General features: G+C 38.2%; 2 protein-coding genes and 1 long non-coding RNA gene across 3 annotated transcripts; 2 read left to right on the forward strand and 1 right to left on the reverse strand.

Moving 5' to 3' along the window:
* Nucleotides 1-23,675: 23,675 nt before the first annotated feature.
* Nucleotides 23,676-25,017, forward strand: LOC130463276 (uncharacterized). Its single transcript, XM_056832363.1, has 4 exons — nucleotides 23,676-24,133; nucleotides 24,263-24,308; nucleotides 24,381-24,442; nucleotides 24,946-25,017. The coding sequence occupies exons 1-4, from the start codon at nucleotides 23,864-23,866 to the stop codon at nucleotides 25,015-25,017; spliced, it is 450 nt and encodes a 149-aa protein (XP_056688341.1). The 5' UTR covers nucleotides 23,676-23,863.
* Nucleotides 25,018-25,297: 280 nt separating this feature from the next.
* Nucleotides 25,298-28,595, forward strand: LOC130462480 (uncharacterized). The gene is made up of 3 exons (XR_008922753.1): nucleotides 25,298-25,419; nucleotides 26,228-26,283; nucleotides 28,110-28,595. It is a non-coding gene; the product is annotated as an uncharacterized lncRNA (long non-coding RNA).
* Nucleotides 28,596-44,815: 16,220 nt separating this feature from the next.
* LOC110777979 (uncharacterized) lies at nucleotides 44,816-47,159 on the reverse strand. Its single transcript, XM_056832364.1, has 2 exons — nucleotides 45,051-47,159; nucleotides 44,816-44,863 (listed from the first exon to the last, which is right to left on the reverse strand). The coding sequence occupies exons 1-2, from the start codon at nucleotides 47,157-47,159 to the stop codon at nucleotides 44,816-44,818; spliced, it is 2,157 nt and encodes a 718-aa protein (XP_056688342.1).
* Nucleotides 47,160-72,089: the final 24,930 nt, after the last annotated feature.

The following is a 72,089-nucleotide window of genomic DNA, read 5'->3' on the forward strand; positions in this document are numbered from 1 at the left end:
TAAAAGGAGGCTATAAAGGCAACGCTCAGGTAATCACCTATCAAACAAAGTCTAATCTCAAGATCGCAAGATTGGGATTGTCCTGCCATAAATTGGGATGAGATGCTTAAAAGTTGTACAAGGCCACTCGGAGAGCTAGAAACTGTAAAATGCATGGCCGTGCTCGGATGAATCATAGGCTATGATTATCTGTTTATTTGATCAGTTGAACTCTGAAACCGAGAAACACCTCTGGACGTAATAAGGATGACAACTCTTACCTTATGTTCAAGAGCAAGCATCGAGCGACAAAGGAATTAGGAAATGCACACTTGTCCCTAAGGACAAGTGGGAGACTGAAGGAAATAATGCCCTTGGTCCAAGTATGCATATAATGTTAAGTCTAATAAATGCGGTTCAGTATTAATTAAACAAGTTAATAATTCAGTGAGATCAAGGGAGCTGAATGCCTAGCTAGAGGCCGCTTCAGTTCAAGTGGAATTAATGATATTAATCCACAGCTTACTCTTGACTGAACCCGTAGGGTCACACAAATAGTACGTAAATGGATCAAGTATTTAATGGAATTAAGTACTCCATCTATGGATATTCGGAATCGACGGATCTTGGTTTCAGTGGGAGATGAGATCGTCAAAGGCAAGCAAGTGAATACTCCGGAAACGATGATATTGCTGGAAACGGAAATATGGATCGTATTGGAAATATAAATATTATCCAAGTCGTAGATGTTGCCGGAAACGGAAACATGGTACGTATCGGAAAATATTATTGGAACTGGAAATATTACCGGAATCGGAAATATTGCCGGAAACGGAAATATTGTCAAAATCAAAAATATTATCGAAATCGGAAAATAATTCCGGAAACGGAAATATTAAATATTTGTTCTAAACGGAAATTAATTCCGAAACCGGAAATATTAAATATTGTTCATATCGGAAATGAATTCCGGAATCGAGAATTTAATCGGAAGCGTATCGTACGAATTAGCATCGGACGAGAATTGCTAGACGAAGGCCCAACACGAAGCCAGGCCCGCGTCCAGCAAGCCAAGCGCCCAACACAACGCAGCCAAGGCCACGCCAGGCCAGGCCCAGCAAAGGCCAAGGCGCGCGCGCGGGGGCTGACGCTCGTGGGCTGCGAGCAGCGCCTGCTCGTGTGGGCCGCAAGGCCTGCGCGGGCTGTGCGGCACGCTCGTGGTCGTGCAATGTTTGTATTCGATACGAATCCTAAAGCTGATGGAATTCGTTCATTGATTAAATCCTAATCCTAATAAAGATAGAATTAGTTTAAAAGAGTTTTAATGAAATTCTAATTAAACTAATTAGTATCCTAATAGGATTATAATTCCTTTCCATAAACTCTATAAATAGGTGCCTAGGGTCACATATTTAAATCGAGGATTGAATTATTCAAAGGTAAGATTTTGGAACAAAATCAGCCAAACACTTGTAGCCTATTAGCCGAAAATTCTTAGTACCTTAAGGGCGATTCTAGTTGGTCAATCTTAAGGCGGATTCGGACGTGATGTGGACTATCTACAGAGGTACGACACTTGGAGTCCTAAAGACTTGTTCTTGTTTGGTTCGGGCGCAGCTAGGGAGGGCACGCTACAAAGTGTATGCATCTGAATTATGCTAAATGATTATGTGTAAATAATATGTTTCCTGGCTTTATGGTTTTTCCGCATGATTTATGTTTATTCATATGTATCATAACCTCACAGATATTTCCTCCCTATAAATAGGTGATACATAATCACAATTTATACATCATAATCAACAAGTATTTATATAGTTTAAGTTCAAGTACGGATTTAATAACTTTCCTAAATATATAATTAAGCTTTCGAATAAACATAAAACCTTCGATAATATTATAGTTAATAGAATCTAAGGCGGATCTGAACGTGTGTGGACTATCTACGGAGGGGGAGATTTGGAGTCCTAAACTTGTTCGGTTCGAGAGCTGCTAGGGAAGGCACGCATCACATGTATGTATCCTAAATTAAGCTAATTGACTATGTGGTAATTAATTTGGATTCCTGGCTTTATGGTTTTTCCGCATGAAATATATGGTTTATATTTGTCATAACCTAACAGTGGTATCACGAGCCTCTAATTAATTCCATAATCGATTAGAGTTAACATGGATAAATTTATAAATTTGCAATGAATTAAAATGGGTGATTAATTCCGTGTATGTAATTAATTGCAAATTTGTGCGATTATTTGATTATATATTCGCAGGATTTTTCAGCAGTTTTGTCAATAATGGTCGGAATCTTATAATTCTATAGTGAATTTCGCATGTAAACGACGTTTTAAAATTTTTTTTAAAAAATCATAGATTTGTCGCCGAACCCAGAATTCCCAAATTCGAAGCCTAACTATGACTTTTCGGAGGTTTTAGTTTTTCGAACGCAAAATTTGTAATTTTTATGATGTTAAATTAAATATTTGCGAATCTTGTATGTAAATCTTGAATCTATGATTGACCTACTGTATATGTTTAACAATTTTAAAGCCTAATCTTGTTAATTATACAACCTAATTTGTAATTGTAATTAATTTGTTGAAATTCGAATAATTTAGAATTTGTTTTGATTTTCATAATTAATTAGCAATTTAATTAGGATCCTATGATTAAAAACCACCATGAAATTTGTTAAAATTGAAAAATTTTATGACCTAGATTTGAATCCAAGAAAATAAATATAATCGGAAATTAATATGATTAATAAATTTTTGATTTTTCGCCTAAATTTATGAAATTAATATGAGTTATTAATTTGTCAATAAATTTAATTATAAAAGTTTTGATTTTTAGGTAAATCGTTGACAAATCTTGTGCGCACGAAGCAATGGAAGCTAAGTGTTACCCTTGAGGGGTGTTTCATGGTGCGGGCATGCGACGACGAGCAAGGGAGCTCGTCGCCCATGTGGTGCTAGGCAACGAGCAAAGCACGGGCACACGAGCGCGGGGGGGGGGGGGGGCTGCCCTCCTGTGCGGTGTGTGCAGTGTGCATGTGAGCAAGTGGCGAGACGAAGGCAACGCGCACACAAGCCGCACGCGCAAGCGACGGGCGCTGGTCCGCCCAGCGAGCGCTGGCTCGTCCCAGCGAGCGATGCTTGCTGCGTGCCTTGCGTGGCATGTTCGACACTTGTGCTACGACCATCGCAGTGGCAGGCCATGGGCGCTGCACTCGTGCACGCGGCCCATGGGCGCTGCTACTACAAGGCTTCGATGAAGCATGGGCGCAAGCCTGTTGCTTTGTCTTATCCCGTTGGTTCGTTTTAATTTTTCGGTTGAAAACGATTTTAATTAAATTAAATTTCGTATTTTAATTTTTTCTCGGAATTTAATTTTGATTTATTTAATTATTATAAATTTATTTATACTAATTATTTTACTAAAATTAAAACCTTGATAAAATTTAAATTAATTAATTTTAATCAACTGAAAATAAAATAAATGGATTTAAAAAATATTTTATATGAGCTTTAAATTTTAATTAAATTTGTAAATTTCCGGTTGGACTAGGAAATACATTTTTATGTTTAAAAATTATAAAGCATGTAAATTTCTTGGTTTTAGTGGGAGCTTCTAGTCATTAAACTCTTGATTAGGTCTACATTCCTTTAAGGTAAAAACAACTCGATTAGAACTAATAAGGATCGGATTAAATTATATGTAGATTATTGGAAGCCTTAATTAGTTGTTCCAAATGTTTATGTGATGCATAATATGTTCTACTAACTTGCTATGTGGGCCATTCATTGATAAATGAATGGGTGAATGGTATACTGTAAATGTACTGATTTTCAGGTTATGGAAAGTGACTAGTATGCCCCAAATAGGATAGAAAATATGGTATGAGTACCAATAATTTGAATGTAAAATTGGTCTAATGAACCAAAGTTTTTAATTTTAAATATGGTCTGCGTACCATCAAATAGTTGTAATTAGTTTCAATTATAGCTTATCCTATTTGAAGAAAATGACGCCTCCCATGGTGAAATTCAAGACGGAGTTTGAAGTTGAAGCTTCAAGATGAAGTCGGGCCATACTAGATCACATTTATATCTTATGCATGCTTTAAGTTATTTTTTGCTTTAAATATGTCTTAATTATGCATGAGATTGTGGCTTGATTATGTTGCATGATTAATGATTTTAGTTCACTTAAAATCCAACCAATATAGTAAGAGCCTTAAGTTACAAACTTTAAAAATTGAGTTAAAAGGTGCCATGCCAAAATAACACTTACTTAGATAACCTTTACATCAATCTTAGTTATAGTTTTCCGCCATAAAGGGGTAAGGTACACAAATAATTGTGAGTACATGTTAGTTTTGGTGAAAGTCAAAGATATAAGTAAGGAGTCCTTTTATGTTGTGGCAAATGAGATAGGTTTACTTAATAAGTTCTTAGACGTACCTATCAACCAAGAGTAGTTTCTAGACTATTAGCAAAGGCTTTGCTTACCTAAAATATTTTAGAATTAAGTCTAAATACATAATGTGCTTAATTATTCAATGATTTAAGGATCTTGGATTCATTTTATTCACACCTGCCGGACAGGGTCACTCTGGCAGCCCTCAATCGTTGGATTGATGCCAACAAGGATGTAAAATGTCTAATGCTTGCAACCATGAGTGCAGATCTACAGAAAACGTTAATCAACTCAGATGCTTTCACAATCATCAGTGAGTTAAAGAACATGTTCCAAGATCTTGCTCGAGTCGAAAGATTCTAGACTCATAGACGAATTCTTGACACCAAGCTCAAGAAGGGCGAGCCCGCAAGTCCACATGTTCTCAAAATGATTCGACTCCTTGAGAATGTGAGTCGGCTAGATCAGCAGGTCTCTCAGGAATTGGCTGTAGACACCATCCTCCATTCTCTTCATAGCGGGTATAATTTGTTCAAGCTGAACTACAGTATGAATAGTCTGGACAAAATGCTCACTGAGCTTCACGGTATGCTGAAGACCGCTGAAAAGACGCTCAAAAGTGATAAGCAAGATGTGTTTATGGTGCGAGGGGGCAAGTTCAAGAAATCTGGTAAGAAGAGGAATGCTAAGAAAGGTGGCAAGAAGACCAGCCCAACTAAGCAAGCTGGCGGCACCAAGTCTGAAAAGAAGAAGGTGAGCCAACCCGCTTCTGAATCTGAATGCTTCTACTGCAAGAAGAAGGGGCATTGGAAGAGAGATTGCTTGAAGCTTAAGGAAGATCAGAAGAACGGAACGGTCGTTCCATCTTCGGGTATTATCGTTATAGACTGTATACTTGCTAATTCAACTTCTTCGGTATTAGATACAAGTTTTGGCTCACACTTATGTTTCAATTCACAGGGACTAAGAAGAAGTAGAAGATTAAGCAAGGGTTAAGTCGACCTACGAGTGGGAAATGGAGCAAGGATTGCTGCAATAGTTGTAGGAACTTATTATTTGTCCTTGCCCTCTGGGCTAGTTTTGGAACTGGAAGAATGTTTTCATGTTCCAAGTCTTACTAAAAACATCATTTCTGTTTCTTGCTTAGATGCTAAGGGATTTTCCTTTTTAATAAAAGACAATAGTTGCTCGTTTTATTTTAAAGAGATGTTTTATGTATCTGCTAGATTAGTCAATGGACTTTATTTACTAGATCACCACAAACAAGTTTATAACATAAATACCAAATTCAAAAAAACCAAAAAGAATGATTCAGATGCCACCTATCTGTGGCATTGTAGATTAGGCGATATTAACATGAAGCGCATGGAAAGACTTCAAAATGAAGGAATTCTAGAACCATTTGACTTAGAGGATTATGGTAAGTGCGAATCATGCTTACTTGGCACAATGACAAAGCAACCTTTCTCTAAAGTTGGAGTAAGAGCAACTAAACTATTGGGTTTAATCCATACAGATGTATGTGGACCAATGAGTTCAAATGCTAGAGGTGGTTTCAGCTACTTTATCACTTTCACTGATGACTTCAGTAGATATGGTTATGTCTACCTAAAGAAGCATAAGTCTGAATCCTTTGACAAATTCAAGGAATTTCAGAGTGAAGTAGAGAATCAGTTAGGCAAGAAGATTAAGGCACTTCGGTCTGATAGAGGCGGTGAATATCTGAGCTATGAATTTGATGACCATCTGAAAGAATGTGGAATTCTATCAGAATTGACTCCTCCTAGAACACCTCAATGGAATGGTGTGTCAGAATGGAGGAACATAACCTTGCTAGACATGGTTAGATCAATGATGGGTCAGGCCAAACTTCCAATAGAGTTTTGGGGACATGCACTAAACACAACTGCACTCACACTAAATAGAGCTCCGTCTAAAGCTGTCGAAAAGACTCCATATGAGTTATGGTTGGGAAAGCCTCCAAATGTGTCTTTTCTTAAGATTTGGGGTTGTGAAGTATACGTCAAACGATTAATTTCAGACAAACTTCAACCAAAATCTGACAAATGTATCCTTGTGGCTATCCAAAGGAAACAAAGGGGTATTACTTCTACAATACATCTGAGAACAAGGTATTTGTTGCTCGAGATGGTATCTTTATGGAAAGAGATCACATTTCCAAAATGACAAGTGGGAGAAAAGTTGACCTCGAAGAAATTCGAGTCGAACGACAAACTCTAGAGAATGCTCAAGATGACATTAAACTCAGAGATCTTTAGAAGTATCCAGTGAGAATCAAGAACCATCTAAAAATGTAACCCCGCGTAGATCGCAAAGATATAGGTCTCAACCGGAAAGATACTTAGGTATTTTGACGAATGAGACCCATGAAGTTCTATTGCTAGAAAGTGATGAACCTGCGACTTACAAACAAGCTATGAGGAGTCCTAGCTCCAAGCAATAGCAACGAAGCCATGGAATCTGAATTAGACTCCATGTCTGAAAACCAAGTTTGGGATTTGGTCGATTTGCCAGATGGCTACCAAGCCATAGGAAGCAAATGGGTTTTCAAACTGATAAAGGACAAGGATGGGAAACTTGAAGTTTTCAAAGCTAGATTGGTGCAAAAGGTTACAAGCAAGTCCACGGTGTGGATTACGATGAAACCTTTTCACCAGTTGCAATGCTAAAGTCTATACGGATAATGTTAGCAATCGCTGCACATTAGGATTACGAAATATAGCTGATGGATGTCAAAGCTGCTTTCTTAAACGGTGTTTTAACAGAAACTGTGTTAATGACACAACTTGAGGGTTTTGGGGATCCAAAGAATGCTAAAAAGGTATGCAAGCTTAAGAAATCCATTTATGGATTGAAGCAAGCATCAAGGAGCTGGAATATACGTTTTGATGAAGCAATCAGTGACTTTGGCTTCGTCAAGAACGCAGACGAATCTTGTGTATACAAGAAGGTCAGTGGGAGAAAAATTTCTTTTCTAGTATTATATGTCGACGACATATTACTTATCGGAAATGACATTCCTATGTTGAACTTTGTCAAGATTTGGCTTGGGAAATGTTTTTCGATGAAGGATCTAGGAGAAGCATAGTACATACTGGGCATCAAGATTTACAGAGATAGATCTAAAAGGATGATTGGACCTAGTCAAAGCACTTATATCAATAAGGTGTTTGAAAGGTTCAACAAGGCAGACTCCAAGCGAGGCTACCTACCCGTGTCTCATGGAATGACTCTAAGCAAGACCCAGTGCCCAAAAACACTAGATGAGCATAGACGAATGAGTGGGATTCCTTATGCATCATTGATTGGTTCAATAATGTATGCTATGATATGTACACGCCTGGATGTTGCGTATGCACTCAGTGCTACGAGCAGACACCAGTCATACCCAGGAGAGGCACATTGGAATGCTGCCAAGAATATTCTGAAGTACCTGAAAAGGCACAAAGATGACTTCCTGGTCTATGGTGGAGATGATGAATTAATTGTATAAGGCTATACGGACGCAAGTTTCCAAACCGACAAGGATGATTTCAGATCACAGTCTGGGTTTGTCTTCTGCCTCAACGGAGGTGCAGTAAGCTAGAAAAGTGCTAAGCAAAGCACCATTGCGGATTCTACAACTGAAGCGGAGTACAGTGCTGCACATGAAGCAGCGAAGGAAGCTATTTGGCTAAGGAATTTCATAGGAGAACTTGGTGTAGTCCCCTCCATTAAAGGACCAATAGCTCTATATTGTGACAATAACAGAGCTTGCACAGGCAAAAGAGCCTAGACACCACCAGAGAGTCAAGCATATACTTCGTAGATTTCACCTTCTACGAGAGTTCGTTGAAAGAAAAGAAGTCGAGATAAGCAAGATTGGAACTGACGACAACATCTCAGATCCATTAACTAAACCTCTGCCGCAAGCGAAGCACAACTCGCACACTGCAGCTATGGGAATCAAGCATGTTGGAGAATGGCTTTGATGTCCTTAATTAATGTTTTAAAGTTTTAGAGTTTAATACTTTGTAAAACGTTTTGGTTAACCATTCATATGAATGAATAGAATTCATTTTCCATTTAATTTGTGTTTTATTAAATGGTGAGTCCCTTCAATTTGACGATATATTCAAGGTAGACTGTCAGGACCAGTCGTGTGACTAAGAAATGTCTATCAAGTGAACTTGAATGTCAAAAGTTGAAAATGGCCCCTGGTCGTAAGTTTTCTATAAAGGTGGACGCATAGAAAACGCTAGACGACTAGAATGCAAGATGACTAGTAGTTATATTTCTTGAACTATATGGACATGGAAATGTCGCAATCATTTGCATAGATACTTACTTGAGAAGATTAGTATCAGAAAGACCTATGAAACTTTACTGTAAGAGATGAAAATCTGTCATAAGTAAATTTCATTAGATTATTAGACACTAATCCTCAATACCTGAGTGATTTGAGATTACTTGTTTGAGAATTGGTTAATTTGACGTTGTCAACCGTCGCACCGTAAAAGGAGGCTATAACGGCAACGCTCAGGTAATCACCTATCAAACGAAGTCTAACCTCAAGATCACAAGATTGGGATTGTCCTCCCATAAACCGGGATGAGATGCTGAAAGTTGTACAAGGCCATTCGGAGAGCTAGAAACTGTAAAATGCATGGCCTTGCTCCTATGAATCATAGGCTATGATTATCTGTTTATTTGATCAGTTGAACTCTGAAATCGAGAAATACCTCTTAACATAATAAGGATGACTACTCTTACCTTATGTTCATGAGCAAGCATCAAGCGACAAAGGAATTAGGAAATGCACACTTGTCCCTTGTCAGGGACAAATGGGAGACTGAAGGAAATAATGCCCTTGGTCCAAGTATGCATTAAATACTAAGTCTAATAAATGCGGTTCAGTATTAATTAATTATGCAAGTTAATATTTCAGTGAGATCAAGTGAGCTGAATTCCTAGCTAGGGGTCGCTTCAGTTCGAGTGGAATTAATAATATTAATTAATCCACAGCTTACTCTTGACTGAACCCGTAGGGTCACACAAATAGTACGTGAACGGATCAAGTATTTAAGCGAATTAAATACTCCATTTATGAATATTGGATCTCGGTTCCAGTGGGAGCTGAAATCATCAAAAGGAAAAATATGAATACTCCGGAAACGATGATATTGCCGGAAACGAAAATATGGATCTTAACGGAAATATAATTATTATCCAAGCCGTAAATGTTGCCGGAAACCGAAACATGGTACTTATCGGAAAATATTATTGAAAATGGAAATATTGCCGGAATAGGAAATATTGCCGGAAACGGAAATATTGCCGGAATCGCAAATATTATCGGAATCGGAAATAAATTCCGGAATCGGAAATATTAAATATTTGTTCGAATTGGAAATAAATTCCGGAATCGGAAATATTAAATATTGTTCGAATCGGAAATGAATTCCGAAATCGGAAAACGTATACGAAGTGCGACGTACGAAACGATCGTCGGACGAGCTTGCTAGACGCAAGGCCCAGCACGAAGCCAGGCCCGCGCTTAGCGAAGCCCGCGCGCACAGCAGCAGCGAGCAGGCCCAGCCGCACCAAGCAAGGAAGGCCCAACCGAGCAACGAACAAGGCCATGCCCAGTCGAGCAAGCGAGCAAGGCCAGAAGCAGCGCCCAAAGCTGGACCGCGTGATGCCAGCACTACTTGGGCCGAGCCGCGCACAACGCGCCCTTCGTGGGATGCGTGTGTGTGTGTGCTTGTGCGATGCTAAGAATCCTTGGTTGTTTAGGATTGCTTGATTAATTGTTTTCCTAAATCCACAAGAATTAGTTGTTTGATTAAACACTAAATTCTAATAGATTAATTTAACTAGAATTCTAATCGAATTTGTAAATTGAATCCTAGTGGAAATCTAAGTCCGATATTTCCTCCCTATAAATAGGTGATACATAATCACAATTTATACATCACAATCAACAAGTATTCATATAGTTTAAGTTCAAGTACGAATTTAATAAATTTCCTAAATATATAATTAAGCTTTCGAATAAACATAAAACCTTAGATAATATTATAGTTAGTTAAATCTAAGGCGGATCCGAACGTGTTGTGGACTATCTACGGAGGGGCTACATTTGGAGTCCTAAACTTGTTCTTGTTCGGTTCGGGAGCTGCTAGGGAAGGCACGCATCACATGTATGTATCCTAAATTATGCTAATTGACTATGTGGCAATTAATTTGTATTCCTGGTGTAACACCCTAATAATTCCTTGCTTTTATAAAACCATTTTCCAACTTAAAATAAAGGAATTACTAAAGTATTACCGCCACCGTGATAACGGTTAAGGCTATTACCAGAATTACGCAGCGAAATTTAATGTCAACTAACTTTTCAAAACATAAATAATTAAATTATCGAGGCCTCCTAAAAATTGGAACCATGACGGCCCAAAAACCAAAGTATAAAAAGTTCAACGAATTCAAACATAATTAAAGTATAATAAAATAGTTCAAAGTACGAAAGCATGCAACTCTCTCAATCATCCCAAGCCACGTGATTTTGATCTACCAACCTGCTATATTATTTTACTCCCCATCAATGCAAGTGCAAATGATAGATCATCATAGGGTCATTAAGGCAAAGGCCATGACAAAAAACACAAAGCACGTAGTCAGCAAACGCTGAGTACTTACAAGAATAGAGTGAAACAAAACTAAAACATGCATCACTTACTAAGTACTAATCAACATGCAAAAGCCATTTCATAATTAATAAACAAATCATGAATACAAGACTCGACTCTCGACTCGACTCTTGACTCACAATTTAATTAGAATAAGCTTCGAACGCGCCAAAGAAATATTCCATAAAGGAAAGGTGATGGGAGCCAACCATACACCAAATAATAAATAATAAAATCGGGCCATACCGAGTGTCGGGACATACCGACGGAATTCCTGCGCATAATATAAATGAAACAACGTCTTGTATCATTAGTAGGAGATCAAGCTTTCCGGCAAGTCTCCCCCCATTGTTCATACTCAAGGTACATACGTTCCAAGAGTTTTGAAGCTTGTTCTGGTTACACTTTACGTTTATTAATATTTTATTAAAGGTGAACTCAAGACTCAACAACATACACACATACAATTAATAAACAACAACCAAAACAATCTTATTTTAATGCTTTAGGACTTGTGATCGACAAAGCAAGACACTTGTGAAATTACTACCAGGTTCCTCCTCACAAAATTGAGATTCCACATCATGCCCATTAACATGAGGGTTGTGCCCTTGCATGACAAATCCTAATTCATTTCATATAATATTCCCAACTGAACCCTACATGTGCGGTGTCTTACGTGAGTAAACCCTTCACATGTGGTAAAATAAATAGTATAACGAGGCACGAATAATTGGCTCAAAGTATGCTAGACATCCTGTACAATAGCATAATAATAAATAATTCATCCCTTTCATGTGAAACAAACCATACATGCATAAATATTGAACAACATGATTGACAATGAAATCCATACTCATAATAATCCCAACATGCTTGTTCAACAAATAATCCAATAAATCCAACATCACAATTCACATGATCGTTCCCAAAATAAACATGAATCCACATAATATAATTCACATCTACAACAATTATGTAATTCTCTTGAAAAATGGTGTGGTCGCCCTAGACTCGTACGTACCTTCAATACCTAAGCGTAGGGGCCACTTTGCAATACGAGCACTCACTTAGAAATCACCTCCTATCACCAAAATAATGAAACTTAAATTATTTCCATGTTCATTAAATTTCCAGAAACTTTATAAAATCTTAAACCTTATTTAAACTTTAGAATTCAACCGTTCTTCAATAAAATAATCGTCTCAATTTGAAAAACCAATCCCTAGTATAAAACATACTTTTTCCGCCTTTAAAATCAATAAAAATCAACACTTTAAGCCTTATATAAATCTGAAAATATAATTGATTATCAAAATTAAAATCATCACCTAATTATGCTAATCAATTGACTCATTAGGTCTAGGTTAAAACCCTAACTTGAAAATCCCAATAAAACCAATTTAACATCATAAAAATCAATTCTTTATTAAATAAACAAATCTGAAAATTCATGCTTTAATAATAAAAACAAGCCTAATGAATCACAACATATAAATCCTCAAAGCACGGTGTTCATAACCGATTCCCAGCATTTTAATTATTCAAAACAATAATAATAATAATATAATTTAAAATACGGAATTTAAATAGAATAGGCAAGGAAGAAGAGAATTATACCATTCCGGCCTATAGCACGGAACAACCACGAATATAATGTGATTGGGCGAAAAGAATTGAACAACGAACGAACAAGCAACAACGACAACACACAACACACTACCCGAGTGCGTGTGCGCAGCGACGAAGGGACGAAGGCAGTAGGGGGTGCGCGCAGCAGTGCTGGGCGAGAGGGCAGGGGCGCGCGCGCGCTGGGGCGCGAGGGTGAGCAGCAAGGCAGAGCGACAAGAGAGTGTGGGAGAGAGGCGTGCGCGTGTGGCTGGTGTAGACACCTACTTTTGTCCCCATTCCCGAAAGGGAAGGTTCGATGATGAGAACATAAAATCTCCACTTGGCAACGCATCTCCTATAAAATAACGAATCTCAATCACCCTTTTAATTTCAACCAAAACTGCTATTTATAGAAACCTGCTAAAAATAGTGACTTCCATAATAGGTAGTTGTTAAAAGTGGCAAGTCATAAAAGATAGAAACCTATCACATTTAGGTGTTGCACTCCAACATAAATCCTAAAAGAGATAGAATTTGCAAGAGGAATCCTATTCCTAGTATAATTCGAAAATAAGAGTTACGTATTGATTAAAATCCTAACGAACCTAGAGTTTGTAACGGGCCCAGACGCATTCCGTCATAAAGTTAATACGCACTAAAAGACTCGGATAAGTCTCAAACACTCCGGATTCTAAGAGTCCAAATCTGACAAAGAACTCGGCCCAAACATCATTTTCAACGCCCAGCCCTGGGCGCTGAAATTGCCTGGATCCCATTTTCAACGCCCAAAGCTGGGCGCCGAAATCTTTAACGCCCAGCCCTGGGCGCTGAAATTACCTGGGTACGTGTTCTCTCCTAATTCTTCTTGGATTAGTGCTCTAAAATTCTATCTTTCCACGAACTCTTCCCTATAAATACAACCCCAAATTCGACGTGAAAAGAACAACATACAATTCATATTCTGAGTATTGACTCTAACCCCTAAGCCTAAGCCTCACGCTGCGAAATTGATCACGCGTTCTGTCGCAATCGATCCAAAAATCGAACATAATGTATCTTGTCCCGTAGTTTGAGATTCGTTAAATAAAAGGAGAAATAGCAAAGTCAAAGTGGTTAGTTTTCTGAGAACCGTGACGCACCTCTCAAGGGTGCGTCGTAATGTGCCCCTTCGCATGATTTAATTGCTTTCCTCGCCCTTTTATGAACAGTTAAACTAATCAAATCTGATCGTTCTATGACGCATAATAAAGATAATATGTTGGGAAATTGGATTATCATGCTAGGTCCCTTAAAACAATCTAAATCAGATAATCGCGATCGATCTAGTATTATATGTTGCATATTGTTAAAATCAACTCAGATTAGTTTAATAGTTAACGCATGTCCCTTCAATTATTTATGCTGAGCTAGTAAAATATCCTGCCTCTGGAGTTATCCAAGAACGAGTACTCCTCTCGATAGTTACAGTGCCCCGAACCCTCAATCTCTACCTTGCGGGTGTATGTTGAGAGATCCCCACACCAGGGATCACAAGGGAACCTACGGCCGTCGTGGTCAAACATAATTGCACTCCCTTTATGTCACGATAACCGGGTTTTCTCAGTTTTTCTCATTGTCGTTAAAAACTGAATGGCGACTCCTATATTACTAGTCAATTGGGTGTAAACTCATAGGAAATCCAATTACACTTGATTTGACAAAAAGAAACGTCCCACCCACGAGGGACGAGGTCACGCATTAGCCTCGTGCTTTTTCGACCCCCTCACAGTGGCGACTCCGCTGGGGATAGTGAAGGAAATACTCGTGCTTGTAGGTAATCAAAATAGCCGAAGGGTGAAACGATCCTACCCCGCGTTTATTTCCCCATCAAGTTGGGACGACCTGAAAATCAGCATATTAATGTGAACGGGCAGAACCGCATAACGAATCTTGGCTCCCTCAGGGAGTTTGGACTAAGGATACCCATCGCCAACCGGGGGGTGCATACGCTTCGAAAGTTGTCCACTCGGCACTTTCGCTAGTAGTACACCTGTCCCAAACCCAATCGCTCGCCCATTAGGTCCCTCTCATTGGTGCATGCCCCCTTGGCTTACATCGTGATTGGCCTCTTGGGCGAAATTCGTCTGTTGAAGGCACTACCTCGACCGGGGCATGTGTTGGATCTGCGATAGAAGCGGTACCAAGCCAGGCGCAAATACTACCCATAGAAGCCTATCATAAACTACATGACATATTATTATTTCCTCATGATGTAATGTTATTTATGTGTAGCGAAATATGTGATTGTGTGTGACAAACAATGCTAGAAAACCAACGCCTTAAAAATTGCCCAAACATTCGTAAACCAATTGGCCAAAGAGTTATACCAAAATACGTGTTCCGCAAACCCGAACGATCGCCACAAAAGTAAGCAACGCTCGGGATGGCCCGTAACGAATCCCACAACGCTGCACAACGCGTATAGGACGTTATTAGGCAAGCACGCAAAATTAAGTCGCATATACAAAAATATATACGCGAAAAGAATACAAGTACCAGTCAGGGACGCATTTTCAGCGCCTCTGGCTGGGCGCCGACTATTCTCACGCCCACCGTTGGGCGCTGAAGTTGCTGCCTGGCCTTTTGGTCAGGCACAACAGCCTCGGTGCCCGCGCATAAAAAAAATACGTAGCAGTAAAAGAAAATTCGTGAAAATTGCTGCGAGGGCGTATGAAAAAGGCACTCGATTCTAAAAACGACTTATAAAAAATAAATAACTCTTTGTGTCGTTGTTAGGCCTCCTACGACGACGTTCGGCACCAAAACCGAGCATGTTAATAACCTTGGATGTCACATGGGAAAAGTATTCAAAAAATGATGTTCAAATGAAAAATAAGTAAATCCGAGTCTAGACTAGGCTATGCCAAAGTACAATCTAAATCCTAAGTCTTAGTTGTCTTATCCATAGAATCGGTCCTAATGCTTGGTGTCGTTCTGCAAGTTAAAAGGTTAAACCATATTGAGTCTCCCTTCCTAACATTTAAATCAATAAGCACCCATATGTAATTGTCATCCCTTGCTAAGAATCTACGGCCTCAATACACTCTCTCACTAATAAAAAGAATATATTACAGTATTTGCAAAATGGAAAAAGTCACATTCTGAAAATCATTCCCCCACAGTCGCACAACCCCCAAAGTGAACCTAAGGTGTCAATACCATTGGCAAGAAAAAATTAATGACCTCAAGGCTTATGATCACATTGGGTCACGACCATCATAGTCCTCTCGAGCCACTCGCTCCTTGAAATGCTCCTAAGTACGGACTAAAAGATTTTCCATGAATGCAACATGACGAACCATGAAAATACCCAAATCGGCATGCCATAAGGCTACCATCGGGGTAAAGCAATACACACTAAGAGGGAAGCCGCACTAATGATTCTAGTCTTGCAAAAATAAAAATTCGATCTCCCCAACTAACTACCTTGCCAACATTAAGCAAAATGGCGCATGACGAATGAACACCCAAGGGTTAAAATCTAAAGTGTCAACCAACGAAAGTTATGGTCCAATTAGCCTAAGTCTGAAGGTTGCTTGGTCAAGTATTATAGGCTTACGCCACGTCATTATTTTGAGTCTAGTCCACCTCCTTGTATTCATACAGGGGTTGTAATCAGAAAAATTAATGAAAGTTCGAGTCTAAATCACAACTTCCAATTAAATCCCGAAAACTGGAATCTGAAAAGAAGAAAAAAAAAAATATTTTCGATGTAATTCTTTCGTTAAATTTCAATAAAGTAAAAACAACATTTTGAATCTACGCTATTTGCACATTTTAAGAAACGACTAAATACGCTTGCAAAGTAAGACAATTTAGAGGTCCACCCTAGGCCAACAAAAATTAAAGGTCCACCCTAGGCCTACTAAAATTAAAGGTCCACTATAGGCCTACCAAACGAGGCTCATTCAGTCTCGCCTCGTGACTCAAAGACCACAACCATCTACCTTTTATCCTAAATAAAAAGGGGGGGAAATCCCGAGCGAAAAAGAGAAAAAGAGAAAAAGAAAAGGGAAAGCGAAAAGAGCGAGCCATGAAATACTTAGCCCGTACCTCCCAAAGTGCAAAGAAAGAAAAAAGAGAAAGAGAAAAGGGAGAGCGAAAAGAGCGAGCCATGGAATACTTATCCCGTACCTCCCAAAGTGCAACATTTACCCAAGTAAACGAAGGAAAAGAATTGAGTCAACCAATCCAAATCATAAAATTCTACGATGTCTACCCTTTCCAATCGTTATGCTCTTAGACGCCTTCGCTATGGGGTCCCTGTTCAGCTCATTTAACCCATCCATGTTCTCATTGCCATAACCCAAGAAACCAATACCTCTACTCTTGTTTTTGAACTTGTTATCAACTGCAAACCACGTACGGCCATTGACACGTGCGTCATACTCATTATTACACCACCGTTAGCATAATGACCATATAACTTGTTTGAATACATCCTGTTGATATACCCTTGAGCCGTCCCCATGCTACTCATTGGCCTTGGTTGATGTAAACTCATGACACTAGCTCGAGGCTGCAAATTGTGAGTCCTAGCAAATATAATCCTAATGCTTGACCAATACCTATACAAATTATCCTATCTCATTCAACCCATCTTTCAAACCGTCTTGAGTCACGAATAAAAAAAAAGAAGACAAATGAAAAGTACAAAAAATGTAAATAATACAAAAGAAACTTTTCAAAGCGCCTTTAAAAGTTCGTTTAAAAAGAAAAAGAAGCATTTAGCGCACCAAAAAAAAAGATCCGCCCAGAAATCCTTTTCAGCGCCCACTGCTGGGCGCCGAAATCATTAACGCCCCAGCCTGGGCGCTGAATCTCTCTGCTCGCCAAATTTTGTCCAGAAGAGCTCGTCATTTTATCCGCACATGCACGGAAAAATAACGAACACTTGGAGGGGTACAACACGTATTCAGATATACGTACCACCAAAAAATACATGTACTCAAAAAAAATATAAAACAAATTTTTGGCTTACGGCAAGGCAGCAGATTAAAATAATAATAAACTTCACTTATTCCACCGTTTCAAATAATATGTTTCCACCTCAGAACGTACTTGTTTAAAATCGGCATTCTAAGAAACCATTTTCTAGGCTAAGAACTACGCAAGACCTGGTTCCAAATTAAATCTATTTAAGGCGGATACGTAGGCAATCCATGATTCGGTCCAACCAATTTGCAAAAATGTTAGAGCCTATAGAATAACAAGAATAAGAAATATAGTCCCTTATTGAAATTTAATTACTTGCAACCCAAGTCGAAACAAAAATTTAAGTCAAAGGAAGAATCCAAGTCATCAAGATGCCAAAACGAGCACACATCGAAAAATAATAAGGGCACGTACCCTTGCCAGAAGGAGCACTCACACTCCTAGGCACTTAGCCAAAACTCAAAAGACCGCTTTGCCTCAATTGAATGGGGGCTAGCGCAAGCGTCCATGACCTCTAAAGTACTCGACTTGACCCTCCCTAAAGCAAAGTAAATCACTTAAAGACCTTCTTTCACCACTAGACACAGTCATAATCGCCAACAAGTAGAAAAGGCAGTAAGCTTGCAATAAAGAGGATTGTCCTACGACATCACCCCATCGTTCCTTCGAACTCAGGGCACCCATTCATGGTAATTCAAATGCTTGCAAATCCCTTTGAAAAAAAATCAGATATTGTCAATAGGACTTGGCACTTAACCAAGGCTCACCCTACTCAGACATATACGGGCATCTAAAAATCGAAATCTGAAAGCATTATTAGTGAGAAGACATAATAACAAATGGGGGCTAAAGATTGAAATAAAAGAGCTAGGGAAAGAACTAAGTATACCTTGATCTTTTGTGCAGACATACACCAAGTAAATCTAAGTCAATTTGAAAACGGTTTATATCCCCGCAATTCTGGAAAAGATGGCCCTAAATGCCTAAAGCATATGCCAAACGGGCACAAGTATATCTTGACGCCTACACCCTGGCTTCCAGCAAATCATTAGACAACATTCCAAAAGTCGTAACAGTATTTTGAATCACTCATGTAATCCTGTACGAAACCTTCTATAAGTCAACTTACTTAGGACACCTCGGATTGTACACAGTAGGACTCGGATTTCAAATAATTTTCAAAGACTTCTTCGAACGTAATAAAGTGTCGTTGGTTTAAGCTAAGTATGCGTTTATCTCGATGTTGCAAGTGAGTCAAAAGATTTCTAAATATGATTATGGGTGAAAAAAAAAAAAAAAGAAGAGGCACCTAGCTTTTGGTCAAGGCACACTTCAACATGTGACTACCTTGACCATAGGCAATGTCGCACAATACGACATTTACAAGAGAAGTAGCAAATCACTACTCGAACGTACCTCGCACTAAACGAGTCTGGTTCAAACTATTCATGATCCATGTCACCATGAATGCATAAAAACGTATGCCAAGCATTATAGCACCAAGCCAATCCCGTAGCTACAATTGGGGGCTTGAGAAAGACACTCTAAAAATGCTCGAAATGACGATTTTATCGTAAATTCTCGACGCTAATGCTATACTTACGTCATAGGGGCACAATCCTAAAGTATTAATCATGTAAAACGAACCTTAGAATGGCTACAACCCCTCCCAAATTCTAAGCACCACTTAGAATATATAAAGTCACCCCACTAACAAGGGTAACTGAAAATCGCGAGTCACCAAAACTCCGATCAAACTACTGCACATAACGCTCGCCCTACAAGCGTCCGTTACACACTCTACGTCGTTCCAAAGCAAAAGCGAAAGAAAAATCAAGGATAAAAAACTGTCAAATCCTGCCCAAAAATCATTTTCAACGCCCAGAGCTGGGCGCCGATATCTTTAATGTCCCAGCCTGGGCGCTGATTCTCTCGGCTTGCCAAATTTGCCCAGGTATAAAAACAAGAAAAAAACATCCATGAATCCTCGCATCGAACGAAGTAATAAGCCGTGCACACCCACGCAGAACGTGCTACACTTGTTCGAGCACCTGAACGAGGCGTGATGAAGTACTCCAATGCAAAAAATAATAATGATATCCCAACACCCGGAGAAATGTTCTAATACATGCGGTTAGGCCACACAAGCCTACGTCGCACCATAAGTTCAACCATCCCACGGTACAAGTCTAAAAAAAAGAGAGTAAGGCATATTGCACTAATGCGGGCACGACCAAAGAGCATGAGTAAAAGAGGCAAAGACTACTTATCGCCCAAATTCAAAATGCAAGCCACACGACTTCTACATTAAGGATTAAAGGTAGCAAAATATTGCCTACCACGGCAGGGATAGCTCGCACCTACACGAGCGGAACCCCTAGGCATCTTTCTCGAAAGAACCTACAAAAATCGTACGCGAAAAAGAAGCATCCGAACATGCATACTTGAGGGCTCCAAGCTACGAAACAACCGTAGCAAAATAAAAAATCTCAAAGCAAATGTTTGAACGATCGAAAGGGCACGATGCTCGAGCCAACTTCATGAACGGGCGTGACCCCTATCAAGCTTCTAAGCAAACTATTCAAAATCATTCATTGCTAAAAAAAAAATGAAAAAAATGATTCAAGCAAACTGATTAATGGACCGCACACAACGTCCATTCTATGAACGCTCGTTCGCACATACATATCATCATTCACAAACGCGTTCAAAAGGAAAAATATATACAAGAGCGATCAAAGTCTTACGCCTCAAGGTATGTTCCTCGGGCCATATAGACTCGCCCAACTATTGCAATAAATGCACGCCTTAAGAGCGACAGTTCCTTTAAATAAGCGCCCCAAAGCGACAAACACCGTAGTCCACCAATTCGGCTACGGCTTCTCGAGAAATCATCACGATCACTCAGCTTATTGTGGTCTCTAATAAAATTCTACGTTCCAAATATAAAGAAAAAAAAAAGAGAAGAGAATACGTAGAATCTCCAAGTGAAATCAACGAACGAACAAGAGGCCAACTGTGTCATCAAGAAACTCGCCAGAAATCATTTTCAGCGCCCGGCGCTGGGCGCCGAAATCTTTAACGCCCACGCCCGGGCGCCGAAAATGATCCTAGACCCAAAAAGGCCCCTGACTTCTATAGGGCCCTGCCGTATCCATTTGTGAGGGGGTCGAAAAAGCACGAGGCTAATGCGTGACCTCGTCCCTCGTGGGTGTGACGATTCTTTTTATTCAATCAAGTGTAATTGGATTTCCTGTGAGTTTACACCCAATTGACTAGTAATATAGGAGTCGCCATTCAGTTTTTAACGACAATGAGAAAAACTGACAAAATCCGGTTATCGTGACATAAAGGGAGTGCAATTATGTTTGACCACGACGGCCGTAGGTTCCCTTGTGATCCCTGGTGTGGGGTATCAACATACACTCGCAAGGTAGAGATTGAGGGTTCGGGGGACTGTAACTACCGAGAGGAGTACTCGCTCGTCGATAACTCCAGAGGCAGGATATCCTTACTAGCTCAGCATAAATAATTGAAGAACATGCGTTAACTATTAAACTAACCTGAGTTGATTTTAGCAATATGCAACATATAATACTAGATCGATCGCGATTATCTGATTTAGATTGCATTAAGGGACCTAGCATAATAATCCAATTTCCCAAAATATTATATTGATTAAGCGTGATAGAACAATCAGATTTAGTTAGTTTTAACAGTTCATAAAAAGGGCGAGGAAAGCAATTAAATCATAGAAAAGGGACACATTACGACGCACCCTTGAGAGGTGCGTCACGGTTCTCAGAAAACTAACCACTTTGACTTTGCTATTTCTCCTTTTTATTTAACGAATCTCAATTTATGGGACAGGATACGTTCTGTTCGATTTATGGATCGATTGCGACAGAACACGTGAACAATTTCGCAGCGTGAGGCTTAGGCTAAGTGTTGGAGTCAATACTCAGAATATGAATTGTGTGTTGTGATTTCACGTCGAACTTGGGCTATGTTTATAGAAAAGAGTTTGTGGAAAGATAGAATTGCAGAGCTCTAATCCACAAAGAATTAGGAAAAAACACGTACCCAGGTAATTCCAGCGCCCAGGCCTGGGCACCGAAGATTTCGGCGCCCAGAGCCAGGCGTTGAAAATAGGGTCTCGGCTGTTTTCTTAGTCAGATTCGGATTCCTGAAATCCGTAGTGTTTGAGACTTAATCGAGTCTTTTGGTGCATATCAATTTCATGACGGAATGCGTCTGGGCCCGTTAAGAACTCTAGGCTCGTTAGGATTTTAATTAATACGTAACTCTAATTTACGAATCATATTAGGAATAGGATTCTCGCAGTTTTCTATCTCATTTAGGATTTATGTTGGAGTGCAACACCTAATTCTGACAGGTTTCTATCTATGACTTGCCACTTTTAGAAGCTACCTCTTACGGCAGTTACTATTTTTAGCAGGTTTCCATAAATAGCAGGTTTCTATGAATAGCAGGTTTCGGGTGAAACGAGAAGGGTGTTTGAGATTCGTTATTTTTATAGGAGATGCGTTGTCAAGTGGAGATTTATGTTTTCATCATCGAACCTTCCCTTTCGGGAATGGGGACAAAAGTAGGTGTCTACACCATTCGAATAAAAAATTGCCGATTTCTTTACTGAAAGTCGCACCTCACGGCTTTGTTAAGAGTAGCACACCACTTCAAAGATCGCTCGCACTTACGAGCACGATCCCAAACACAATCAAGGACATTACAAAGTGCGTATCCCCAAAGAACCTCTTTGACAAGAACTGACCGTCAAACACGAGTGCTTGGGGGCTCGAAAGAAAATATACATTTCAAAAGAGAGTATGCGAGGTTAAAACAATATTCCCAGACCACGCTGTACGAAGTCCCATGTTTGGATAATCTCAAAGAAAAAACGGATTTCGACCTAAGAGTAAAGGTCGCCGTTGATACTTGTACATGGTCCTTTGATCAAAAACCAAGTGGTGGCAAAATCGAGCCGTAAAAACTAACTCAAAACCATGAAGGAAGATGACCACAAAACAATGGTCCGTCTAAGCATGTTGTCAACCCACATTCAGGTTACAACTAAATCCGAGCATCCCTCGAAAGAATTCTCTCTTACAAGAATGAATAAAAGAAATTCTCAAAAGAAATCACGATAGGGAGTTGCCCACCTCAATCGGGCAAGATCGCGCCACGAACCACGCGAGTTCCACATCAAAAAAAAAAAACAAACGAATTCAGGGACGTCCACCCTCAGCGGAAAAGGCTCAGCCACCTTCAGCGGGCGGGGTCTGCGTCACTAGCCGCGCAGGTCCTTAGTTTTTGAAAAATAAACTCTTCAAATTCAAAATAGGCTCGCCATCTTTAGCCGGCGGGGTCTACGTCACAAACCGCGTAGGTCCTTATTTTCAAAAAAAACAAACGAACTTCAAAACAGACTCGTCCACTTCTATCGGACGGGGTGTCCACCCTTAGCAGACAGGCTCGCCATCTTTAGCCGGCGGGGTCTACGTCACAAACCGCGTAGGTCCTTATTTAAAAAAAAAAAAAAAACAAACTTCAAAACAGATTCGTCCACTTCTTTCGGACGGGGCGTCCACCCTTAGCGGACAGGCTCGCCATCTTTAGCCGACGGGGTCTGCGCCACGAACCGCGCAGGTCCTTAGTCGCTGCAGCGATAACTTTTCTGGTTTTCCCTTTTCCAAAAAATTAAAGGATTGGTTTTCTGTTTTTTTTCCAAAAAAGAGCAATGTGCTGGATTTTCCTTCGTTTTACGTCCTATAAAAACAAGAGGGTTTTCTCGTTTAGTTAACCCTGAAAATGAGAATCTTTAAAAACATTTTTACCTCGTGATTGGGCTTGGCCAGGCCCAATTACACTTTATAGCTTTGATTTCGACACTACTACAAAAATAGGCAAAGAGATCTTCAATAAAAGACCCTTTAGTCGAGATGACGGGTCTCTTTAATATAAGAGATCTAATTTTAAAGTTAACAGGTCTCTAATGAAACTAAGGTCCCATCATTTTTCCGCTGAAAATAGAATGAGAGAAACCAGAGATCCGTTATTTGATTTAACGGGTCTCTTTTATGTCAAAGGGCCCACCATTCATTTTCGAAAAATAAAGAGAAATAAACTAAAGACCCGTTAAAAACAACAGGTCGCTTCCATTAAATGGGCCCATGTACATACAAATGCGGAAAAGGGAAAGACCCTTATTTGTGTTACCGGGTCTCTTTCCCAACTATTTTTCATTAAAAAAAACCTCTCTCTTCTCTCCATCTCTCTTCCTCTCCCAATTTCCCCACCGCCCCTCTCAATCAGAGAAACAAGAGAGTGAACTCGTCGATGTAGGCTCTTCAGTACTGGATAAACTCAAAGATCTGTACCTGAAGAAGTTATGGCATCAACCTTCTCGAGCTACAAAAGTTCATTGCTCTCATAAGTTCCAGGTTGGTAATTTTTTAGATTCAATCATTGATTTTTGTTATTCTTTTTGTTTATTTCGTGTGAACATTTTGTTGATTTTTCCGCATTTGTGTTGCTTTTTTCTTATATGTTCTGTATTTCGCGGAATTTAGGGTTTGTTTTACCACCTCCGCCGCCGCCCAACACCGCCCTACCCAGGTAATCCACCTCCTTTGTCGCCGCCATACCGATTTGTCCACTCTCGTTAATAATACTCAATCGACAATTAAGGTTGTAGAAGACTAATTCAGAGTCTACTCTCACCGCCTCTCACCGCCTCCAAGGAAGCTCAGGTATCCCGATCTCATCTCTTTAATATAATGTTTTAATTTTTTTTACATTTTTTTGTAGAAATGTTAATTAGGGTTCGAATTTGGTTTTGTTTGTTTTGATTTGACATGATCTATGTGTTTAGATTGCTTAAATTGATGCTCTTAGGACAATTTTCACTATTTGTGAAATCCTTTGGATCTTTTTGGATCAAACTGGTAACTTTTGGCATATTTTACTGGAATTCGGTAAATTTCAGAATAATCAAGGTACTAAAGGTGTTCCTTTGTTTGTTACGATTTTCTCATTTTGAAGAAATTTGGAATGTAGACATTGAATTAGGATATTATGCTTTGGATATTTGTAGATGTTAATAGACTAAGGCATTGAAGGCTTCAGTTTGTAATTTTCTCAATTAGGTTTAAATGGACTTTTAGAAATCTTGAGTTATTTGGTTTTCTATGACAGTAGAACCCAGATATGCGCTAGTACTTCCTTATTGATGACATTAACATTCTTGACGTAGGATGTACTCAAGGGTAAATGCTGGATTGAAATTTTGAATTTTGGTTGTATTTTTGGGGTTGAGTTAGCCTGAAACTGTGATCTACAGTTAGGTGAAGGTGAATGTATGATGAAATTAAGCTCTTGAGTCTTGAGGATATTTAGGTTAATGTGATAATCAAGCTGGAACTCAAAATGTTTGGAAGAGTTTCACTTGGTCTTCAGCTTGTAGATGTGTTTTATAGTCATTCTCAGGCATCGGAGAGCTAATTCTTTAACATATTTTAGCCCCTGTCCTTTTCTTCAGTCAGATTATCTCTTCATCGATAACAATGCTTTCTTGATTTTGGTGACGGGTTCAATCAGACATTGCACTCCTGTGCAAGTAGAGGTGCAGGTACACGACTAAAGAAACTTAGGGAAGCCATCAGTATATGAGGATGAGGAGTAATGATCTGTATTTATGGCTAGTCTACTTTCTAGAAGACGTCTGATGGTAAGAAGTATCCAGTATCTGTATTTTTAACATAGATCTGAAAGCCATTTGGTGTACCCCCCAAAACCAAGATAACAGATTTTTCAATTTGCTTACATTTGTGCTGAATTCTGCTGTGAGCTCAAGACTGGTTTTATTTGTTGGGTTGATATAACTTCTGCAGCCTGATATATTTGTAGCGTGACTAGCGTCTTTCTGTTGTTATAAATGGATGTGTATTTAGGAAATCTCGTAGAAAACTCGACTTATTATGGATAGTAATATTGTTCAAGTTTGTGTTTGAATACCTGGTTGAATGTATGTTCCTCCTATAAGATTACAAGTTTTGTCGTAACATCATAACTTTTGTCACTCTTGTTTTTGGATAATCTATTACTAAAAGCAGATGAAATGTTAGTTTAGCTATGGTTTATTGTCCACTTGATCTTTAATGGAATAAACAACAGAAAAAGGTGCAATTTTGCTAATTTGCTTCAATCAGACGCGGTTCTTGGTCATTCGGATAATTATTGTTGGTTTATATTGCTGATTGCTTGGTTTCAAACTCCAGACCTCCATTTATATGTTGACTAATCTTGTTGTTGGTTAACTGCCCGGAAGTTATTGTGAATATAATTATAGAAGGTGGGGAAGTTTTGTATCTATTTTCTGTATTTTTTTTAGCAATAGGTGCCAATGGTATTTCACTTATTTTGTTGATGTCCACCACTTATAGAGAATATAATAGAGCTGATCCATCTTGCACATTTAATTTGAAGATTTGCCTATGAAATTTCTAATAATTTCTTTTTATTTGGTATTCTTACAGTAATGAAGAACCCATTAAATATGTCCAAGTATCAAGAAAATTTCAAGTGAAGCTAGGTACTAACCTTTGGCTCTGATATTCTTTTTAGTTCTTGTGTACATTCCAACATTTGTCAAGCTTAATTTATATATTGCATTCAAATAGCTAGTTGAATATCATACATTGATTTACACAAATCTTATATCTTTAGGTAGAGCATATTTCATAGGATGGTTATATAGAATAATGTTGTTAATGTTGCATATTGTCAGCATGAGTTTTATGATTTTTTATCGAACTCCCCAAAGTTGTGCGGTTGTTTCACTTTATTTTCTTTATAGTGGAGCTCCAAATACTGGTATTTTTATTGCACATATTGTTCTAGTTTTTCTAGGAGAACTCTGCATACTGTTTTGCAGTTCTCGGGATGAGCATTTCCCTGAAGTTCTCTTCTCCCCCTGTACTTGCGCCAATAAGTCTATTGGCCACTGAAAGTAAACTTGATTGTTTGGATATCTATTAGAGAATCATATGTTAAAGGTGCTCATTTTCTCTTTTAGATTCATTTATATGACAGGAGTTATGTGATCATTACTCTGAAGTTTGCTTGTATTCGAAGAAAAATTCAAGCTTGTTTTTATGGCTCCCCATTTGTTCATTTTTCTGAAATAAAAAGTAGTTTGTTTGAATGAACTCTTACAGTATCTAGCTTGTAACATGCTCAAATCAGAAATCAGTATAACTACTAATCCCTTCTTGTTTCTAGAAGCTCATTTTGCGACATATGATTTTGTGCGTCTCCAGTCTATTGGATTCTAATATTGCATGAATACCTGAATATGACCCCGGAGAAAACTATCGACTAAAAAATGAGTATAATATAGGAATACCTGACAGAATATCAGGTCAAATTAAGTCCATTTTTATTAGACCTTAGTTGTACTATACTAGTATTATATCAGTCCTACAGTTACAGCTGAAAAACTAGCCAAATCCTGTTTAGCATTTCAATTTTCTCTTGTAGTACTTCCGTGCACTTTCAGATAGTGCTTCTTATAAAATTTTCTTTGATTCCTAAGTTCAACCACGCTGAATCTTTTCTATACTGGAGACCATCATTTGATTCCCGGTTAAATCATCATCTAATCAAAGTCTTAATTGTAAACAACATAAAATTTCTAGTAAACATTGTTGGTGGACTTCCTGATTCTCTTTCATTTGCGCGCATTCCTGTGTGATTTTTTGTTTCTTTGAACTCTTCTAATTTGGCGAGTTGACAAACTGTTTGACTTCTTGGGTGTGGGTTTGTAGAAGTTTTACCAATATTCGGATGTGCTCCTACTTAGTCCTAGTACTATAGAAGCTTGATTCTTGTGCTGAAAGTGGGATTAATTTGTGTAGAAGATTAAGAATTTCCAATGTTTCAAAATATATTGACTCATTCTACATAATTTGGATTAGACAGTGACAAATCTACCTAGTTTCTACCCCACCAACGAGTCAAATACCATGACTTTGACTTGCCTAAGCATCGCAAATTTTCATTTTGCAACCACAGTCCACAACCAGCGCTTATGGTCTTTGTAGCTTTACTTTGCTTCAGAATACTAGTATGTGTGTATGGCAACTGTGTCAGTCGTGTGTGGCTCGGTTTTTCTTAATCATCATTATGACCTTCATTTGTTGATATTAGTGGCTTAGTATACGGACAGAGTGAGTATTTTTTAGGAAAATAATAATCCACAGTCAATGAGTCATATCGCTTTCTGCATGTTTCTTGATTCTCTAGCTATTTTCATCCTCCAAAGTCCAAACATGCCTTTATTGCATTTTATACAAGAAAAACAATTTATGTCTTTTCTCTTATTACCTCTTATGACATTGTCTGCTGCTTTTAACTCAGGTGCATAGAGATGGATATAGAAGCTCTTCTTTAAATACAACCCAACTGCAAAACCTAATAGTGCCGGATGACCCTGATAACTTCCTTGACTGCTGCAAATGGTCCGATGTCTACTGCAATAACTCCACAGGTCGAATTCACAGGCTTGATTTTGATGAATTTATGTCTGGTTGTGAAGACAGTGATAGGTTTTTGATGCAGCGGTTCCATTTATGCCCTTCACTGCTTGTCCTGGAGGACTTGCTCTACCTACTTACCTAGACCTCAGTGAGATATCCGTCGATCACTCCTCAGCTTGGCGTATCCCTGTCTTCCTAGGTCCTTCTCCCACTTAAGGTACCTGTATAACGAGCCAGTTAATAATTCATTAGTGAGGTATTATTCATATGCTTGTTATTAATTAAGGAATATTAGATTTGGCTTAAAGAAACTTTTACTGCTTATGTAAAATAAGAGTAGTGAATCATGTCGTAGTTTAAATGTCATCTACTAATCACTTGGGCACTTAACGACCAAGACAATAATAAATCTTTTTGGTATGTTCAGTGAAAAGGATAGGTGTAAGAGGGAGGGAGAGGTGTTAAGAAATGAGAGCAGAGAGGTAAGAGAAAGAACAACTGTGTGGCAATAAAACATGGTCCTTTTCATCATTCATGTTGTCGTAAATCGGTAAATGAGTTGATTTTCTTAAATTTTCCTTTGTTTAACTACTAAATATGCTACTTATTACAGTTTTCTGAAGAAACTTCGTCGGGAAATGTGGATGAGGTTAGAGACATGTGGGTCGCATATTTGCTCAAGCAAGAAGCGGATGAAGAAAACCAAGTTGATGGTATGAAAATAACTCCATGAGTTTCGGTTCCAAATGTTGGTAAATTGACATGAATGATTATATTTTGAATTGATTTTTGTTTTACGTTTTTGGAAATTGCGATGTAAAGCTTTAACGTTTATGCAAATTACAATTTATGTAAAGTTTGTGTTTTGAGCAGTACTTGTGGGAAATATATTTTTTTGGTAATGTATGGATTATGGAATTGTTCTCGAATTATTACAAATTATGTATTATAGCAGGTGTAATATGTATGTTAATTCTGAATTGGCGCAGTTGACCTGAATTCTGCTATTATCGATTTTTTTTTTAAATAAAAAGGTTGCAAAGAGACCCGTCAGGTGTAATAAAGGCTCTCTAGTTATAATAATAAAAAATTCAAAGAGACCTCATATCTAAGATACTAGCTCTTAGTTTGTTAAAAAAAAAAAAAAATAACAAAGAGACCCCTTATCTATATATGAGGTCTTAACTGCTTTAATAATAATAAAAAAATATTCAAAGAGACCTCCTATCCTACTTATGGGGTCTGAACAATTTAAAAAACAAATCTCCCATCTCTAATAAGGGGTCTCTTTCCCTTCTAAATTATTTTCACCAGCTTTTACATAAGAGACCTTCTTTCTTACGTGGGAGGTCTCTAGATTTAACAAACAGACCCCCTCTCGATGAGGGGGTCTCTTTATCAAAGAGACCTGTGAGATAGAGACCCCCTTGAAAGGAGATCTCTTAAGCCATTTTGGAAGGGTCTCTTTGCCCTTTTTTGTAGTAGTGCGAAAACATCTGTAGCTACTTCCAATGACAAAGTGAGGGGGTTTCTACGCATCTTTAGATACTTCCAATGACAAAGTGAGGGAGTTTCTATACTATCCGTTGACAAATCCCAATGACACGTGAGGGATATGTCAACACTTCAAGTGATGACCCTTAAGTCAAATGTTATCACTCGGGGGCTCGTGAGACCCTCGCAAAACAGGTCACATACACCATGGCTTGTGTGACGCATTCCGTCCAGTACTTTGACCATCGTCTCATCCCGAGACTCAGTCAAAGTGGGGGCTAACTGTAGACACCTACTTTTGTCCCCATTCCCGAATGGGAAGGTTCGATGATGAGAACATAAAATCTCCACTTGGCAACGCATCTCCTATAAAATAACGAATCTCAATCACCCTTTTCATTTCAACCAAAACTGCTATTTATAGAAACCTGCTAAAAATAGTAACTGCCATAATAGGTAGTTGTTAAAAGTGGCAAGTCATAAAAGATAGAAACCTTTCAGAATTAGATGTTGCACTCCAACATAAATCCTAAAAGAGATAGAATTTGCAAGAGGAATCCCATTCCTAGTATAATTCAAAAATAAGAGTTACGTATTGATTAAAATCCTAACGAACCCAGAGTTTGTAACAGGCCCAGACGCATTCCGTCATAAAGTTAATACGCACTAAAAGACTCGGATAAGTCTCAAACACTCCGGATTCTAAGAGTCCAAATCTGACAAAGAACTCGGCCCAAACATCATTTTCAACGCCCAGCCCTGGGCGCTGAAATTGCCTGAATCCCATTTTCAACGCCCAGAGCTGGGCGCCGAAATCTTTAACGCCCAGCCCTGGGCGCTGAAATTACCTGGGTACGTGTTCTCTCCTAATTCTTCTTTGATTAGTGCTCTAAAATTCTATCTTTCCACGAACTCTTCCCTATAAATACAGCCCCAAATTCGACGTGAAAAGAACAACATACAATTCATATTCTGAGTATTGATTCTAACCCTTAAGCCTAAGCCTCACGCTGCGAAATTGATCACGCGTTCTGTCGCAATCGATCCAAAAATCGAACAGAACGTATCATGTCCCGTAGTTTGAGATTCATTAAATAAAAGGAGAAACAACAAAGTCAAAGTGGTTAGTTTTCTGAGAACCGTGACGCACCTCTCAAGGGTGCGTCGTAATGTGCCCCATCGCATGATTTAATATCTTTCCTCGCCCTTTTATAAACTGTTAAACTAATCATATCTGATCGTTCTATCACGCCTAATAAAGATAATATGTTGGGAAATTGGATTATCATGCTAGGTCCCTTAAAACAATCTAAATCAGATAATCGTGATCGATCTAGTATTATATGTTGCATATTGTTAAAATTAACTCAGATTAGTTTAATAGTTAACGCATGTCCCTTCAATTATTTATTCTGAGCTAGTAAGGATATCCTGCCTCTGAAGTTATCCAAGAGCGAGTACTCCTCTCGGTAGTTACAGTCCCCCGAACCCTCAATCTCTACCTTGCGGGTGTATGTTGAGAGATCCCCACACCAGGGATCACAAGGGAAGCTACGACCGTCGTGGTCAAACATAATTGCACTCCCTTTATGTCACGATAACCGGGTTTTGTCAGTTTTTCTCATTGTCGTTAAAAACTGAATGGCGACTCCTATATTACTAGTCAATTGGGTGTAAACTCACAGGAAATCCAATTACACTTGATTTGACAAAAAGAAACGTCACACCCACGAGGGACGAGGTCACGCATTAGCCTCGTGCTTTTTCGACCCCCTCACAGCTGGCGAGAGGAGCAACATCGCACAGCAGCACATCGAGGGCGAGAGGGAGTATGGGAGACGAGGGGCGATGGGCGAGCAACAAGGGCACAGCAGCACACGAGCGAGCACGAAGGCACGAGGCTGCTCGTGCCGTGCGGGGCTGCGGGCCGGGCAAGAGGGAGAGGAGAGGAGAAGTGTGGAGCAAGCAAGAGAAGAAAAAGGGTTTATGACAAAATAGGGGGATCATTTAATGAGGGGAGTCCTATTTATAGGCTCCCAATTTCTAATGGGCTAGGCTTAGGAAATTAGAATTGGGCTTAGGGAATTAAATGATTGGGCTAGCTTAGAGCTTGAATTAAATTCTTTTGATTGGGTTCGTTTAATAAAACGAATTGGACTTTTCATTTAAAACCCAAACCTTTTAAAATTACTTGCGACCCATTAATTTCCCGACTTGAAAATTAAATTCGTTTCGTAATTAATTAAAATAATAAATATTCTAATTAATTAAAATACATTTAAATAATATTTAAATGCGAAATAAATTCCGAAAACAGTAAAATGCTTTATAAATATAAAAAAATATATTTATAAATATTAATAAAATACGAGGTATTACAGTCTACCCTCCTTAAAAGAAGTTTCGTCCCGAAACTTGGTTTCGGAAATCACAATTCAAATTCAAAACTTGAGACTTTATGAGACTTTAATGCGTTCACTTGCAAAAAATTTTAAGTTGCTGTACTCTTTACATGATTAAACAGGACAATAATAAGTGCAAATTCAATAGAAATCACTAAATTGAGCATAAAATAGGGGAAAACAAGGTAAAAAGCGCGAAATTCTACCGCACTCTACGCCCCTTAAAAGACACGAGTTACGACCCCGTAACTCAACTGACCTCGGGAAAAAGCTCGGGATATTTCTTTCTCATTTCTTCCTCCCCTTCCCAAGTTGCTTCCTCAGATTCTTGATTAGACCACAACACTTTGACAATTTTCACATCTTTATTACGTGTACTACACACTTTACTATCCAAGATTTTGACAGGTCTTTCCTCGAAAGTTAAACTTGGTTCTAATTCTGTGGTCTCTGGTTGCAACACATGCGACTTATCCGGAACATATTTCCTAAACTGAGATATGTGGAACACATTATGCACTCTATGCAAGTCCATAGGCAAAGCTAGTCTATAAGCTACCTTTCCAATTCTTTCTAAGATTTTATATGGGCCTATGTACTTAGGGCTCAACTTCCCTTTCTTTCCAAATCTCATGACACCTTTCATTGGTGACACTTTGAGCAACACCTTGTCACCTATGTTGAACTCTTCATCCATACGTTTCAAGTCTTCATAACTCTTTTGGCGATCCTGCGCCGCTTGAATCTTGGATTGGATGGTTCGGATTTGGTTCATGGTGTCCTCTATCATTTGAGGTCCCAACACTACGGTTTCACTAATGTCATTCCAACAAAGGGGACTTCTACCCTTTCGTCCATACAGGGCCTCAAATAGTGCCATCCCTATGCTAGCATGATAGCTATTGTTATATGAAAACTCAATCAAATCCAGACTATCTAACCAACTTCCTTGGAAATCAATGACGCAAGCCCGAAGCATGTCCTCAAGGGTTTGGATGGTTCTCTCAGTTTGTCCATCTGTGGCTGGGTGGAAGGATGTACTCATTTTCAATGTCGTACCAAAGCTCTTCTGCACACTTTTCTAGAAATTCGAAAGAAACCTTGAATCCCTATCTGATACGATATCCTTAGGAACTCCATGTAACCTCACAACATTCTTAATGTAAGCTTTAGCAAGTTGTTCCATTTTCCAGGTTTCCTTCATTGGTATAAACACTGCTGACTTGGTCCACCTATCTACCACAACCCAAATTGTATCATTTCCGATTTTCGACTTAGGCAAACAAGTGACAAAGTCCATAGAAATACAGTCCCACTTCCAACTCGGAATCTCTAAAGGTTGGACCTTCCCTTGAGGTCTCATGTTCTCTATCTTGACCTTCTGACAAGAAAGGCATCTAGCCACAAATTCAGCCACTTCGTTATTCATTCTGGGCCACCAATAGATTTTTTTCAAATCCTTATACAACTTGTCACCACCCGGGTGCACAGAATATGGCGTATTGTGCCCTTCCTTCATAAACTTTTCCTTCAATTCTGTACACTTTTGAGGCACGCACCACCTGTCTTTGTACCTCAAACTTCCATCATCATGGATTCGGAAATCTAACTCCTTGCCTTGCGAAATCTTTTCCTTGATTCTCTCTAACTTTACATCACCAGCTTGATTCTCCCTAATCTCATCAAATATTGACAGCTGGATGGTTAAGGCATTCATCATTCCCTCAAGACTTTCACCACTTACTACTTCAAGGTTCAAACGCTGCATGTGTTAGGTTATGATACATATGAATAAACATAAATCATGCGGAAAAACCATAAAGGCAGGAAAGATATTATTAACACATAATCATTTAGCATAATTCAGATGCATACACTTTGTAGCGTTCCCTCCCTAGCTGCGCCCGAACCGAACAAGAACAAGTCTTTAGGACTCCAAGTGTCGTCCCTCCGTAGATAGTCCACAGCACATCCGGATCCGCCTTAAGCTTGACCAACTAGAAACGCCCTTAAGGTTCTAAGAATTTTCGGCTAATTGCCTACAAGTGTTTGGCTGATTTTGTTCCAAAATCTTACCTTTGAATACTTCAATTCTCTATGTAAATATGTGACCCTAGGCACCTATTTATAGAGTTTATGGAAAAGGACTTGGAATCCTTTTAGGATACTAATTTATTAATTAGAATCTTATTAAAACTCTATTTAAATAAATTCTATCTTTATTAGGATTAGGATTTAATCATATGACGAATTCCGATAGCATTAGGATTCGTCACGAACACGAGCACACACACATGCATGCACGCCCGCACGCAGGCCTTGCGGCCCACGCCGAGCGCACAACGCATGGGCCTTGCTTTGCTGCCCATGTTGCTTTATCGTGCGCGCGCGCCAAGGCTTGGCTGGGCCTGGCCTTGCGCTGGGCCTGGTCGAGCACTTGGCGTGGATGCGTGCGGCTTGCTGGGCGTCGGCCTGGCCTTGTGCTGGGCCTTCGTCTAGCAAGCCTCGTCCGATGCTAATTCGTACGATACGCTTTTCCGATTCAATTCCCGATTCCGGAATTCATTTCCGATACGAACAATATTTAATAATTCCGATTCCGAAATTAATTTCTGTTTCGAACAAATATTTAATATTTCCGTTTCCGGAATTATTTTCCGATTCCGATAATATTTCCGATTCTGACAATATTTCCGTTTCCGGCAATATTTCCGATTCCGGCAATATTTCCATTTCCAATAATATTTTCCGATACGTACCATGTTTCCGTTTCCGGCAAAATCTACGACTTGGATAATATTTATATTTCCGATACGATTCATATTTCCGTTTCCGGCAATATCATCGTTTCCGGAGTATTCATTTCTTGCCTTTGACGATCTTAGCTCCCACTGAAACCAAGATCCGTCGATTCCGAATATCCATAGATGGAGTATTTAATTCCATTAAATACTTGATCCGTTTACGTACTATTTGTGTGACCCTACGGGTTCAGTCAAGAGTAAGCTGTGGATTAATATCATTAATTCCACTTGAACTGATGTGGCCTCTAGCTAGGCATTCAGCTCACTTGATCTCACTGAATTATTAACTTGTTAATCAATACTGAACCGCATTTATTAGACTTAATATTAAATGCATACTTGGACCAAGGGCATTATTTCCTTCAGTCTCCCACTTGTCCTTAGGGACAAGTGTGCATTTCCTAATTCATTTGTCGCTTGATGCTTGGTCTTGAACATAAGGTAAGAGTTGTCATCCTTATTATGTCCAGAGGTGTTTCTCGGTTTCAGAGTTCAACTGATCAAATAAACAGATAATCATAGCCTATGATTTATCCGAGCACGGCCATGCAATTCACAGTTTCTAGCTCTCCGAGTGGCCTTGTACAACTTTTAAGCATCTCTTTCCGATTTATGGGAGGACAATCCCAATCTTGCGATCTTGAGATTAGACTTCGTTTGATAGGTGATTACCTGAGCATTGCCTTTATAGCCTCCTTTTACGGTGCGACGGTTGGTCAACGTCAAAGTAACTAGTTCTCAATTAAGTAATCTCAAATCACTCAGGTATTGAGGATTAGTGTCTAATAATTTTAATGAAATTTACTTATGACAGATTTTCATCTCTTACAGTAAAGTTTCATAGGTCTTTCCGATACTAGTCTTCTTAAAGTAAGTATCTATGTAAATGATTATGACATTTCCATGTCCACATAGTTCAAGAAACAGAACTACTAGTCATCTTGCATTCTAGTCGTCTAACACTTTCTATGCGTCCATCTTTATAGAAAACTCCGACCAGGGACCATTTTCAACTTTTGACATTCAAGTTCACTTGATAGCCATTTCTTAGTCACAGGACTGGTCCTGACAGTCTATCTTGAATATTTCGTCAAATTGAAGGGACTCATCATTTAATACTAAACCAAGATTAAATGGATGAAAATTCATTTCATATATGATAAATGTTCAACCCCAATGTTTTACAACCATGGGCCTCAAACCCATCTTTAAAACAGTTCATGGAATTCAAAGCTATGCTTGATTTCCAGTGCTACAACGTGAGTGTTGCTTCTCACTTGTTGCATAGGTTTAGTTATCATGCTTTGCCAATCTTAATATCCTTTTCATCGAATGTTCTTCGAGATATGATGATAAGATCTTTTGAGTATATTTATTTTGTGATCTAGTCTTTCTTGCTACATTGGTGGTTCTACGCATTTCTCAATGAAGAACTATCAAGTCAGCAGACGCGTGATCTACCCAAGTTCAGTGAAGAACTCTTTAACATAAACAAACCTGATTTATTGCTTCTTAGGCAATAAGTACTTTTACTTCAACTGTTTAGGTTGCTAGTGATGCTTTGTTTGGATTTACCTATCCAAGCAGTTCATAGATATGTGGAAGACTTTCCAACTATATCTTAGAACATAGAAATTATTATTTTAATTTCCCACGCAACAACTCATGGTCTTCAATCCATGTTGCCATTTCAAAAAACGATGCTCTATAGCTCGTCCTTGCCAATGGTTAACTCCAAAGGGATCTTGCTTGATCCTTTGCCAGTGTTTATGCGTGTAGCATCAACTATTTAGCATATCTTTATTTCCTTGAATCAAGAATTATTCCTATGTACCTTTTCAAGTACCATAAGTTTTTCTTGATCTCAATCTAGTTGATCTTTACTTAGAACAATAGAGATTGGTATATGTTCGTCATGCCTAAAGTCATACGATACGTTTTTGGCGATCCTCATATTATATCATACATGATAAATTCTTTTGCAGAATAATTCCCAATTGAATTCTATTCATGTAAATTTAGCTCATTCTAGTTTCAATAGATACTAAATCCAGCTAAATTCTTTGACATATAATATAGGTTAAGAATCTTACTTAGATCCTTTGATGTTTAACTTAGTAAATGCTTATACATAGTTCAAACATCTTTTACTTAGATTTATTCATATGGGTCGAATATCTCCAATGGAGTCTTTCGTGTTTGATTTAGTAAATGCCATTACTTAATCCAGAACAATATTATAAGATCTTTGTGAATGGATCTTAATACCCAGTATGCACTAAGTTTCGCCATGGTCCATCATTGATGAATAATTTCAAATCTAAGTCATTAGCATTTGAATGTTATTTCACAATAGAGAGATATGTGTGTGATACACATAGGACCAATTAAGTTTTATGTACTCCCACTAAACTTCTTATATATCTATAAGAATCATGTACATTTTATGAAACTAAAATACTTATTAGCTTCACTAAAATACAATTCCAATTCCCAATTGCTTGCTTAAATCTATACTTAGATTTCATAAGCTAGCATTCATTTCAAGCATTATTTGAATCCACAAATCCTATGACATGCTATGTACATAGTTTTCTTCCAACATTTGATTGAGGAATACGTTTTGTCATCCAATTTCCATATGTACCAATATGCAATCATTACTTGAATTATAGACTTAAGCATTACGATTATGCATGAGGTTTCAACACAATCCACATCGTGAATTTGCTTGTAACTTTCAGCAACTAATCTAGCTTTGTGTGTGAATACAATTTCATGTTTGATGGTTTTCATCCTTAAAACAAACTTGCAACCAATAGGTGCGAAACTATTCTTGCAAATCAACAAAATTTCAATTTTGTCATCAAAACATTGAGTATGTTTTATTGCCTCTAACCATTTAAAACATTTGAGTCTATATATGGCCTCTAACCATTTTAGGGAATCTGGGTTTTGTCATAGCTTTCTTACAGGTCACAAACTCATTAAGGATAATAGTTTGACTGCAAGTTGTAGGTTTCTTCACTATCTAATAGAAGAATCGCATAGCTTCAGTGACCTGAACTCCATGATTCTTCACTATCTAATAGAAGAATCTCATAGTTTCAGTGACTTGAACTCTATGCCTACTTGGGTATAGAACATCAAACAATAGAATATCAAAAACACTTTGAAAGTCCTTTGAATATTCTTTTCTCCTTGAAGCACTTGTAAAGTCTTCTAAGAGATGTCTATTCTTTAAAGCCACTTCTAAAGTCCTTAAAGAATAAGTTCAGATTTTCTGAAGCACTTCGAAAAGCCTTCGGAATGTACGTTTATGTTTGTTGTTCGCCTCGAAGACTTTAGAGGCCTATTTTCTCCCACTTGTCATTTTGGAAACGAATCTCCAAAAGGACATTATTTCGAGAAAACAAACATTATGTTCTCAAAAATTCGTGGTAGAAACAATACCCTTGTGTCTCATTTGAATAAATCACAATGAAACATATATCTATACTTTGGGCCTTAGTTTGTTGAATAACAAACACTAAGCTCCCACTGAGTTTAGGAACTCTTTGGATTTATTATGAAAAGATATTATGAAATTACTTTTCAATAGCTTTGACGAATTTGGTTTAGTTTGGTGGTAGTTGAGCATTTTGTTTTAGAAATTATAGGAAAAGTCTTTATGATTCATCATTGATCGAATCAAGTACTAATTGACTCCGATCATTCCAACGTAGATATGCCATATCTTATGGAGCTAGATCGTGAAATTACAACACACAATCATTGATGATCATTCTTGGTCTTAAGTAATCATCAACATGATCTAACCTAGATCTTTATGATTTCTTGCCAAGTGGATTTTATATTTCTGAATCTTTGAACTAGTCAAACAGATTCAAACTTATATCACATTGAGTAAATAAACCAATATTAACTCAAATCTAGGTGAAATAATAAAGTCATAAAATCTTTCTTTAGCTTTGAACTCTATTGTCTAGGCGTTCTAACAATAGTTCATATCTTTTGTTACTTTCAACAAGTAAGACTAGCTTGTCTTGTATTGATCTAGAAATCAATCAACTTTCAAAAAGTCCATCGAAATAGAGCTTATGAATGTTAACTTGTTGATATGGTCTAAGCAACAATGCCAAAGATTAGTTGTAACGCCCCGACTTCTAATCAATTTGATTAAGTTAATTAATCCATAATTAGCAGCAAAATCCTAATTTAGTCGGTGCGTCACATGCCGTACCTCTCTATTGAGAGATACAAGGCGCATAATTCTATATTAATCTAAACTAAGATTAATGAAACAAAAGACTTGTGATATTAACTAAATTGTCATAATACAAACTATAATAATTCTTAGAATTAAAGCTAGAGTTTCAGTACATAATTAACTAGTGAAGCTCACTTATTAAACTGAGTAACCTTGCTTTAACTGATACGTCCTCACCACTAATCCATCCCGTTGTCCTCTTCGGTACCTAAAACCAAAAGCAATATCATGAGCCGAGGCCCAGTAACAACTACCCTAACAACGTAAATTCATTTCAATTCATTTTATTTGCAAACAGAAGGAGAGTAGAATATTGTAAAACCTTTTGCAAATCATTTTATAAATTTTTTTTGCAATTCAAGATAAACAAATAAGATAAAATGTAATAGTTTTCCATTATATTATTAAAAACATTCATTCATGGTTACTGGCGAGTTTGAACAGAATGTAGGACGTCTCCCACCAGATCGTACCATCATAATCAGACAGAAACAGACGTTACCCATTATGGGGTAGCGGGGTACAAGGGTACGTGCACGACCATAATCAGAATCAGAATCAGAACAGAACAGAACAGATCAAATACTGACAGAACCTTGTCTTTCGCTTTTCGTTATCATGTTTCATTTCTTATTCATGTGTTGATAGAATAATTATTTCATAATCATAAATCATGCTTCGTAAGGCTCATTGAAATAATTCATACTTTAATAAATTCATTATTGAAATCAAAAGAGAATCCCACAATCCAAACAAGAATCGTATCATAAACATGGTTGTAAATCATAAAGCTTTTCTCAAATTCATAAATCATTTCCATAAATGCATTTGCGAAGGGGATTGTGGGTGTTAGCAATAGATGTTACCTCAACCTCTATTAGCACTCGTTTTCCTTACTTTCGATGAGCCGTTCTTCTTGAGCTCCAAGGACCGCTTCTTCTTGTTATTAAATGATTGATATTAGTAATTCGATTGAATTAATAAAAACGACTTATAAATTAAAATTATCTTTTTTTTTTTTTTACTTTTTGAAAAACGTTAATTCATGAATTATAAAATAATTAATAGAAGTAATTTTATATTCTTAGTTTTCAAAGTTATAAATTAATAAACGTTATAAATTAATAAACGTTATATTCTTGATAATAATAATAATAATAATAATAATAATAATAATAACAATAATAATAATAATATCATCGTTAGAATTTATATGTCATTAACAACAACTTTATTAAATAATCAAAGTAACTTAAAAACACAGCAAAATAATTAAAACGTTAGAATCTAAATAGAAACGAAAACGAAAATAAAAATAGAATAGAAAAAATATAGAAATGAGGGCTGGGACACAGGCGGTGCTGCAGGGCGGCAAGGAGGGTGGTCGCGGGTTTTGGTGGTGGTGGTTTGCGGGCGGAGCAGCGAAGCAGTCGGCGAGGAAGGGGGGGGGGCGACGGAGAGGAGAAAGAGGGAGCAGGGAGTTGGGGCTGCGAGAGGAGGACCGCCGAATGAGCAGGGTGGTGGTGGCTGACGCAGCGGCAGAGCCGCGGTGGTGGTCGACCGGAGCAACGAGAAGCAGGGAGTTTATTTGTGAAATTTAAATGAATTTTCTTGAATTTAAACTTGCTGAAATTTTGAGGATGGGTTTGCAATCGATTTGTGAATTGAATTGAGTAAATTCTTGCTCTATTTATATGTGAAATGGTGTGAGAAATCAGATTGAAAATCAAATTTGATTGGATGATTTGGGTGGTGATTCTTGTGGAGGAGAAGGTTGGTGATGGTGTTTGGATTGATGGGTTACACGTAGAAGAAGATAAGTAGTGGATTTGCAACTTGCAAGAAGCTTCCATGGATGTATGATGATGAACATGGTGATGATGGTGAAGAAGATGATGATGCGTGATGTTTGATGATGGTGGTGTTGAGATTTTTGTTTCCCTTTTTCTTTTGGGTTTAAAATTCTGATTTAGGATGGAATTTTGATGGGCTTGAATGACTTATTTGTTTGGGCTTGACTATGTAATGTTGAAACAATTGACCCAATTAATTAGAACAAGTTTTAGAAAAATAATTGCTCGTATCAAATTACCACGAATTAAGTTTTAAAAATCATAATTTCATAAATAGATATAGCTTTAAAAATAATTAATCTAAATCATAATATCTTTAAAATCAATAATGAATATAAATTAATATAATTTATAAAATATTAAAATCGATTAAACCAATAGCTTAGTAAATCGATAAATTATAAAGTAATCCAAAACGTTTTAATAATATAATAATAACCGAAAGAATAAATATAAACAAAATTTATTACACTCGTTTTATAAAAAGAATTTCATAATTTCGAATTAAGACTAATTGTTGTTAATAAATATGTTTTAAAATATGGGGTATTACATTAGTGGAACTCAAATCAAGGGGTTGATTTGAACCTATTTAAAGTTCTTATTGTTAAAGAGTTGTTTGTTTTAATCAAGCATATTGACTCAACCCGTAAATGACCATTTCATTCAAATAAACAAACAAACATTGTTTTTGTTCTTCTGAATGTGAGTCTTTCTGTGTTTGAAGCAGAAATTTAGGTATGCTGATTATGGAAAAAAAATAGCCATTAAGTTCCAGCCTTGAACAAACCAGATGACCCTACAACTAATGTAGCATTGCCATGCTTCATTTCCCACTTGTAGGCCATTAGTGTATCCTAGCTTCCATTGTTTGAGTCATTACCGAAGTAAGAACCTCAAGCGGTACATGATACCAAGGAAGTTTGATTGATATGTCACTTTTCTTTAAACATAAACTTATAGGTAGAAACGGAATTGTAAATTCCTTTCATCTGTTCCTTTTGTTTTCATATTTCTTGTACCCTTTCTTATAGCCTTAAGAATTGAATTCTCTAGTGTTGACTTTTATACTTTGTTTAGACATGTCTAATGTCACTCCAACAAAGTTCTTACCATTTATGTTGAATATTCTGTTTCAACTAGATGATCTTACCAGAAGCTTCTAAAGTTCTCTAAGCATCGATCTATTCGAATGTCTAGGGTCTAGACTCATTCGAGAATTAAATGGAAAAAGATTTTAGGTTGTTAGCATTGGTAAAGCTGAGTGTTTAAACTCAATGCTTTATGATCTGAAAACTACAGTGTATTTTGAATTCACAAGCACCAATCAGTTCGCCGTTCGACTTTGATACTCGAAAACAACCATAAAAGTCGCTAAAAGAAACGTACATTTTAAATTGCTCATTTTCTCTCATTTCCGTGAATCGTTCTTGGATTCACTACCAATCGAGGAAATTTACTGTTACCTTTGTAAAAAGGGTTTATTGCAGTACAAGATATTTAATTATAACCAATAATTAAAACATACATTGAAGCATGCAAAGACTAAACATTTATCATTAGTAATAACTTGAAAATTAAAGCAATCATGCAATTCAAAAAAGTTATTAGCATTTTATTCGATTTTATTGTTCCGGCAGGTGTGAATAAAATGATTCCAAGACCCTAAAACCATTGAAGAATTAAGCACATTATGTATTTTGATTCAATTCTAAAATATTTTAGCTAAGCAAAAGCCTTTTGCTGATAGAAAAAGTTTCGTCCTCGAAACTTGGAGCTCAGAAGAACTTGCATCAATAACGGTGCACCAAATTAGTTTATAATTCCAAAATATTCATTTTCAATAAGCGCAAAAATTTCAATCAAAGTCGTTCATACATTAATGCTTATTATACCTATCATTCATGAGAAAAGGTGAGGGTATTTTGATTTCATTTGGTCTTCGACTTCCGAAGTGGCCTCAGAAGAAGTATGATTAGCCCATAATACCTTAACCATACGAATTACTTTGTTTCGAAGTTGTTTTTCCCTATGATCGAGTATCTCAATCGGTTTCTCCTCATAACTCAAATCGTTTCGCAGTTGCAGAGGTTCGTGTCTAATCACATGACTTGGGTCGGGGACATACTTTCGTAACATCGACACGTGGAATACATTATGTACTTTATCTAGGTCTGTCGGTAAGGCGAGTCGATAAGCTACCTCGTTGACCCTATCCAAGATCTCGTATGGTCCAATGTACCTTGGACATAACTTCCCTGACTGACCAAATCGCATTACTCCCTTGGTAGGCGATATTTTCAAAAACACATGGTCACCAACAACAAATTCTAATGGTCTTCTTCGTTGATCAGCATAACTCTTCTGTCTGCTTTGTGCTGTTTTCATTCTCGACTGAATCAATCGAATCTTATCAGTTGCTTCTTGAATCAATTCAGGTCCTATGATACGGGCCTCATCAATATCACTCCAACACAAAGGTGTTCTACACTTTCTCCCATAAAGCGCTTCGTATGGGGCCATTCCAATGGTTGCTTGGTAGCTGTTGTTATATGAAAACTCTATCATTGGAAGAAACTTTTCCCAACTTCCATGGAAATCCAAAACTCACGCCCTGAGCATGTCTTCCAAAATTTGATTGGTCCTTTCTGTTTGACCGTCAGTTGTTGGATGGAATGCAGTACTAAAGTCAAGCCTTGTTCCAAGGGCATGTTGTAATTCTTTCCAAAACTTAGCTTGAAATCTTGAATCGCGATCAGAAACAATCGAGCTAGGCACACCATGCAAGCGTACTATAGTGTTCACATATAGTTCTGCCAGTTGATCTAACTTCCAGTTCGTCTTAACGGCTAAGAAATGCGCTGATTTTGTTAATCGATCCACAATGACCCAAATACTATTCATTCCTTTTGTGGATGGGGGCAATCCTGAGATAAAATCCATTGATATTGCGTCCCATTTCCATTCTGGCACGTTCAAGGGTTGTAATAATCCTGCTGGTCTTTGATGCTCTATTTTGATCCTCTGACATGTTAAACATTTTGCAACGAAATCTGCAGTTTCTTGCTTCATATTACTCCACCAGAATGTTGACTTCAAATCCTTGTATAATTTGCTTCCTCCGGGGTGAACAGAATATGGAGTGTTATGAGCTTCTTCTAAAATTCTCCGTTTCAAAACTTCATTCCTTGGAACGCATAGTCATCCTTGAAATCTTAAGGTACCATCTTCTTGGATGACAAATCCAGTTGACTTTCCTTTCTCTACATCGTTCCTTATTTTCTCCAACTCCAAATCTTCAATTTGGGCTTCCTTTATCTCGTCCAGCAAAGTTGGCCTTACTTCCATCATGTTCAAGCATGCACTTCCTTCCTTTCGGATTAACTCCACTTCCATTCTTCTTAAGTCTTTAGATATGGTTTAGGGAAGCTCTAAAATTGAGTTGACACGCGGTTTTTGACTTAAGGCATCGGCCACGACGTTGGCTTTTCCAGGATGATACAATATTTCAAGATCGTAGTCTTTGAGAAGTTCTAACCACCTTCGTTGCCTTAGGTTGAGTTCTTTTTGAGTGAAAATATATTTAAGGCTTTTATGGTCGGTGAAGATTTGGCATGAGACACCATACAAATAATGTCTCCAGATTTTGAGTGCAAATACTACAGCTGCCAGCTCTAAGTCATGGGTTGGATAATTTTGTTCGTGAACCTTAAGTTGGCGAGAAGCATAAGCAATGACCTTCCCATGTTGCATCAAAACACATCCTAATCCAAGTTTGGAGGCATCACTATATACAACAAGGCCTTCGGTGCCTGAAGGAAGAGTAAGGAAGGGTGCGGTAGTAAGATGTTTCTTGAGTTCTTGAAAGGCTGACTCGCATTGTTCGGTCCACTCAAACTTAGTGGTTTTCTTCACAAGTCGGGTGATTGGTTGAGCTATTCTCGAGAAATCTTGTACGAACCTTCTATAATAACTAGCTAAACCCATAAAACTCCTTACTTCGGGAACATTAGTAGGTCTAGGCCACTCAACAATTGCTTTTACTTTTTGAGGGTCCACCGAAACTCCTTCAGCACATATGATATGACCTAAGAACGCTACCTCCTTCAACCAAAATTCACACTTTTGCAACTTGGCATATAATTGATTCTCTCTTAAAACTTCAAGGACTTTTCTCAAGTGTTCTTCGTGTTCCTTTGGACTTTTGGAGTATATCAAGATGTCATCAATGAAGACTACGACAAATTGGTCCAGGTAAGGTTTGAAAACTCGGTTCATTAGGTCCATGAAAACAGCAGGGGCATTAGTTAATCCAAAAGGCATGACTACAAACTCATAATGTCCATATCGGGTTCTAAAGGCTGTTATAGGAATGTCTTCGGATTTTATTCGAAGTTGGTGGTATCCCGATCTCAAATCTATCTTTGAAAAAGTGGTTGCTCTTCGAAGTTGGTCAAACAAGTCATCAATACGAGGTAAGGGATATCGATTCTTGATGGTGATCTTATTTAACTCTCGATAGTCAATACATAGCCTCAAACTTCCATCCTTTTTCCTTACAAACAAGACAGGTGCTCCCCAAGGTGAAACACTAGGTCGAATATACCCTTTGTCCAACAGTTCATCTAATTGTTTCTTTAACTCTTGTAATTCCGCGGGTGCCATTCTATAAGGTGCTTTAGAGACAGGGGCGGATCCTGGAATTAGGTCGATGTTAAAGTCTATTTCTCTTTGTGGGGGCATGCCAGGTATTTCCTCGGGGAATACGTCAGGGTAATCACATACTACGGGTATTTCAAACAAGTTCGGTTCTTTAATCTCCAAAACATTGCAAAGATATCCATAACAACCGGTTTTAAGTAGCTTCAGGGCTTTCATGGTAGAGATTACCTTAACTTTTGATTTACCTACCCTATTACGGTATGACACCTTTTTCCCATCTAACCCTCTAAGGGTTACTCTATGGTGAAGGCAATTTATGTCAGCATGATACTTTGACAACCAATCCATTCCCAAAATCACATCAAAGTCAGTTAGTTCGAATTGGACTAGGTTACTCGGGAATTCATATCTTCCTATAGTGATTGGACAATCCTTATACATGACATTACAAGCCAAAGATTTTCCCAAAGGTATGGTCACAGACATGCTAGAAAATTCAGAACATGGTTTCAATTTTAGGCGTTTAGCAAATGATGAAGAAATAAATGAATGTGTAGCTCCAGAATCAAAAAGAAAATAGGCGAGATTAGAATGGATAAGGAAAGTACCAGTAATGACATCATTATTTCCATCAACTTCATCTTTCTGCATCACAAACACCCTTCCATTTTGCAGAGGTTTGCGCAGAGGATAACGGTTGAGGTTTCCATTACCACCGTTTCCGCAATTGGGGCCATTTTGTCCATTCCTGTTGTCGTTTGGGTATTGGGGTGCTGGTCGGGGGCAATCCTTAACTTGGTGTTCCTTGCTCCCACATCTGTAGCATTGTCCAGTACCAACTCGACAATTCCTTTCAATATGACCACGTTTCCCGCATTTGTTGCAAACTTGAGGCCTGTTAGAGTGCTGATTATTTCCTCCATAGTTCCCAACATTTGGTTTCTTGTAGGACCCATGGCTTGAATTTCCTCCATGAGTGTTTCCTCTTCTCTTTGCATTTCCAATTATTTCTTCTCGCAATTTCATCATTCTCTCCACATTGATAGCTCTATCATACAACTCTTCATAAGAGTTGCTCAGGTAAGAAGATAGGCGCTCACGGAGATCGAGGTTTAATCCACCTTCAAAGCGGTTCATCTTTTGCCTATCGGTGGAGACCATATCTGGGGCAAAACGGGAAAGCTCGTTGAATTTCACAGCATACTCCAAGACTGACATTTGTCGTTGCTTAAGATGGACGAAATCTGATTCCATTTGCAATTGCAGAGATTGTGGGTAAAATTGGTTTCGCATGGCTATCTTGAGCTTACCCCAACCAAATTCAGGATAATTTTGCATTCCTTTTGCGCTCTTCCACCAAAGATCGGCTTGCCCTTTTAGATAAAAGACGGCAAAGTTCACCTTATTCTTATCCGGACATTGAGTAGTGTCGAACAACTTCTCCATATCGCTAAGCTATTCCTCAAACTCCGTTGGGTCCGGTTTTCCATCATAAGTAGGTGGCTTATGGGAGGCAAACTTCTTGAACATGTTGGAGCATTCTTCTTCTTCAGTTCTTGTCTTTTGGCGATTCCCTTGTATAATTTCCATCATCATTAATTTTAACAATTCCATTTGATTATTGTTATTATTTTCTACTTGGGCGTCTCCAAAGATGGGATCGTTCCTTAGTTCATCAAGCCTTGCCCTTATTTCTTCAAGAGTCATTTCAGGTCCACGGTTTCCATTACCGTCATTGAGTTCAATGTTATCGGCGTCATTTCCGATTAAAGCCATACTCTACATGTAAGTACTTCATATAAGAAATTACGTACTTGACATTCATAAATACATAATCACTTGCAACCTCATGTGCAATCTATCACAAAATATTTAAGAAAAACGTTCCCATTTCCCCGTTCCTATCACTCACGCTCATTTAAAAGTTTAGTTAAAAATCCTAATTTCAATTAGAACTCAATCTTCAATCTTAATCCTCAAATTCTTCAATTGTTCTAATTTCTTCACTATCACCTATTTTAGTTCATTTTATTCCTAAAGTGCATTTATTGGCATAAAGCCCACAAGGCTTCATTTTTCGGTCTCAGAACCTTTGCTCTTGATACCAATCTGTAACGCCCCGACTTCTAATCAATTTTATTAAGTTAATTAATCCATAATTAGCAGCGGAATCCTAATTTAGTCGGTGCGTCACATGCCGTACCTCTCTATTGAGAGATACAAGGCGCATAATTCTATATTAATCTAAACTAAGATTAATGAAACAAAAGACTCGTGATATTAACTAAATTGTCATAATACAAACTATAATAATTCTTAGAATTAAAGCTAGAGTTTCAGTACATAATTAACTAGTGAAGCTCACTTATTAAACTGAGTAACCTTACTTTAACTGATACGTCCTCACCACTAATCCATCCCGTTGTCCTCTTCAGTACCTAAAACCAAAAGCAATATCATGAGCCGAGGCCCAGTAACAACTACCCTAACAACGTAAATTCATTTTAATTCATTTTATTTGCAAACAGAAGGAGAGTAGAATATTGTAAAACCTTTTGCAAATCATTTCATAATTTTTTTTTGCAATTCAAGATAAACAAATAAGATAAAATGTAATAGTTTTCCATTATATTATTAAAAACATTCATTCATGGTTACTGGCGAGTATGAACAGAATGTAGGACGTCTCCCACCAGATCGTACCATCATAATCAGACAGAAACAGACGTTACCCATTATGGGGTAGCGGGGTACGAGGGTACGTGCACGACCATAATCAGAATCAGAATCAGAACAGAACAGAACAGATCAAATACTGCCAGAACCATGACTTTCGCTTTTCGTTATCATGTTTCATTTCTTATTCATGTGTTGATAGAATAATTATTTCATAATCATAAATCATGCTTCGTAAGGCTCATTGAAATCATTCATACTTTAATAAATTCATTATTGAAATCAAAAGAGAATCCCACAATCCAAACAAGAATCATATCATACACATGGTTGTAAATCATAAAGCTTTTCTCAAATTCATAAATCATTTCCATAAACGCATTTGCGAAGGGGATTGTGGGTGTTAGCCATAGATGTTACCTCAACCTCTATTAGCACTCGTTTTCCTTACTTTCGATGAGCCGTTCTTCTTGAGCTCCAAGGACCGCTTCTTCTTGTTATTAAATGATTGATATTAGTAATTCGATTGAATTAATAAAAACGACTTATAATAATATCATCGTTAGAATTTATATGTCATTAACAACAACTTTATTAAATAATCAAAGTAACTTAAAAACACAGCAAAATAATTAAAACGTTAGAATCTAAATAGAAACGAAAACGAAAATAAAAATAGAATAGCAAAAATATAGAAATGAATAAATAAGGCTTTAGAAAATGAGAATGGGCCAACTTACTCTTTAATGGGTCAAGGGAAGATCAACTTGGGTATTTAATTTACTGATAGTTCATAAAACAATAAAAGACCAAAATTGGTCTTTCACAAATGCAGAGGTACGATAAGTCAGAGGAAGAAGAGAAGGGAGGAGCTGCGCGGGGTTGGTTCGTTGGTTGGGCTGGGACACAGGCGGTGCTGCAGGGCGGCAAGGAGGGTGGTCGCGGGTTTTGGTGGTGGTGGTTTGCGGGCGGAGCAGCGAAGCAGTCGGCGAGGAAGGGGGGGGGGGGCGACGGAGAGGAGAAAGAGGGAGCAGGGAGTTGGGGCTGCGAGAGGAGGACCGCCGAATGAGCAGGGTGGTGGTGGCTGACGCAGCGGCAGAGCCGCGGTGGTGGTCGACCGGAGCAACGAGAAGCAGGGAGTTTATTTGTGAAATTTAAATGAATTTTCTTGAATTTAAACTTGCTGAAATTTTGAGGATGGGTTTGCAATCGATTTGTGAATTGAATTGAGTAAATTCTTGCTCTATTTATATGTGAAATGGTGTGAGAAATCAGATTGAAAATCAAATTTGATTGGATGATTTGGGTGGTGATTCTTGTGGAGGAGAAGGTTGGTGATGGTGTTTGGATTGATGGGTTACACGTAGAAGAAGATAAGCAGTGGATTTGCAACTTGCAAGAAGCTTCCATGGATGTATGATGATGAACATGGTGATGATGGTGAAGAAGATGATGATGCGTGATGTTTGATGATGGTGGTGTTGAGATTTTTGTTTCCCTTTTTCTTTTGGGTTTAAAATTCTGATTTAGGATGGAATTTTGATGGGCTTGAATGACTTATTTGTTTGGGCTTGACTATGTAATGTTGAAACAATTGACCCAATTAATTAGAACAAGTTTTAGAAAAATAATTGCTCGTATAAAATTACCACAAATTAAGTTTTAAAAATCATAATTTCATAAATAGATATAGCTTTAAGAATAATTAATCTAAATCATAATATCTTTAAAATCAATAATGAATATAAATTAATATAATTTATAAAATATTAAAATCGATTAAACCAATAGCTTAGTAAATCGATAAATTATAACGTAATCCAAAACGTTTTAATAATATAATAATAACCAAAAGAATAAATATAAACAAAATTTATTACACTCGTTTTATAAAAAGAATTTCATAATTTCGAATTAAGACTAATTGTTGTTAATAAATATGTTTTAAAATATGGGGTATTACATTAGTGGAACTCAAATCAAGGGGTTGATTTGAACCTATTTAAAGTTCTTATTGTTAAAGAGTTGTTTGTTTTAATCAAGCATATTGACTCAACCCGTAAATGACCATTTCATTCAAATAAACAAACAAACATTGTTTTTGTTCTTCTGAATGTGAGTCTTTCTGTGTTTGAAGCAGAAATTTAGGTATGATGATTATGGAAAAAAAATAGCCATTAAGTTCCAGCCTTGAACAAACCAGATGACCCTACAACTAATGTAGCATTGCCATGCTTCATTTCCCACTTGTAGGCCATTAGTGTATCCTAGCTTCCATTGTTTGAGTCATTACCGAAGTAAGAACCTCAAGCGGTACATGATACCAAGGAAGTTTGATTGCTATGTCACTTTGCTTTAAACATAAACTTATAGGTAGAAACGGAATTGTAAATTCCTTTCATCTGTTCCTTTTGTTTTCATATTTCTTGTACCCTTTCTTATAGCCTTAAGAATTGAATTCTCTAGTGTTGACTTTTATACTTTGTTTAGACATGTCTAATGTCACTCCAACAAAGTTCTTACCATTTTTGTTGAATATTCTGTTTCAACTAGATGATCTTACCAGAAGCTTCTAAAGTTCTCTAAGCATCGATCTATTCGAATGTCTAGGGTCTAGACTCATTCGAGAATTAAATGGAAAAAGATTTTAGGTTGTTAGCATTGGTAAAGCTGAGTGTTTAAACTCAATGCTTTATGATCTGAAAACTACAGTGTATTTTGAATTCACAAGCACCAATCAGTTCGCCGTTCGACTTTGATACTCGAAAACAACCATAAAAGTCGCTAAAAGAAACGTACATTTTAAATTGCTCATTTTCTCTCATTTCCGTGAATCGTTCTTGGATTCACTACCAATCGAGGAAATTTACTATTACCTTTGTAAAAAGGGTTTATTGCAGTACAAGATATTTAATTATAACCAATAATTAAAACATACATTGAAGCATGCAAAGACTAAACATTTATCATTAGTAATAACCTGAAAATTAAAGCAATCATGCAATTCAAAAAAGTTATTAGCATTTTATTCGATTTTATTGTTCCGGCAGGTGTGAATAAAATGATTCCAAGACCCTAAAACCATTAAAGAATTAAGCACATTATGTATTTTGATTCAATTCTAAAATATTTTAGGTAAGCAAAAGCCTTTTGCTAATAGTCTATAAACTACTCTTTTTTGATAGGTACGTCTAAGAACTTATTAGGTAAACCTATCGATTTTGCCACGACATAAAAGGACTCCTTACTTATATCGTTGAGTTTCACCAAAACTAACATGTACTCACAATTGTTTGTGTACCTTACCCCTTTAGGTATCGATAAGTAACACCTCGCTATGGCGGACACCTATTACTAAGATCGATGTAAAGGATATCCAAGTAAGTGTTATTTTTGGCATGGCACCTTTTAACTCAATTTTTAAGTTTGGAACTTAAGGCTCTTACTATGTTGGTTAGATTTTAAGTGAACTAAAATCCTTAATCATGCAACATAATCAAGACACAATCTCATGCATATTTAAGACATATTTAAAAACAATAAATAACTTAAAGCATGCATAAGATAATTGTGATCTAGTATGGCCCGACTTCATCTTGAAGCTTCAACTTCAAAGTCCGTCTTGAAAATGGATTGGAAACTCCGTCTTGAATTTCACCGTGGGAGGCGCCATTTTCCTCAAATAGGATAAGCTATAAATAAACTAATTACAACTATTTGATGGTTCGCATACCATATTTGAATTGAAAAACAAATTTGGTGCTTTAGACCAATTACATTCAAATTAATGGCACGCAGACCATATTTTCTATTCTATTTGGCCCATACTAGTCACTTCATAGCCTGCAAAACAGTACATATACAACATATACCATTCACCCATTCATTATCATGAATGGCCCACATAGCTGGTTAGTAAAAAAACACGTTATGCATCACTTAAATATTTGCAGCAATTAATCAAGGGCACCAATAATCTACAAATTATTCAGTCCTTATTAATTCTAATCAAGTTGTTTAACCTTAAAGGATTTGTAGACCGAATCAAGAGTTTATGACTAAAAATACTCCCACTTAAACCAATAACTTTATATGCTTTACTAATTTAAAACATAAAATTGTATTTCTAGTCTAACCGGAAACATACAAGTTTAATTAAAATTTAAAGCTCATATAAAATTATAATTGAATCCACTTATTTAATTTATTTTTCAGTTGAATTGAATAAATTTAAATTAATTCAAGGTTTAAATTTAGTAAAATAATTAGTATAAAAAAAAATTTATAATAATTATAATATTCAAAATTAAATCCGAGAAAACAATTTAAATAATTAATTTTAAAATTAATTAAAATTATTTACGAAATGAAAATTTTAAAATTAAAACGAAACGCATCAATAGTTTGCAAGACGAGGCACTTGGGCTTGCGCCCAAGCCCCTTCGAGCTACGAGGTACATGCCCCGCGCCATTGATCGTAGCACACGTCCCGCACAGCCATTCGCACGCACGTCCCATGCCACGCACACACGCAGCCTTGCGGGCTACGCTGCGCGCAGCTTCGTGTTGCGTCGTGGCTGCTGCCCCTGGGCGAGCTTGGTGCGTCGTGGCGCAGCGTGCTGCTGCCCACACGCATCGCGCTCTTGCTGTATGCCCATGCCCTCGCCCATCGCCCTGCACGCACGCCTAGGCGCAGGGCCTTGCGTGCTGCATAGCTCGCTGCTCGCTGCATTCGTACCGCACGGGCGACGAGCTCCATTGCTCGTCGTCGCGTGCCCGCACTATACAACACCCCTTAAGGGTAACACGTAGCTTCCTTTGCTTTGTGCGTGCAACATTTATGGGAGTTTTCATAAAATTTAAAATTTTTAATTTAAAATTAATGACAAATTAATAAATCATATTAATTTCATAATTTTTAGGGCTAAAAATCGAAAATTTATTAATCAATTAATTTCCGATTAACATGGATTCAAATATAGGTCATAAAAATTTAAAATTTAACACAACTTAACAATTTTTATGGTGGATTTTAATCATGGATACCTAATCAAATTATTAATTAATTATGAAAAACAAATCAATTCTAAATTATTCGAATTCAACAAATTAATCATAATTATAAATTAGGTTGTATAATTAACAAGTCTAGGCATTCAAAGTTGTTAAACATATACTGTAGGTCAATCAAAAAACTCAAGGTTTATCAACAAGAATCGCAAATATTCAATTTAACATCTTAAATTTACAAACTTTTGCGTTCGAAAAACTAAAACCTCCGAAAAGTCATAGTTAGGCTTTGAATTTGGGAATTCTGGGTTCGGCCGAAAAATAACTTTTTTGTCAAAATTTTAGAATGCCTTGTACATGCGAAATTGACACAAAAATTACTCGATTTGGTTGAGTAACGAATATTCTGCAGAAAAAATGCGTACATATACATTTGCTAGAATGTTGATTGAAGTAGACATCACCAAGGAGTTACCAAAAACTGTGCAGATTCAGAATAGTGAAGGTGTGGCTATTAGGCAAAAGGTAGAATATGACTGGCTTCCCCCTTTCTACAAATCCTGTAAGGTCATGGGTCATGATTGTAGCATTAAAAAGAGTAATACTACTAGATTTCAACCTGCAGTGTTTGTTAAGCCTACTCAAAAGATCCAGAAAGTTTGGAGGCCAAAAGAACCAAGGGTTAATGTGGCTCCTGTAATTGTGGAGGATGAGACTTGTGCTGAAACTGTGAAGGAGGTGGCTTCTACTGTTGTTGAGAACACTCCAGCTGCTACTGCTCCACCTAGTGATGATGGGTGGAGGGTAGTATCTAGGAGAAAAAAGGAGACTAGATCTCATATATCTGCACTTGGTTTGGCTCAAGTTCACTCTTCTATGGTGAGTTCTTCTGAGGATGATGATGGAGGTGGGGGAATAGGTGGGGGTGAAGGTACTGTGGAGTTCCCCCCATGATAATATGCTCATGGAATGTGAGGGGGCTTAATGCTCCTTCAAAGGTGGTGGAGATGAGGAGATTTTTGCAAAAGAATAAAATAGATGTTGTAGCTTTGGTGGAGACTAGGGTTAGAGATAATAATGTCAAGAAAATCCAGACTAAACTTGGAGGTGAGTGGAAGTGGGAAATGAACTACTCCTACTCTCCTAAAGGCAGAATTTGGGTTGGTTGGAGACATAGTTTGGTTACTTATCAGGTTGTGAATAAAACAGATCAGTTTATTCATGGAGTCATATGCACTAAGACTGGCTTAACTACCTTTGAATTTACTGCTATCTATGAACTCCACATTATAGATCATAGAAAGCCATTGTGGGTTGATTTGGTTAACATTGCAAGCACTGTGAGCAAGCCTTGGCTGCGTATGGGGGATTTCAATTCTATTTAATATTCTGGGGATAGGATTAATGGTAATCAAGTTCAAGATAGTGAAACAAGGGATTTTGAGGGGTGTATTGATGCTGCTGGTTTGGCTGAACTGAAGAGTTGTGGACACTTCTTCTCCTGGAGTAATAAAGGGCAAGGGGATATGAGAATCAGTTCTAGAATTGATAGAGCTTTAGGGTGTGCTGCTTGGCATACAGTGTTTGATGGTGCTGTTGTGGATTATCTTAACCCAGGAATTTCTGATCATTCTCCTCTTGTTCTCACTTGTAATACAGAGGATCATTCTAAAGGGAGGCCTTTTAGGTTCTTCAACTATATGGCTGATCACCCTAGCTTTAATCAAGTGGTCCAAGATGGCTGGAAGGTTAATATTCATGGCACTGCAATGTACTAGGTGTGGCAAAAGTTGAAATGTGTTAAGCTGGGTCTGAAAACATTACACAAGAAGGAGTTTGCAAGGCTTGAGGAAAGAATTGACAATATTAGAACTGATCTTGATGGCATCCAACATCAGCTGGCTGCTACTCCCACTGACACTGAGTTACAGGTGAATGAAAAGAAACAGTTAGAGTTGCTGAAAAAGTTTCTAGGAATTCAGGAAAGTGCATATAGGCAAAAATCAAGAATTCAATGGCTTAAAACAGGTGACTCAAACTCTAAATTCTTCTTCAGTGCTATGAAAGAGAGATACACAAGGAATAGCATTGACTTGTTGTATGACACTGCTGGAAGGAAACTGGTCACCACAGAGGAAATTCAGAAAGAGATTTGTGACTTCTATAAGGAGCTTGTTGGGTCTGCTGCAGATAACCTTGTGGGGATTGATCTGGATGTTGTTAGGAAAGGGAATCAACTGACTGCTGATGCTGCTCAAGGTCTAGTAGTTCATGTTACAAATGATGAGATTGATGTTGCCTTGGCTGGTATCAATATTCACAAAGCTCCTGGCCTAGATGGTTTCAATAGCTTTTTCTTTAAAAAGGCATGGGGAATAGTTAAAGATGATATTTATGCAGCTGTGAAGGAATTCTTTGAAACTGGTCAAATGCTGAAGCAAGTCAACAACACCTCAGTGACTTTGATTCCTAAGATTCAGAATGCTACAAGTATCAAGGACTTTAGACCTATTGCTTGTTGCTCTATAGTTTACAAGCTTATTTATAAAATCATAATAACAAGAATGCAGGGAGTGATTGGTGATGTGATAAGCAATGCTCAATCAGGGTTCATCCCTGGTAGAAACATTTCTGATAATATTTTGTTGGCCTCAGAATTAGTCAAATGCTACTACAGAAAGTACATCTCTCCTAGATGTATGGTTAAAGTGGATTTAAAGAAGGCCTATGACTCTATTGAGTGGCCTTTTCTTAAACAGATGCTGCAGGAGTTGGGATTTCCTAGTAAGTTTGTTCACTGGGTTATGCAATGTCTGAATTCAGTTTCGTATTATATCCTGGTCAATGGAGCTCCTACTCCACCTATTCCTGCTAAGAAAGGGTTGAGGCAAGGGGATCCTATGTCCCCCTATCTGTTTGCAATAGGAATGGAGTACCTATCAAGATGCCTGGGTAGTGTTGCAGGTGATAAGCAATTTAAGTACCATCCAAGATGCAAGAAGCTGAATATAACACATATGATGTTTGCTGATGATCTTCTGATGTTTGCAAGAGCTAATATGCCTTCTGTAACTGCTTTGTTTGGGGCTTTCACTAAATTCTCTCTTGCTTCTGGTCTGCTGGCTAATTTTCATAAAAGTGAGGTGTATACTGCTGGTGTTTCTGATAGTTTATCTGATCAGATTGCTGAGCAAATTGGCATTCCAAAGGGTTCATTTCCCTTCAAGTATCTTGGTGTTCCCTTAACAACTAGGAAACTTAACTTTGCAGACTGCAAACCTCTCATTGAAAAGATTGTTGCTCGAGTGAGAAGCTGGTCTGCAAAATTTTTGTCTTATGCAGGGAGATTACAATTGATCAAATCTGTCTTATTTGGTATTCAGATGTACTGGAGTAAGATTTTTGTAATGCCAAAGAAAGTAATGAAGAAAATCCAAAGGATCTGTAGATGCTTTCTTTGGACAGGATCTGAGTTAGGTTCAAAAAAAGCTCTTGTTTCTTGGGAACAGATGTGTTTCCCCAAGAGTTGTGGAGGGTGGAATTTGACCAATCTGATTATCTGGAACAAAGCAGCTGTTGTGAAGCATCTTTGGGCTCTTTCTATGAAGCAAGATAGACTGTGGGTTAAATGGATTCATGTTTACTATGTGAAAAACCAGAATTTCTGGAATATGCCTGTTCCCAATGGTCTCACTTGGTCTCTTAGGAAGATTTGGCACAGTAGGGACATGGTGATGCAAGCTGGTAACTTTGACCAGTTTACTTATGCTGGCAAGTTCAAGATCAACAAAATGTATAAATACTTGCTTGATGTTGGAGGGCATGTGGCCTGGAAGAGAATCATCTGTAATAGTCATGCTACCCCTAAAGCTGCTTTCATTGTGTGGTTGGCATTGCATAAAAGACTTCCTACAAAAGATAGATTGAGAGGGTGGGGGATTAACATTGCTGGGATCTGTGAGCTATGTCAGGCTGCTGATGAGAGCCTTGAACACTTATTTTTTGATTGTTCTTTCTCCAAGGAGGTTTGGGGTGGTGTTTTGCAGCATATGGGGGTTAGTAGGTCAGTAATGCAGTGGGATTTGGAGGTGCAGTGGTGTTCAGTCAAGAGCAGAAGCACCAAAACAGCTGATACTAGGAGAAGCATTGCCTTTGCTGAAACTGTTTATGCTTTGTGGCTTCAGAGGAATGCCAAGATTTTCAAGAACAAAACTGATTATGTTGATTGTATTATTAGGAGAATTCTTTTCATAGTGGCTTGTAGATGTGATTAAGTAGTGTGCTCTATGAGCTTTGTTGCTGTGGTTCCCCTTCCTGTTGGCTGGAACTACTTGGTGTAATGGTGTTGGTGTTTTCACCACTTTGGTAATAATATCCCTTATTATTTGCCAAAAAAAAAAAAAAAAAACGCAATTTGCAATTAATTACGAAAATTAAACACCCCTTTAATTCCTTGCAAATTTGTAAAATTTAACCATGTTCATGCAATTTAGATTATGAAAATAATAAGAGGCTTCTGATACCACTGTTAGGTTATGATACATATGAATAAACATAAATCATGCGGAAAAACCATAAAGGCAGGAAACATATTATTAACAAATAATCATTTAGCATAATTCATATGCATACACTTTGTTGCGTGCCCTCCCTAGCTGCGCCCGAACGAACAAGAACAAGTCTTTAGGACTCCAAGTGTCGTCCCTCCATAGATAGTCCACAGCACGTCTGGATCCGCCTTAAGCTTGACCAACTAGAATCGCCCTTAAGGTTCTAAGAATTTTCGGCTAATTGGCTACAAGTGTTTGGCTGATTTTGTTCCAAAAACTTACCTTTGAATACTTCAAATCTCTATGTAAATATGTGACCCTAGGCACCTATTTATAGAGTTTATGGAAAAAGACTTGAAATCCTATTAGGATACTAATTTAATTAGAATCTTATTAAAACTCTATTTAAATAAATTCTATCTTTATTAGGATTAGGATTTAATCATATGACGAATTTCGATAGCATTAGGATTCGTCACGAACACGAGCACACACACACGCATGCACGCCCGCACGCAGGCCTTGCGGCCCACGCCGAGTGCACAGCGCATGGGCCTTGCTTCGCAGCCCATGTTGCTTTGTCGTGCGCACGCGCCAAGGCTTGGCTGGGCCTGGCCTTGCGCTGGGCCTGGTCGAGCACTTGGCGTGGATGCGTGCGGCTTGCTGGGCGTCGGCCTGGCCTTGTGCTGGGCCTTCGTCTAGCAAGCCTCGTCCGATGCTAATTCGTACAATACGCTTTTCCGATTAAATTCCCGATTCCGGAATTCATTTCCGATACGAACAATATTTAATATTTCCGATTCCGAAATTAATTTCTGTTACGAACAAATATTTAATATTTCCGATTCCGGAATTAATTTCCGTTTCGAACAAATATTTAATATTTCCGTTTCCGGAATTATTTTCCGATTCCGATAATATTTCCGATTCTGACAATATTTTCGTTTCCGGCAATATTTCCGATTCCGGCAATATTTCCATTTCCAATAATATTTTCCGATACGTACCATGTTTCCGTTTCCGGAAACATCTACGACTTGGATAATATTTATATTTCCGATACGATCCATATTTCCGTTTCCGGCAATATCATCGTTTCCGGAGTATTCATTTCTTGCCTTTGACGATCTTAGCTCCCACTGAAACCAAGATCCGTCGATTCCGAATATACATAGATGGAGTATTTAATTCCATTAAATACTTGATCCGTTTACGTACTATTTGTGTGACCCTACGGGTTCAGTCAAGAGTAAGCTGTGGATTAATTTCATTAATTCCACTTGAACTGAAGCCGCCTCTAGCTAGGCATTCAGCTCATTTGATCTCACTGAATTATTAACTTGTTAATTAATATTGAACCGCATTTATTAGACTTAATATTAAATGCATACTTGGACCAAGGGCATTATTTCGTTCAGCATGTCCTTACACAGCTCGTTAGCAACTACTAACGCATTAACACTATGACTTGATTTCCTACTCAAGGCATCTGCATCTACATTCGCTTTTCCTTCATGGTACTGAATATCCAAATCATAGTCCTTGATTAACTCCAACCATCTTCGTTGGCGCATATTCAGATCCTTCTGTGTGAAGATGTACTTTAAACTCTTATGATCCGTGAATATTCTACACTTCACACCATACAGATAGTGACGTGTCTCCATATCTTCAATGCAAACACTATAGCAGCTAGCTCTAAATCATGGGTAGGGTAATTGGATTCATATGGCTTCAACTGCCTTGACGCATACGCAATAACCTTCCCGTTCTGCATCAACACACACACTAAACCATTCTTAGAGGCATCATTATACACAATATAGCTAGGTACCACTCTCATCTGGCAAGGTTAACACTGGCGCGGTTGTCAATCGCGTCTTCAAGGCTTGGAACGCCTCTTCACACTGGTCATTCCATTCAAACTTTGCTTCCTTCTTCATCAAGGTTGTCATTGGCTTGGCTATCCTAGAAAAGTCTCGCACAAAGCGTCTATAGTAGCCAGCTAATCCTAGAAAACTTCGAATGTCAGCCACACTCTTGGGTGTAGGCCATTCACTAACAGCTTTGATCTTAGTAGGGTCTATTGCCACTCCTTCCTTAGACACAAAATGTCCCAAAAATGCAACTCTTTCCAACCAAAACTCACACTTTGAGAACTTGGCATACAACTGGTTATCTCTCAGGGTACTCAACACAGATCTCAAGTGTTCAGCGTGATCCTCTTCACTCTTCGAATACACCAGGATGTCATCTATGAAAACCACTACAAATTGTCCAAATAGGCATGGAACACACGGTTCATTAAGTTCATAAATATTGCGGGTGCATTGGTTAACCCAAAAGGCATAACAATGAACACGTAATGTCCGTATCTAATCATGATTGCAGTCTTTGGTATGTCATGATCAGCGATTCTCAATTGATGATGACCCGAACGCATATCGATCTTTGAAAATATTCATGCTCCTTTCAGTTGGTCAAATAGGTCGTCTATTCTAGGTAAAGGATACTTATTCTTGATCGTGACCTTATTGAGCTCCCTATAGTCTATACAGAGCCTCATACTTCCATCCTTTTTCTTCACAAACAACACTGGTGCTCCCCAAGCCGATGCACTTGGCCTAATGTAATCTTTCTCCGATAGATCCTCCAACTGGCCTTTTAACTCATTCATTTCGGCTGGAGCCATTCGATATGGTGCTTTTGAAATAGGCGCGATTCCAGGCACTAAGTCTATGGTAAAGTCAATAGGTTGATTGGGAGGCATCCCCGGGAACTCTTTTGTTATAGCAGTTAGGTTATGATTCATATGACAAAACATAAATCATGCGGAAAAACCATAAAGCCAGGAAAGCATATTATTTACACATAATCATTTAGCATAGTTTAGATGCATACACTTTGTTGCGTGCCCTCCCTAGCTGCGCCCGAACCGAACAAGAACAAGTCTTTAGGACTCCAAGCGTCGTCCCTCCGTAGATAGTCCACAGTACGTCCGGATCCGCCTCAAGATTGACCAACTAGAATCGCCCTTAAGGTGCTAGGATTTTCTGCTAGGTTAGTGCAAGTGTATGGCTGAATTTTCTTTCCAAAACTTACCCTTTGAATACTTCAATTGTGTCTATAAATTATGACCCTAGGCTCTTATTTATAGAGGTATGGAAAGGGAATTGGAATCCTACTAGGATACGATTTAATTAAACTAGAATCCTATAAGAACTCTAATTAATTAATTTATCCTTTTAGGATTAGGAATTTAATCATATACCAAATCCTAATAGCTTTAGGAATCGTGCATGAACACAAACACACACACGCACGGCAGCCCACGAGGGGCGCCTATGCGCGCGCACGCTCAGCCCATGCCACGAGGCCCGCAACGCACCCATGGCCGTGGCGGGCGCTAGGCCTGCCTTGCGGTGGGCCTGGGCGCTGCCTTGGCTTGGCGTGTGGCGCGCGTTTGGCTTGCTGGGCGATGGTCCGGCTTCGTGCTCGACCTTCGTCTGGCAGGCCTCGTCCGATGCTTATTCGTACGATACGCTTCCGATTAAATTCCCGGTTCCGGAATTCATTTCCGATACGAACAATATTTAATATTTTCGATTCCGGAATTAATTTCCGTTTCGAACAAATATTGAATATTTCCGTTTCCGGAAATATTTTCCGATTCCGATAATATTTCCGATTCTGACAATATTTCCGTTTCCGGCAATATTTCTGATTCCGGCAATATTTCCATTTCCGTTAATATTTTCCGATACGTACCATGTTTCCGCTTCCGGCAACATCTACGACTTGGATAATATTTATATTTCCGATACGATCCATATTTCCGTTTCCGGCAATATCATCGTTTTCGGAGTATTCATTTCTTGTTTGTGACGATCTCAGCTCCCACTGAAACCAAGATCCGTCGATTCCGAATATCCATAGATGGAGTACTTAATGCCATTAAACACTTGATCCGTTTACGTACTATTTGTGTGACCCTACGGGTTCAGTCAAGAGTAAGTTGTGGATTAATTTAATTAATTCCACTTGAACTGAAGCGGCCTCTAGTCAGGCATTCAGCTCACTTGATCTCACTGAATTATTAACTTGTTAATTAATACTGAACCGCATTTATTAGACTTAACATTGAATGCAGACTTGGACCAAGGGCACTATTTCCTTCAGTCTCCCACTTGTCCTTAGGGACAAGTGTGCATTTACCTAATTCCTTTGTCGCTCGATGCTTGCTCTTTAACATAAGGTAAGAGTTGTCATCCTTATTATGTCCAGAGGTGTTTCTCGGTTTCAGAGTTCAACTGATCAAATAAACAGATAATCATAGCCTATGATTTATCCGAGCACGGCCATGCATTTCACAGTTTCTAGCTCTCCGAGTGGCCTTGTACAACTTTTAAGCATCTCTTCCCGATTTATGGGAGGACAATCCCAATCTTGCGATCTTGAGATTAGACTTCGTTTGATAGGTGATTACCTGAGCGTTGCCTTTATAGCCTCCTTTTACTGTGCGACGGTTGGTTAACGTCAAAGTAACCAGTTCTCAAATAAGTAATCGCAAATCACTCAGGTGTTGAGGATTTAGTGTCTAATAATTTTAATAAAATTTACTTATGACAGATTTTCATCTCTTACAGTAAATTTTCATAGGTCTATCCGATACTAGTCTTCCCAAAGTAAGTATCTATGCAAATGATTATGACAATGCCATGTCCACATAGTTCAAGAAACAGAACTACTAGTCATCTTGCATTCTAGTCGTCTAACGTTTTCTATGCGTCCAATTTTATAGAAAACTCCGACCAGGGACCATTTTCAACCTTTTGACATTCAAGTTCACTTGATAGACATTTCTTAGTCACAAGACTGGTCCTGACAGTCTATCTTGAATATATCGTCAAATTGAAGGCACTCATCATTTAATAAACCACAAATTAAATGGAAAAATGAATTCTATTCATTTATTGTGAATGATTAACCAATAATGTTTTACAAAGAATTAAACTCTAAAAATTTAAAACATTAAATAAGGACATCAAAGCCATTCTCCAACATGCTTGATTCCCAAAGCTGCAGTGTGCGAGTTGTGCTTCGCCTGCGGCAGAGGTTTAGTCAATGGATCTGATATATTGTCATCAGTTCTAATCTTGCTTATCTCGACTTCTTTTCTTTTAACGAACTCTCGTAGAAGGTGAAATCTACGAAGTACATGCTTGACTCTTTGGTGGTGTCTAGGCTCATTCGCCTGTGCAATAGCTCCGTTATTATCACAATACGGGGCTATTGGTCCTTTCATGTGCAGCAATGTACTCCGCTTCAGTTGTAGAATCCGCAATGGTGCTTTGCTTAGCACTTTTCCAGCTTACTGCACCTCCGTTGAGGCAGAAGACAAACCCAGACTGTGATCTGAAATCATCTTTGTCGGTTTGGAAACTTGCGTCCTTATAGCCTTTAACAATTAATTCATCATCTCCACCATAGACCAGGAAGTCATCTTTGTGCCTTTTCAAGTACTTCAGGATGTTCTAGGCAGCAGTCCAATGTGCCTCTCCTGGGTCTGACTGGTATCTGCTCGTAGCACTGAGTGCGTACGCAACATCCGGGCGTGTACATATCATAGCATACATAATTGAACCAATCAATGATGCATACGGAATCCCATTCATTCGTCTACGCTCATCAAGTGTTTTTGGGCACTGAGTCTTGCTTAGAGTTATTCCATGAGACATGGGTAGGTAGCCTCGCTTGGAGTCTACCATCGTGAACCTATCAAGCACCTTATTGATATAAGTGCTTTGACTAAGTCCAATCATCTTTTTAGATCTATCTCTATAAATCTTGATGCCCAATATGTATTGTGCTTCTCCTAGATCCTTCATCGAAAAACATTTCCCAAGCCAAATCTTGACAGAGTTCAACATAGGAATGTCATTTCCGATAAGTAATATGTCATCGACATATAATACTAGGAAAGCAATTTTGCTCCCACTGACCTTCTTGTATACACAAGATTCGTCTGCGTTCTTGATGAAACCAAAGTCACTGACTGCTTCAACAAAACGTATATTCCAGCTCCTGGATGCCTGCTTCAATCCGTAGATTGATTTCATTAGCTTGCATACCTTTTTAACATTCTTTGGATCCTCAAAACCTTTAGGCTGTGTCATGAACACAGTTTCTGTTAAAACTCCGTTTAAGAAAGCGGTTTTGACATCCATCTGCTATATTTCGTAATCGTAATATGCAGCGATTGCTAACATTATCCGAATAGACTTTAGCATTGCAACTGGTGAAAAGGTTTCATCGTAATCCACACCGTGGACTTGCCTGTAACCTTTTGCAACCAATCTAGCTTTGAAAACTTCAAGTTTCCCATGCTTGTCCTTTTTCAGTTTGAAAAACCATTTGCTTCCAATGGCTTGGTAGCCATCTGGCAAATCGACCAAATCCCATACTTGGTTTTCAGACATGGAGTCTAATTCAGATTGCATGGCTTCTTGCCATTGCTTGGAGCTAGGGCTCGTCATAGCTTGTTTGTAAGTCGCAGGTTCATCACTTTCAAGTAATAGAACGTCATAGCTCTCGTTCGTCAAAATACCTAAGTACCTTTCCGGTTGAGATCTATATCTCTGCGATCTACGCGGGGTTACATCTCTAGATTGACCATGATCCTCACCAGATTCTTCTAAAGATCTCTGAGTTTCATCTTGAATGTCATCTTGAGCATTCTCTAGAGTTTGTTGTTCGACTCGAATTTCTTCGAGGTCTACTTTTCTCCCACTTGTCATTTTGGAAATGTGATCTTTCTCCAAAAAGACACCATCTCGAGCAACAAACACCTTGTTCTTAGATGTATTGTAGAAGTAATACCCCTTTGTTTCCTTTCGATAGCCCACAAGGATACATTTTTCAGATTTTGGATGAAGTTTGTCTGAAATTAATCGTTTGACGTATACTTCACATCCCCAAATCTTAAGAAAAGACAGTTTTGGAGGCTTTCCAAACCATAACTCATATGGAGTCTTTTCGACAGCTTTAAACGGAGCTCTATTTATAGTGAGTGCAGCTGTATTTAGTGCATGTCCCCAAAATTCTATTGGAAGTTCGGCCTGACCCATCATTGACCTAACCATGTCTAGCAAGGTTCTGTTCCTCCGTTCCGATACACCGTTCCATTGTGGTGTTCCAAGAGGAGTCAATTCTGATAGAATTCCACATTCTTTCAGATGGTTATCAAATTCATAGCTCAGATATTCACCGCCTCTATCAGACCGTAGTGCCCTAATCTTCTTGCCTAATTGATTCTCTACTTCACTCTGAAATTCCTTGAATTTATCAAAGGATTCAGACCTATGCTTCATTAGGTAGACATAACCATATCTACTGAAGTCATCAGTGAAAGTGATAAAGTAGCTGAAACCACCTCTAGCATTTGTACTCATTGGTCCACATACATCTGTATGGATTAAACCCAATAGTTCAGTTGCTCTTTCTCCAACTTTAGAGAAAGGTTGCTTTGTCATTTTGCCAAATAAACATGATTCGCACTTACCATAATCCTCTAAGTCAAATGGTTCTAGAATTCCTTCCTTTTGAAGTCTTTCCATGCGTTTAATATGGCCTGATCGACAATGTCATAGATAGGTGAGATCTGAATCATCCTTTTTGGCCTTTTTGGTATTTATGTTATAAACTTGTTTGCCGTGATCTAATAAATAAAGTCCATTGACTAATCTAGCAGATCCATAAAACATCTCTTTAAAATAAAACGAACAACTATTGTCTTTTATTAAAAAGGAAAATCCCTTAGCATCTAAGCAAGAAACAGAAATGATGTTTTTAGTAAGACTTGGAACATGGAAACACTCTTCCAGTTCCAAAACTAGCCCAGAGGGCAACGACAAGTAATAAGTTCCTACAGCTAATGCAGCAATCCGTGCTCCATTTCCCACTCGTATAGTAGGTCTACTTCACCCTTTCTTAACTTTCTACTTCTTCTTAGTCCCTGAGAATTGGAACATAAGTGTGAGCCACAACATGTATCTAATACCGAAGAAGTTGAATTAACAAGTGTACAGTCTATAACGAAAATACCTGAAGATGGAACGACTGTTCCGTTCTTCTGATCTTCCTTTAGCTTCAAGCAATCTCTCTTCCAATGCCCCTTCTTCTTGCAGGAGAAGCATTCGGATTCAGAAGTGGGTTGACTGACCTTCCTCTTTTCAGACTTGGCGCCAGTTTGCTTAGTTGGGCTTGCCTTGTTGCCACCTTTCTTAGCATTCCTCTTCTTTCCAGATTTCTTGGACTTGCCCCCACGCACCATAAGCACATCTTGCTTATCACTTTTGAGCGTCTTTTCAGCGGTCTTCAGCATACCGTGAAGCTCAGTGAGCGTTTTTTCCAGACTATTCATACTGTAGTTCAGTTTGAACTGATCATACCCGTTATGAAGAGAATGGAGGATGGTGTCTACAGCCATTTCCTGAGAGAATTGCTGATCCAACCGACTCATATTCTCAATGAGTCCAATCATTTTGAGAACATGTGGACTTACGGGCTCGCCTTTCTTAAGCTTGGTCTCAAGAATTTGCCTATGAGTCTCGAATCTTTCGACTCGAGCCAGATCTTGGAACATGTTATTCAACTCACTGATGATTGTGAAAGCATCTGAGTTGATGAACGTTTTCTGTAGATCTGCGCTCATGGTGGCGAGCATTAGACATTTCACATCCTTGTTGGCATCAATCCAACGATTGAAGGCTGCCTGAGTGACCCCTTCGCCTGCGGCTTCGTGCATCGCCTCTTCCAGGACATACTCCTTTTCTTCCTGCATAAGAACTATTTGCAAGTTCCTTTGCCAGTCAAGGAAGTTTTTCCCGCTCAACTTCTCCTTTTCGAGAATTGATCGAATGTTGAATGAATTGTTGTTTTCCATAATTAAAACTACAATTGAAAAGAATAAACAAATAAATAACCATTCACAGTTTCTCTTAATAAACTTAAATTCTAGCATACATGCATAATTCAATGTTCCTTAAGCATTTTATTCAAGTTATGTGTTCCGGCTGGTGTGAATAAAATGATTCCAAGATCCTAAAATCCATTGAAGAATTAAGCACATTATGTATTTAGACTTAATTCTAAAATCTTTTAGGTAAGCGAAAGCCTTTTGCTAATAGTCTAGAAACTATTCTTGGTTGATAGGCACGTGTAAGAACTTATTAGGTAAACCTATCGATTTTGCCACGACATAAAAGGACTCCTTACTTATATCGTTGAGTTTCACCAAAACTAACATGTACTCACAATTATTTGTGTACCTTACCCCTTTAGTATCGATAAGTAACACCTCGCTATGGCGGAAAACTATTACTAAGATCGATGAAGAAAGGATATCCAAGTAAGTGTTATTTTGGCATGGCACCTTTTAACTCAATTTTTAAGTTTGGAACTTAAGGCTCTTACTATGTTGGTTAGATTTTAAGTGAACTAAAATCCTTAATCATGCAACATAATCAAGCTTTGATCTCATGCATATTTAAGACATATTTAAAAGCAATAAATAACTTAAAACATGCATAAGATAAATGTGATCTAGTATGGCACGGCTTCATCTTGAAGCTTCAACTTCAAAGTCCGTCTTGAAAATCTCCGTGGGAGGCGCCATTTTCTTCAAATAGGATAAGCTATAATTAAACTAATTACAACTATTTGATGGTACGCAGACCATATTTGAATTGAAAAACAATTTTGGTACTTTAGACCAATTATATTCAAATTAATGGTACGCAGACCATATTTTCTATCCTATTTGGGCCATACTAGTCACTTCATAACCTGCAAAACAGTACATATACAACATATACCATTCACCCATTCATTATCATGAATGGCCCACATAGCTGGTTAGTAAAACACGTTATGCATCACATAAATATTTGCAGCAATTAATCAAGGGCACCAATAATCTACCAATTATTCAGTCCTTATTAATTCTAATCAAGTTGTTTAACCTTAAGGGATTTGTAGACCTAATCAAGAGTTTATGACTAAAAATGCTCCCACTTAAACCAATAAATTCATATGCTTTACTAATTTTAAACATAAAAATGTATTTCTAGTCTAACCGGAAACATACAAATTTAATTAAAATTTAAAGCTCATATAAATTTATAATCGAATCCATTAATTTAATTTATTTCAGTTGAATTAAACGAATTTAAATTAATTCAAGATTTAATTTTAGTAAAATAATTAGTATAAATAAAATTTATAATAATTATAATATTCAAAATTAAAATCCAAGAAAACAATTTAAATTTCGAATTTTAAAATAATTAAAATCGTTTCCGAACTGAAAATTCAAATTCAAATCAAAACGTACCAATCGTCGCGAGACGAGGCACTTGGGCTTGCGCCCAAGCCCCATGAAGCTACGAGGCTCGCGCCCCATTCGATTGATCGTAGCACAAAGCACACACAGCGAAACGCCACAGCTGGCCACGCTGCGCGCAGCCTTGTGCTGTGTCGCGTGTTGCTGCGCAGGCCAGCGCGCGCAGAGCGAGGGATCGCTCCCTGCTCGCGCGTTTTGCTTGTTGCCTGGGCGAGCCAAGCGCGCTGTGGCGCGGCAGCATTGCTGCCCACACGCGTCTTGCTCGTCGCTCGTGCATTGCATCGTCGCCCTCGCCCATCGCATAGCAGACACGCACACACGCATGGCTGCGTTGCCTCGTGCGAGCGCCATGCGCTATGTTGCTCGCTGCATTTGTACCGCACGGGCGACGAGCTCCCTTGCTCGTCGTCGCGTGCCCGCACTATACAACACCCCTTAAGGGTAACACGTAGCTTCCATTGCTTTGTGCGTGCAACATTAATGAGCGTTTTCATAAAAATTTAAAATTTTTAATTCAAAAATTAATGACAAATTAATAAAACATATTAATTTCATAATTTTAGGGCGAAAAATCTAAAATTTATTAATCAATTAATTTCCGATTAACATGGATTCAAATCTAGGTCATAAAAATTAAAAATTTAACATAAATTAACAATTTTTATGGTGGATTTTAATCATAGATACCTAATTAAACTATTAATTAATTATGAAAATCAAATTAATTCTAAATTATTCGAATTTCAACAAATTAATCATAACTACGAATTAGGTTGTATAATTAACAAGGTTAGGCATTCAAACTTGTTAAATATATACTGTAGGTCAATCAAAAATTCAAGATTTATCAACAAGAATCGCAAATACTTAATTTAACATCTTAAATTTACAAACTTTTGCGTTCGAAAAACTAAAACCTCCGAAAAGTCATAGTTAGGCTTCGAATTTGGGAATTCTGGGTTAGGCCGAAAAACAAAATATTTTTGTCAAAATTTTAAATGGACAAAAAAATCACTCGATTTGGATGAGTAACGAAGAAACTGCCGAAAAACTGCGTACATATAATTAAATAAACGCAATTTGCAATTAATTAACAATTACAAAAATTAATCACCCCTTTTAATTCCTTGCAAATTTGTGAAATTTAACCATTTTATGCAATTTAGATTATGAAAATAATAAGAGGTTATGATTCATATGACAAAACATAAATCATGCGGAAAAACTATAAAGCCAGGAAAGCATATTATTTACACATAATCATTTAGCATAGTTTAGATGCATACACTTTGTTGCGTGCCCTCCCTAGCTGCGCCCGAACCGAACAAGAACAAGTCTTTAGGACTCCAAGCGTCGTCCCTCCGTAGATAGTCCACAGTACGTCCGGATCCGCCTCAAGATTGACCAACTAGAATCGCCCTTAAGGTGCTAGGATTTTCGGCTAGGTTAGTGCAAGTGTATGGCTGAATTTTCTTTCAAAAACTTACCCTTTGAATACTTCAATTGTGTCTATAAATTATGACCCTAGGCTCTTATTTATAGAGGTATGGAAAGGGAATTGGAATCCTACTAGGATACGATTTAATTAAACTAGAATCCTATAAGAACTCTAATTAATTAATTTATCCTTTTAGGATTAGGAATTTAATCATATACCAAATCCTAATATCTTTAGGAATCGTGCATGAACACAAACACACACACGCACGGCAGCCCACGAGGGGCGCCTATGCGCGCGCACGCTCAGCCCACGCCACGAGGCCCGCAACGCATCCATGGCCTTGGCGCGCGCTGGGCCTGCCTTGGCTTGGCGTGTGGCGCGCGTTTGGCTTGCTGGGCGATGGCCCGGCTTCGTGTTGGGCCTTCGTCCGGCAGGCCTCGTCCGATGCTTATTCGTATGATACGCTTCCGATTAAATTCCCGGTTCCAAAATTCATTTCCGATACGAACAATATTTAATATTTCCGATTCCGGAATTAATTTCCGTTTCGAACAAATATTTAATATTTCCGTTTCCGGAATTATTTTCCGATTCCGATAATATTTCCGATTCTGACAATATTTCCGTTTCCGGCAATATTTCCGATTCCGGCAATATTTCCATTTCCGTTAATATTTTCCGATACGTACCATGTTTCCGCTTCCGGCAACATCTAGGACTTGGATAATATTTATATTTCCGATACGATCCATATTTCCGTTTCCGGCAATATCATCGTTTCCGGAGTATTCATTTCTTGCTTGTGACGATCTCAGCTCCCACTGAAACCAAGATCCGTCGATTCCGAATATCCATAGGTGGAGTATTTAATGCCATTAAACACTTGATCCGTTTACGTACTATTTGTGTGACCCTACGGGTTCAGTCAAGAGTAAGCTGTGGATTAATATAATTAATTCCACTTGAACTGAAAGGACCTCTAGTCAGGCATTCAGCTCACTTGATCTCACTGAATTATTAACTTATTAATTAATACTGAACCGCATTTATTAGACTTAACATTGAATGCAGACTTGGACCAAGGGCACTATTTCCTTCAATAGCCACCTCCATTGGTGTTTCCATTGTTGTTTCGGTTCCCATTCTGTTGTGGGTTTCCTCCAGGCTTTCCATGGTTCTGGTGATTGCCATTGCTGTTACCATTGTTACCACCTTGGTAATTCCTTTGCTTTCCACCTCCATTTCCCCCATTTCGGTTATGATGATTCCGATTATTGTTCTGGTGGTTACCTTGGTTAGGCTTTCCATTTTTAGAATAGCATTCATACTCCCTATGACCTAACTTCTGACAGAATCTACAAGTCACTAGGTTTCCGTCACAATCCTTTCCAAGGTGATTCATATTACATCGCCTACAGTCGTAGGTACTTACTCCATTCCTTCCAGACTGATTTCCACACCCTTGGTTGTTGCGATAGCCACCATTGTTATCTCTAAACTGGAAGTTCCCATTACCTTTGTGCTTCTTAAAATTCCCTTGATTCTGATGGTTATTCCCTTGATTCGAGTTTCCATCATCCTTCCTCTTTTCAGTACTCCCATTCTTCCTTTGTTGTAACCCATACAGGTGAGCAGCTTTTCCGTACAGGCTGTCTAATGAGGTAAAGGTCTCTCCAGGCAACAACAATTGCAAGTCCATGATCAATCCATTCTCAAATCTCAGAGCCTTGAGCTCTTCCGTTGCCACCACTTCAGGTGCAAACCTAGACAACTCTATAAAATTAGAATAGTATTCTGTTACAGACAGACCCTCCATTTTGAGTTCGATGAACTCCTGCGCCTTTTGCTTTTTCAGATAAGGTGGGTAAAACTTGTTCCTTAATGCGGTTTTGAATGCTTCCCACCCAAAGTTAGGTGTGGCTCTAAGGGTATTCTCACATCATTGCCACCATAAATCAGCTTCACCTCTCAGGTAGTACACAACATTGTTCACCCTAAGGTTTTCGGGGCGATTCACAGCTACAATAAGCTTATCAAATTCTCTCAACCAGTTTTCAAGCACACTTGGTTCAATCTCTCCGCTATACAGTGGAGGCTTGCTTTGAGCTATTTTCTTAAACATTCCCCCAGCCGGATCATGCACTGTGTTGGCTCTAGTTTGAGCTAGGTCTCGAACTACCTCAGCTAGTTGTCTAACCACTTCAGAAATCTCTTGGTTAGCCATATCCCTTCTTCTGAATAAAATAGAAGAATAACTTTAATATTGGTTGGACATGACATTACTAAGGCACTAGTTC

Source organism: Spinacia oleracea, chromosome 6 (genome assembly GCF_020520425.1).
Source record: "Spinacia oleracea cultivar Varoflay chromosome 6, BTI_SOV_V1, whole genome shotgun sequence".
NCBI classification, from domain to species: domain Eukaryota; kingdom Viridiplantae; phylum Streptophyta; class Magnoliopsida; order Caryophyllales; family Amaranthaceae; genus Spinacia; species Spinacia oleracea.

Excerpts from the sequence above, each read along its gene's own strand:
- LOC130463276 (XM_056832363.1), top strand. The coding sequence starts at position 23,864 with ATGTACATACAAATGCGGAAAAGGGAAAGACCCTTATTTGTGTTACCG. Across the intron at positions 24,309-24,380 it reads CCCAACACCGCCCTACCCAG|GTTGTAGAAGACTAATTCAG; the intron begins GTAATCCACCTC and ends TCGACAATTAAG. Across the intron at positions 24,443-24,945 it reads CCGCCTCCAAGGAAGCTCAG|GATGTACTCAAGGGTAAATG; the intron begins GTATCCCGATCT and ends TTCTTGACGTAG.
- LOC110777979 (XM_056832364.1), bottom strand. The coding sequence starts at position 47,159 with ATGGAGAAGTTGTTCGACACTACTCAATGTCCGGATAAGAATAAGGTG. Across the intron at positions 44,864-45,050 it reads GACCTACTAATGTTCCCGAA|GCACCGAAGGCCTTGTTGTA; the intron begins GTAAGGAGTTTT and ends CTCTTCCTTCAG.